General features: G+C 38.4%; 1 long non-coding RNA gene and 1 other non-coding gene across 2 annotated transcripts; both read right to left on the bottom strand.

The window, feature by feature from the left end:
• Positions 1-39,439: 39,439 nt before the first annotated feature.
• LOC129146550 (uncharacterized) lies at positions 39,440-46,751 on the bottom strand. Its single transcript, XR_008553409.1, has 3 exons — positions 46,510-46,751; positions 42,488-42,574; positions 39,440-39,736 (listed from the first exon to the last, which is right to left on the bottom strand). It is a non-coding gene; the product is annotated as an uncharacterized LOC129146550 (long non-coding RNA).
• Positions 46,752-48,931: 2,180 nt separating this feature from the next.
• Positions 48,932-49,038, bottom strand: LOC119256377 (U6 spliceosomal RNA). The gene has a single exon (XR_005127717.1). It is a non-coding gene; the product is annotated as a U6 spliceosomal RNA (small nuclear RNA).
• Positions 49,039-72,089: the final 23,051 nt, after the last annotated feature.

The following is a 72,089-nucleotide window of genomic DNA, read 5'->3' as shown; positions in this document are numbered from 1 at the left end:
TCACCTCCCTTCTTTCTTCATTTTGGGTAACTACTAGTTGGTAGTTTAATACAAAGTTTTATTTTGTTTTATTAAGTTCATCTGTTTGTTTCTCTTTGTACCATGTAGGAGTGAAGACATACAGTGTTTGTATTTTTTTTCTGCTTTATTTCATTAAGCATAATGATTCCAATCCATAAATAAAGTCATAGGATTAATATATTTCAGATTAATAAGGGAGAGGGGAGACCTGATTAATATAGCCAGAAAGGAAAAATCTACAACAAAATGTAATAAACATGGAACAAAGAAAAAGACAGATAAAATAACACTAACATACGTGTTTTTCATTTTAATTCATATATCATTTGGTAAAAAGTCTAGTTTAATCTTTTTTATAAATGCAGTATAAAATTCTGAAATAAAATATTACCAAATCTAATCTAGCATGTCATGATCAATTACAGTATCACATGGGAATGCAATTTCCTTCTGAAATATGTGAAATTTATTAATGTAATCCATAATGTTCATATGTTAAAGATGAAAAAAAAAAAACTAGTCAGATCAGTGTTTTTTCAACAAGGACACAGATTGCAGTTGAGTAGGATATTGCTATGCACAGCAGTTACTTTGGTAGTTCCGGCCTCTTTCAGAAAAAGTAAGTAGCATTCTCCAGTTATTGGAGCACCCACCTTTCACACTAAGTTCAGATTATTTCAGTGAGAGACTGCACTGTCTCTAGGTGAATATCAAGTCTAGTAAGAATCTAAGAATTTTTAATAAGATCTAAACTCATTCTAGTTTTTGCTAAAGTCTTCATAAAGCAGAAAGTGTTAAGATTTTCTTTAGAAAACAACAGCACATGTGCTTCTTAATGGCAAATCTATTGCATTAAATCAGAAGAAGAAAAAGATGTCTGGTATTGCCACTATCATTCATCCTTATTAGAAGTTTACATTTATGTTAGTATAAGTTAAGGGAAAACAAGAGAAAAATGTTTTAATTGTAGTGAATGTGATATGTGCTAGCATATAAATGTTAAAAGTAGTCTCTAATTATCCTCTGAGTTTCTGCAATGTCTGTTGCAATTTCTCCTCTTTAGATTTTGATTCTGTTTATTTGAGATGTCTACCTTATTTTCTTTGTGATTCTTGCTAACATATTCAATAATCTGGAAGAGATGGACTAATTCTTATAAAAATACAAATCATCAAAGACTGAATAGAGAAGAAATGATAATCCTGAACAAAAAAATCACAAGCAAGGAAATAACAATAAAAACTCTCCTAATAAAAACAAAAAAAAAAACCAGTATCAGATGGCTTCATAAGTGAGTTCTACCAAACCTTCAAAGATGAACTGATACCTATCTTGCTCAAACTCTTTCAAAAAATTGAAAAGGAAGTAATAATTGCAAGCACATCTTATAGAGTCAACATTAGTCCAATGTCAAAATCAAACAAAGACAACACACAAAAATGAAAACTACACACAAATTTCTTTAATGAAGACTTCTAATAAAATATTCTCAATATGGGGCCTCCCCTGGTGGCACAAGCGGTTGAGCGCAGTGCTTTGAAGATGCCCGCAGCCTCTGCAGTGCAGATTTGATCCTGGCTGGCCAGCGAGACTCCCACATGCACAGCAGACCTCTCCTGTCTCACCCGCTGCTCCCCTCAGCAGTGTGTTTCGGTCAATCTGCCTGTTCTGTTCCCCACTCTGTCTCTGGTGAATCCTCTCACCCACCCATGCATCTGGCCTGTACCCTGGTTATTGTATGCATGAATAAATATATCTTTAAAAAAAAAGAATTCTCAATAAATTCTTAGCAACCAAATTCAACAACACATTCAAAGTATTGTATACCATGACCAAGTAAGATACAAGCCACAAACACAAGTATGGTTCAACAACCAACAATCAATGCATGTGATATCCACATCAACAAGAAAAAAGATAAATACCATAGGATTATTACAATAGAGGCCAAGAAAGCATTTGATTAGATTCAACATCCATTTATAATAAAAGCCCTAAAAATCTGGGGATAAATGGATCTTACCTTAACATAATAAAAGTCGTATACAAAACAAACAAACAAACATAGAAAACATCATTGTCAGTGGTGAAAAATGGAAAGATTCTCTATTAAAACCTGGTAGAAATTAGAATGTCCACCCTTTTCTATACTATTCAACACAGTCCTGAAAGTCCTTGCTAGAGCAATTTGATAACAGAAAGATATAACAGGAATCCAAGGACAGAAGGACAGAAGAAGTAAAACTATAAGAATTTGCATACAACATGTTAATATACACCAAGAACCCTCAAGACCCCATGGATAAGCTAAAGAAAAATGTCTGTGTAAAAAAGTGGCAAAGTATAAAATCAATAAACATGATTAAGTTGCATTCTTATATTCAGATAATGAGTTAGCAGAAGAAAATGTTGAGGAAGTGATTCCACTTACAATCACACCAAAATAAAAAGTAAATACCTAGGAGTAAACCTAACAAAGGTGCTAAAAGAGCTATCGAAAGAAATCTATATGGCATTGTTTAAAGAAATAGAATAAGACACAAGAAATGGAAAAAAAAAATACTCCCTGCTCATGGATTAGAAGAATGAATATTGTCAAAATTGTTATCCTACCAAAATAATAAATAGATTCAATGCAATATTTACAAAAATATAAATGGAATTACTTAAAGAAATGGAATACATGGTACTAAAATTGATATGGACTCACAAGAGACCTCAAAAAGCCAAAGCAATACTGAGAAAAAGAGAATGGAAGAACCACACTTCAGACATAATAATTAAAAAAACATAATAATTGAAACAGCCTGGTACTGGAACAAAAACTGGTCTACAGAAAATTGAATAGAAATGATAGCCCAGAAATAAAAACACACATATATAGTCAACTAATCTATGAAAACAGAGCAAATAGTGTACACTCGAACAAGAAATACCTCTTCGATAAATGGTCTTGGGAAAACTGGATAGCCACATGTAACAGTATGAAACTAGACCACTGTCATATCATGCATGAAAATCAGTTCAAAATGTATGAAAGACTTGGATGTAAGACCTGAAACCATAAAATACATAGAAGACAACATCTGAAAAACATTTCATGACATAAGCTTTAGAGATGTCTTCAGGGGTTCATCTCCAACAGCAAAGAAAACAAAAGAGAACAAAAATATCCATGACTATATCAAACTAAAAAGTTGCTGCACAGCAAGAGAAACCATAACTAAAAGGAAAATATACCCTGCTGACTGGGAGAAAATGTTTGCACACCATACATCTGAAAAGGGACTGGTATGGAAGATCTACAAATAACATATATGACTCAACAAAATGAAAACAAATAAGCAAATCAAAAAGTGGAAAGAAGAGCTAAATAGGCACTTCTCCAAAGAAGACATATAGTTGTCAAATAGGCATATGAAAAATATTTACTGTCATTTATTATCCATGAAATGCAAATCAAGACAACAATGAGATATGTTCTCATATCAATTAGGATGGCTCAATTAAAAAAAAACAAATAATTGTTGGCAAGGATGTGGCGAAAACACTTCTACAATTTTGGAGGGGAAATAAAACGGTTCAAACCTTATGGAAAATAGCATGGAGGTGTCTTAAAAGACTGCAAATGGATCTACATATGACCCAGTAATTCCACACATGGGCATCAACCCCAAAATTTCCAAAATACTAATTTGAAAGGAAACCTGCTTTTCCGTGCTTGTTGCAGTATAATTGACAATACCCCAACTATGGAAAAAACTTCAGTGCCCAAAAAGAATGAGTGGATCAAGAAATTGTGGTATATATACACAATGGAATATTATTCAGTAATAAAAAAATGCCAACAATAATGAAAGTTGGGCCTTCCTGGTGGCACAGTGGTTTGAGCATGGCACTGTGAAGCTGTCCACACCCTTTGCAGTACGGGTTCGCTCCTGGCCAGCCAGGGAGATTCCCACATGGTGCAGCAGACCTTTCCTGCCGTGCCTGCTGCTCCCCTCAGCAGTGTAATTCGGTCAGTCTACCTGTTATGCTCCCCACTGTGTCTCTGGTGGATCCTCTCACCCTTCTGCGCCTCTGGCCTTCACCCCAGCTCTTGTACAAGAATAAATAAATCTTAAAAAAAAATAATGAAAGTCAATGTTGCAAGGTTATCTCAATTAAAAAATATTTTTTTTTTATAAAAGAAAACATAGGAGAGCAAATAGTCTGTCACTGTTTTTCTCTGTGCACACATTCACACAAAATTACTTAATCAACTAATATATAAACAGTATTGTTATCACCAAAATAATTTTTGGATGTCAATATTTAGTAATAATATAAAATATCCATGATCTATTTCTATGTGCAAAAGGTATTTATAAAATACTATGAATATAATTGAATCCAATTTTTACAAAATGCATGTATATCAATTATTTGAAAATATAACATGTGCCCTATATTAAAGTTTAGTATCCATGGGTTTTGAGATTACATTTACATTTTAATAATATTCTATACTGTGCCTTCTCTGGTGGTACAGGAGTTAAAGTCTCAGCACTATCAAGCTATCACCAGCCACTGCAGCCTGAGTTTGATCCCCAGCCAGGGTGTTAACCCACATAGCACAGCAGACCTCTCCTGTCTCACCCACTGCTCCCCTCAGCATTGTATTTCAGTCAGTCCACCTGTTCTGCTCGCCACTCTATCTCTGATGAATCCTCTCACCCTCTGCACTTCTGGCCTACACCCCAGTTTTTGTATGTATAAATCAATAAAATAAAATCATATTCTATATTTTAAGTCTTTGAGATGAAAATGTCACTTTTATGATTAGTAAAAATGAACTATTTCAATAATTGTAATAATAATTGTAATAATTCAATAATTGTAATAATAATTGTAAATGAAGTATTTCAATAATTGTAATAATGTTTCTTCTAAGAAAAATAATCCATCAGTTTTCCTAAACCATTGCAAATGTGTAATGTACTCATCTTGAAAATTTTTTTTTTGTTTTTTTGGTTCATATTTGGGACATATGTTTTCCTTTTGTTTCAGGCTGACAAGAAGCACAGAGGCAATTGTCATTTTTAATTAAAGAGATTATTTTAGTCTTCATGTTTTACTTCTTTTTTTTTTTTTTAAAGTTTTATTTATTTATTTATACATGCACTGGGTACAGTCAGAAGCGCGGGAGGGTGAGAGAATTCACCATAGCCGGAGCGGGGAGCAGAACAGGCAGAAGGACCGAAGTACACTGCTGAGGGGAGCAGCGGGAGGCAGGAGAGGTCTGCGCACCATGTGGGACCCTCCTCCTGGCCTGGGAGCAGCCGGGGATCGAACTGGCGCTGCAGAGGCTGCGGGCAGCTTCGCAACCCAGCGCTCAACCGCTGCACCACCAGGGGAGGCCCATGTTTTACTTCTTTATGGCTCTCTTAATGACATTGAAATTGTTTACTGAAACTTTTTTGATATTTAGGATTATTCCAATTACCACATATTACTTATTTTTTATTATAAATCACTGGAAGTTCTAATGTAAAAAAAGTATGATTGTTAGGACATAGGAAGGGAATGTAATAAAAATGATATACACTGTATCAATTCAAATATATTAGTTAATGATTGAATTTCACATTTTTGCTATACCTTCCCAGCAAAAATAAGGTGCTTTGGGTAATTGAGTCATGACTACCAGAAAACAGAGAGAAAAATCCATTATATGGTCACTGACAAATTTCAGTTTACTACTATAACATTAGTGTTTCTTAGATGAAGTTCCTAAAGAGTTAAATGGCATGAGAAAATTAAAGAATAAGATATTCTATGAGTGTAGGCAGATCTTTAGAATTTAAAAAAGGCATTTTTAGCTCCCAGTATTCCCCTTAGTCCTTCTGATAATGCATATTGCCTTCATGATATTCATTCTGTATGTCTGATGACATTTTATAATGTTTGAAATGTTTTCACTTAGCTTTATTTTCAATTTTATATGCTCAAAATCCCTACAAATAGGCATTGTTATATCCATTTGCCATATTAAGGAAGAGAGACTTAGGCAGGTCAAGTGATTTACCCAGGATCAAAAAGATAGTAAAATTGGCAGAACTTGGCTTAGATCTCAGTTTTCTTAAAATTTTTAACTGCAGCCTACTTGCCATCCATCAGAACTTATCAACATCATTGTCAATGAGCTGGCTTTACGAATTCTAAAAAGTTCCTAGTGCTGAACAATTCTAACTGTATTTTCAGCTCTAAAAAGATTTGTGAAAAATAGTCTTTTAGCCCGCCTGCTGATTTTTTCCCTTTCTGTCATAAAGTTATTTTCTCTTTATTGTTTGAGAAGTCTTAAATCAGTTATTTTCCCACCAAACTTCTCAATGACATTTTAAATATATCATTATGTAAGAGAGCTGCTAATTGTAAGTCAAATACATTAGATGAAGTTCTTTCCAAAAATGTGTAAAATAGAATTTGGAATTTAAGTTCATAGGTACCTAAGTTAATATTCTATTTCCAACCATTGCTAGTTTGTTTACTGTCAACAAATTTCATGTTCTCTTTAAAACTGTTTTCTCATCTATAAAATATAGACAATTTCCAAATGTCAGGCAGTTGAATTGACTTAATAGGACAGTGTGTAGAAAGGATTTAGTTTAGTTTGGGATACAGCTGGTGACAAAGCCTAGAAATAAATCCTGGTGAATTTGATTAGCACCATGGATGTTCTTCTATCTCCTCAAGTCTATGTGTATCTACTTATTTGTGATAGAGGCTGATCTTACAATGGAATAACATGATGAGTGAGATGAGCTCATAGCTCAGGGTCCCAAGTGTTTAATGAAGGGACTACTTGCAAAAACATGCAAAGATAACTAAGAAAATTCATAATGAATGGTGAAGCAACACTTGACTATATAAAGTCATTTCTACCCTTATATAAATGAACAAAACTACCTGATTATGAATAAAAATTGCAGCTGAAAGATATGGCTAGCCAACGGGAGCTGTGATGGGATACACCACTTCAAAACTGTGTGCAATGAGAGGAAGCAAGAATGATCACCTGCTTTGTGTCCCATGATCTCAATCAATTCAACTGGATGAGAAAACAAGACAGCAAGGTTACAGAGGTCCACAGAGAGCAACCTCCTAGACAGTGAATAAGGACAACAAATGAATCTTTGTATTCAGATAGAGAAGATATAAGAGAAGACCTAATAAATCTTTATGTAAATATAAGGAACTAATAGGAGAAAAAAAGGAGGAAGAATGGTTCCTAATGTGTTCTTCCCTGGGCAATGTTGGCTATGGAAGCTTATGGATAGAGAGGCAAAGAATTGGAGGTACTAAGACAATGAAAGCACATTCTTATGGGTGAGTCATAATGTTGCATTGGCCAGGAGATTGTTGTGGATGAGACCCCAAATACATGTTATGAAGTGATATGACAAACCAGGAACCATGGCCAGTCTAACAAAGAATTGCAACACCACAAGCAAACAGCAGTAAGCAAGCAGAAGGAAGTTTATTTAAAGCCACAGGCCAGCTCCTGTGAGCAAAGCTCGAAGGGTTAAAGAAACAGACTAACTCCTGCTAGCAGAGAGCAAGCCTAAGATTTTTGTAAGGATGGAAAACAACACAGCTTCTGCACAGGAGGAGCCCCGAATGTGTCGCCACTGGTGAAAACAACTTCAGGGTTTTCATAGTTATGCTCATGTTTTGGGTCTAAGGAATGAGCTGCGGTGATGGTGCAATTTTTCGATTGGTCAGCATTGGCCAACACCCTAACACAAAGTAACCAATGCTAGTGTCATGAGCTTTTTTTCTTGTTACTGACCCCCATGGGTCCCATGTCTCTCCTCTCCAGGTCCCAGGCCTTATCCCTTCTGTTATTCCTCCCAGAGCATCAGTTTCTTGTCAAGATCTGATCCCTCATTAAGAGTGAGGAGAATGAAAAACAAGGAAGTTAAAGTGGAATGCAGAATTAGAAATTGTCAGAAAATGACAAAAGAGAAAGATCATGACCATTATTTCTAGCAGAATTGGGGGAAATATATATAGAATGACTATATTTGGCTTTGGAAGAAAAAGAGTTTAGAATCTCTCCCAATTTATGTTTTGGTTCACCATCCTTAGTATTGATATATTCCCTTCCAACACTCTCATATTTAATTAAGTGTCTTTGGTTTCTGTCCAAAGCTTTTTTTCCCCCTCCCAACTAACTCTATTCCAGCTCAGATTGTACCTGCTCATTTTTTCCCCCATCACCTGTTAATATACCGTATTATTTACTTCTTCATATATATTGTTCACAGTCATGAAAAAGTAAATCACAAAGGGCTAAAGATTTTATTTTGTTTGTTTTATTTATTTATTTATTTCAAGTTCCTAGTAAAGTACATGGAACATAGTAGGAGTTTAATAAATGTTTTTAAATAATAGATAAATATATGATGACATGCAGTGACTGCCTATATAACAATACAAATCTAAAAAAGTTCTGTTTCATTATATCGCATCATTTTGCAAATTGAATGTGTTATTTTCTTGTAAGAGTCTCAATAAGAAAGGACAGCACTACTTCCTTGATTAACTTATCTTGTAATTAACAATGTGGCTGGATTTAACTGGATTCTTATGCTGCTTGGAAAGTTATGATTTGGGGTGAGTTATACATAGCATCACTATACACATTTAGAAAATGAAAGTAATGATTATTTATACATGGAGATGAGATAGATGCCAGTCACAGAGAGGGTACCAAATAAATTCATGTGTTTACTATCTAAGTACTTATTGCTTATCTCCTTGGTCTTGTTTCAAATGAATCACAGATTCAAAACTCTGAGAAATTATTTTTGTCTTAAATGAAGTAAACATTGAAAACATTGAAATTTCCTCTCAGATTTGCAAGTCTGCTCTGTGAAAACTCTGGCAAAGAAATAGACATGTGGCCTTGGGTTTAGATACTTATCCGAAATTACCTCCTAAACATTCTGAAATTTTCTAATTGCTAATTGCCAATCAAGAACTGTTTTGTAAGGCTTGATATCTTCCTGGTTCCCATAAATTTTAAACCCAAAAATGCAAACAGTTTCATTTTTGGTCTGAGATCAGGTTATAACAGTTGCCATTTTATTACTTGTATTACTTTAAATACATAGACATATATGCATATATATGATGTAAAAAAATACCAATGTAATAATACCTTTTTTAAATATTAATTCCCAAGCATATACCAAACCTTGAAATTCATGCTATTTTTATAATCTCCATGTAGTACAAACAAATGGAAATGAGGTGTGTTAAATTTTGAAGTTTTAGAAAAAAAAATTCAAGTATCTGAAACCAAAGAAAAACATGAGCAACTATATTGTATATCACACAATTAAAAAAAATGACTAAAAAAATTTGATTGACTAAGAAAACAATCTGTCAAGAGACTGATCAAATGACAAGAAATAGTTTCTGGTTTCTTACCTGGATAGGTACTTCCAAAAGATATCTAGTATGCAAATGCATTTTATCCTAATATTGCAAAGAAGAAAACAAAGACTTGAAAGACTAGGTAAAGACCATATAAATTGCATGGATATTTTGTCATTAAGTGTCAATGGCAATATCTGAAGTCAGGAAGTTTGATCAAAGATATCTGCCCTTAATTATCTTTTTGTCTAATGATGCTACTGCAGGGTAAGGAAAAATGTCAGGCTTTTCTGCCCTCCCGCCATCAGGATGGATGATGGATCCTGTTGGTCCTGAATGCATGCCTGATGGCGGGCACCTGGAATAGGGTATAGGCATAGGTAGATAGGATTCACCTGGGCTTTTAAGGGTGGCGTCACAGGGTCGCCAGCAGAAGCCGAGAGAGAAGCAGAGAAGGCCGGAGAGCTCAGATAGAGTGAAGACTTGCTGGGGGCTGAGAGGCCTGCCAGCCTCCCAGCACCCCAGCACCCCTGCCTGCTGTGTACCTGGTAAACCCCAATAAAAGACCTGCAAAAAAACCACTGAGGACTCTGATTCCTCCTTTACCCGTCTGCTGGATCATAGAAAACCTGCTCTGTGGTTTTCCTGACCCTACAGCTGCTCAATTAATCAAAGGCAATCTAAAACCATGTGAATGATAATGGCATATCCCTCTTTCCATTAGTTATGCTGTATTACAAAGGAAAAGGGATGTTCCAAATGCAATTGGGATATGTAGTAAGTTAACTTCAAGTAATCAAAAGGAGAATTACCCTCACCTGACCTCAACTGGTGAGTCCTAAAAATCAAGGTCTAGAAACCTAAAATGATGCCCAACTATCCTGAAAAAAAGTAGTTCATGATTTCTATAATTGCAGGGATGTCAAACTGCTAATAAACAAGTAATCTTGGAAGAGGAGCTAAGTTTCCAATTAAACCACAGTCTAGGTTGCTACCTTGAGTAGAGAACTCAGCAAAGCTCAGCCTCCTGGCCCTCAGAAACTAGGAGATTACACATATAGACAGTGTGAAGCTGCAAATTTAGAAGAAATTTATTATACACAATGAAAAACTGGGCCTCCCCAGTGGTGCAGGATTTAAAGACACAACACTATCAAGCTATCGACAGCCACTGTAGCTCCCTGGCTGACCAGGGAGCTAACCCACACGGTACAGCAGACCTCTCCTGTCTCTCCTGCTACTCCCCACAACAGTGTATTTCAGTCGGTCTTCCTGTTATTCTCCCCAATCTCTCTGGTGAATCCTCTTAACCCCCACCCCACACCTCTGGTCTACACCCCAGTTCTTGTATGCATAAATAAATAAATCTTTAAAATAAATAATGACCATGTATAATGAAAAAACGTAATCATTGGTTGAGATACACAGATGCAAATCTCTATATTTATTTTAAATTACAGCATTTTAAACAAGTCTTTTCTACCCTCTGGGTTTGACTCTTCTCGTTTACAAAGTGAAAAGGTTGGACTGAATTTTTATGTCTTCTCTTCAACTATTTGCTTACAAGTTGATAATCTGATAATATATCTTTAAAATCTTGAAAGTGGAAAAAAATGAAATTATCAAAAACAATATTTTCTTACAATAGCTTAAAAGTCACAATTCCATGCCTTTGCTCTATATCAGAGTTACTCCCTGCTACTTTCTTTTATTTCCTATTTCCACGACCCCTTTAAAGCAGGTCTTTATAAATATCTAGTGTAAATGATTTCTACAACCTTAAGAGGCCTTATCAGGAGACTCTACAACTAGGCCACAAATGTGGTACTTCCTTTTGTGTAAGGCACCTGTTTTCATTAATAACTTAAAAAGAATTATAGAAGTCAAACTAGAATCAATTAAAATGAATAATATACTCAAAACACCTGGGTGGAATGACCCTAATTCGAAGAACTATACACTTGAGAATAAAATATGTGAGCTCATTTCAATTAAATTATCTTAGGTGAGTGTTCAATGCCCAGAAAGTTTTTATACTTACTAATTAAATTACTATTTATTTTAGGGTTGGAATTAAATATGTTCTCTTCTCCCAAGATTTCCTTCTTTTCCTGTATTCAGCACAAACTGAAGTGCCCACACAGCTGAAGGAGGGATTTAGCAATAAATCTTACCTCATAAGGAGAGAAGTTGCTTTTTAGTACAATTATGCTGTGAAGATAGCAGATATTGACTGTAAAAACAGTGATTTACTGACATGAATGACACCTACGGCAAAATAACACATCCTTGCTTTTATTTTAGTGATGTTATTCTCATTGCAGTGTAAGGATTAAGGCTGAGAAGTGGATAAACCTAGTGGGAAATCAGTTGAGAGAATTTTGTCTAATAGTCCTTAGTAAAGATGATGGTGAGGGCCTCCCTGGTGGCGCAAGGGATTAAGATGCAACCTATGAAGCCACTGAAGCATGAGTTCAATCCCCGGCCAGGAAGCTACCCACATGGTGCAGCAGACCTCTCCTGCTCTGCCCACTGCTCCCCTCAGCAGTGTGTTTCCGTCAGTCTGCCTGCTCTGCTCCCTACTCTGTCTCTGGTGAATCTTCTCCCCCCCACACACATGTCTGGCCTGTACCTCAGCTCTTGTGCATAAATAAATAAATATTTAAAAAAAGATGATGGTGAATTAAGAAAAATTAAACCAGTGATTGTTGCGAGCCAGCAGCAGCAGTCTGGGTGTCAGGGGTTCCTGAAGGATGGGAAGGCGTCGGCTCAATTGTAGAGAAATGATAAGGGGAGGGGAAGGGGAATGAGGAGATGCAGACACTTGATCAGGGTGCTGACATCATCCTGCTGAGGGTCTCAGCAGTCCTTTATTTATACTAAGCAAATCGTGAGAACACAAGCATAAGGTAGGAAGGTAATAATCATCACATGTTCGGGCCTCCCCGGTGGCGCAGCGGTTGAGCGCTGGGTTGCAAAGCTGCCCGCGGCCTCTGCGGCGCTGGTTCAATCCCCGGCTGCTCCCCGGCCACCAGAGGAGGGTCCCACATGGCGTGCAGACCTCTCCTGCCGCCCGCTGCTCCCCTCAGCAGTGTACTTCGGTCCTTCTGCCTGCTCTGCTCCCCGCTCTGGCTCTGGTGAATTCTCTCACCCTCCCGCGCTTCTGACTGTGCCCAGTGCATGTATAAACAAAACAAACAAACAAATAAATAAATAAAAACATGAAATAAAAACATGCCTCTATTAAAAAAAAAAAAAAATAATCATCACATGTTCTTTTTCAGGAGCAGCCAAGGGTCTGTTTGCCTTCCGGCAGCGGTGTAACATTTATTATTCTTTGTCTTAAAGAAGGCACAGTTGCTAAACAAATGTTTTCAAAGCAGTTATTTACAATCCAACAGTTATTGTATTAGTAGCAAAAAAGCATGTGTCTGCAACTAACATTTCTAAGTTTGCCATGGTGAACAATTAACTAAGGACTGAGGGAAACAAAGGGCAGGAAGTTACCTGGGGGAAGGGAGACAAAGAGATTATTTCTAACTAACCTATAAAGTTTAGACTAACTTATAACTAATTGATTAAAGTAAAAAACAGAAGGCTTTTATATAGAAATCACCATCTATAGTATATCCTTTTAATATTGATTGGATATTAAGGAACCAAGGGCCTGGAGGGCGTTAATGCCAGGCAAGCCACACTGACTCTTCCCTAGCCCCCAGCTCTCGATTAAGGGAGGAAGTTTCCTAATCTAAACAAAGAGTTTTCTACCTATCACTTTTTTACTTTATTTAGTCAGCCTAGTTGCCATATTTAACTATAAGATCAAGGGGCAATTTCCTCTTCCGTAAGGTTGCTGGTTGTTGTCCTAAAGAACTACAAATATTTTATCAGGGGCAGGAACAGAGATGGTTATAGTCTTTGATTCTCAAAAATGGTCAATATGTGACATATCAGTAGTTGCAACATTGACCATTTCCGAGTGTGTTATTTGTGCTGCCGTGATTACTAGCTCAACCATTCACAGTATTGCTGTTGACTTATTCTTGAATGCATACTCTAACAGCTACCATACCAATTGTCACCTCCAGGGGAATTAGTCCTAAACAAACAGGAAGAATTTATCAGGAGTCAGCTATGGCGGTCTCCTGGTTTATCAGGAATCTTCTTGGAGCATGGCTTACCTCTGCCACCCAACTGTTATCTTTAACTTTAAGTGTTGTTTTTTTTTTTTTTTAAGATTTTTATTTATTTATTTATACATGCACTGGGTTCAGTCAGAAGCGCAGGAGGGTGAGAAAATTCACCAGAGCCAGAGCATGGAGCAGAGCATGGAGCAGAGCAGGCAGAAGGACCGAAGTACACTGCTGAGGGGAGCAGCGGGCGGCAGGAGAGGTCTGCGCGCCATATGGGACCCTCCTCTGGTGGCCGGGGAGCAGCCGGGGATTGAACCGGTGCTGCAGAGGCTGCGGCAGCTTTGCAACCCAGCGCTCAACCGCTGCGCCACCGGGGAGGCCCTGTTATCTTTAACTTTAAAGTAAAGGAATTTCTTTCTCCAATTAGCTCTTGCCCCAAGACACCACATCTCTATATCAAAGACTTGGCCGATAGATGTTTACAACCTTTTGTATCTAGAAGTTTTTTCACTGGTTAATGTAAAGCCAAATGTTGAATTGCTGCCTTTTTGGCAGAGGACTACTAATTTTATGAAAAATGTAATGTTTGTATCATGCAGTGCCATTTGTCATCAAATTGGTTATTCAGTGATTGATCAGTATTTGCAGTTTTACTTTTAAATGCGTATTTTAGCAATAGTAGAAACTAGCCATAAACAAATGAGGAGAATCTTGGAGTCAGCTAACGAGATTCCTGATTTTTCAGAAATCTGCCCCATGCCCGGACTTTTGTCAGACGACATGAGTAGCGCGGCTCCCCATAAGTGATATGAGGGGTAGAAGAAAGCATATAAGCCAAAGGGCATAAAAGAGGTCAGCTTGACAGACTGAGCTTGGTTAGCTAAAACAGAGAAGAGAATCAAGGTAGTGTTCATGTTTGTGCTGGAGAAAGGGAAGGAAAGAAAGACAAAAACTCTTCAACAATGAAGTCCAGTTGGTAGTATGGAAAAAAGGTCTTAAATGCTTCACTTTTAAGAGACATGATTGCCCAAGCAACTTCCTAGGTTTGTCTACCAGGGAATTGGAGATAAGAATCTAAAGCTCAAGAAATGTATCCGAGTTGAAGGAAAAATGGAAATCACCAGAATTTGGACAAAAATTGAAGTTAGAGGATTTGATTGGATTGCCCGGGTTATATAAGTAAAGAATGCTGAGGCCAGAATCTAACATTTAATGAATGGGCAGAGGAAGAGGATCTTGCAAAGCATGTTATAACACACGAAAATTAGGACAATGTTATGTCACAGAACACAAACTGAAAGGAACAGTTTAAACCGCCAAAAAACTTCGTAAGGGGTTTTGTTGCATATGACATTCAATTTATATTGCTATAAGAAATAAAATATTGCTATAATAAATAAATACCATTTCATTCCAATGTGTCTTTGATTTATGTGACAGAACTGCCGCTTCTAATCAAATTGGTTTTCCGTATTTTTTGGACATAGGTAGACAACACATTCAGGTCTTCCTTCTTGCAGAGTGAGATTATATGACCAAATACTGACAAAAATAAAGCCAAATCACCATGAAAATTCAAAAAGCCATTGATTCAGGAGTTTGGATTTAACGGTACTCATCTGTGATGGATTTTAAAGATGTTTAAAAGGAGAACAAGGTTTATAGAGTATAGAGTCATCAAATGTTGATATAGTAAAATACCATGGATTGTGTGGTTTAAAAAACAAACATTTATTTGCTAGATCTAGGAGCTGGAAAACTCCAAGATCAAGGAGCTGAAAGATTTGATTTCTGGTGAGAAATCAATTCCTGGCATCTGACTATGTACTCACAGTGTCTCCCCTGTTATTGCCATGGACAGAGAAGAAGCAAACTTTCTGTTATCTTTTCTTATAAAAACATTAATTTTGTCATGGATACTCCACACTCAGGCTTCATTTAAACCTAATTAAATCCTAAAGGTCAGGGGCCTCCCTGGTGGCGCAGGCGATTGAGCACCACACTGTGAAGCTGTCCACAGACTCTGCAGCGCAGGTTCGATCCTGGCCTGTGGAAGAAAATACCACATGGCGAAACAGACCTCTCCTGTCTCGCCTGCTGCTCCTCTCAGTAGTGTATTTCATTAGTCTGCCTGTTCTGTTCCCTGATCTGTCTCTGTTGAATCCTCTCAACTTCCCATGCATCTGGCCTGTACCCCTGTTCTTGTATAAATAAATAAATCTTTAAAAAAAAAAATCCTAAATGTCGGGCCTCCCTGGTAGTGCAAGGGGTTAAGCACAGCGCTATGAAGCTATCTGCAGCCTCACCAGTATGAGTTTGATCCCCCAGCTGGCCAGGGAGCTATCTACATGGTGCAGCCAACTTCTCCTGTCTCACCTGCTGCTGCCCTCAGCAGTGTATTTCAGTCAGTCTGCCTGTTCTGTTCCCCACTCTGTCTCTGATGAATCCTCTCACCCTCCACACCTCTGTCCTATACACCAGTTCTTATATGTATAAATAAATAAATCTTAAAAAAGAAAATAAATCCTAAAGCTCCCACCATCCCATGCTTCCTCAGTAGATATTAGGGCTTCAACAGTAGACTATTTCATTAGGGTTGGGGGAAGACAAACAATTTGTACATAATGTAGAATAAAAGGTGGAAACACTGAGACGATTCTTACTGGCAGCCATCTTTGGTGGGGAATTTAGAAGTCAGGAAGACTTTCTAATTTACCATCCAGTACATTTGGATGTCCTGGTAAGAGCATAGAGGAGCCACACCCTCCCTCCTCTTTGGACACGCAGCAGAGCTTGTACCTGGCGCTAGTGTGGGGCCGCCTCAGCAGGCAGGTGCAGTGGGGCATGACTGGAACCACTATGGGACTCCCCACACCTAGTAGACACCTAATGATGACTGACTCCACACAAGCTGGACTTGGTTTTGAAAAATCATGTGATTTTGGAGATGCATTGGTCAGGATTGAACCCGACTGGTGCCAAGCAGGTTTTAAAGTTTATGTGATTTTGTAAATGGACCAATCATATTCAAACTCTCACTGGCAACAGTCAAGTCTTGGGACTAGCAGCAGTTTTGAAAATGGCCAATCTGGTTCAAAAGGCAGGCAGGCACCCTGAAGGAAATATAAGTCAGGGCATTAGCCAGGTTCACTTATTGATAAGGTGACTCTTGTTGGACACTAATTCATCAGGACCTACATTTATGGAGACCTTCACTCACTGGGAGATCTTTGCATCTGATCTCTGCCTGTAACTCCTGCCTGACTGCTGATTCTACCTCTGGCTTTGCTTCCACATCACTTGCTGACGGTGCAGCTGACCTATGCCTGGCATCTCTGAAGGAGTTGTATTCTGGTGTCTGGTACTCACAGGCACCACCTCTAAAAGAACTGTCTGCCGTTGGCCAGTGCCCAGCATCTTTAAGAGTTGCACAGAGCTGGTGTGTACCTGGTGCCTCTAAAGAGCTGTAAGACTGGCGCCTGATCCTCGGCATTGTTGCCTGCTGACTGGTACTGATGTCATTTTTGGAGTTAATGGGTTTGGAGTGCGGGGTCCTTGGGTTCACTCCCCTTTCAGCAGCATGTGGTGAGTTCCCCAGGTGAGTTTCTCCATGACTCAGAGACAGTAGTTATATTTAAAAACTAGGTTTATTAAAAAAGGGATAAATCAGTAAAAGACACTTGCATGGACACAAGCGGGCAGGAAGAGCTGCCCCAAAAGGGAGAGGTTTGCTGAGAGAGGCCTGCATGGTTGCAGGCGGGGGGCCTTGAGGAGAGCGGCCTCCACTGAGGGAGGTCAGTGAAGAGAAGCCCCGGCAGGTACAGGTCACGGGCAGGCAGGAGGCTGTTGCCCTGCGGAGGGAGAGAGTTGGTGAAAAGAAGCACCTGCATAGTCACAGGTGGGCAGAGGGAGTGCTGCCCAGAGCCAGTGCAGAGACTGCCCTGATACAGTCTTTTTCCCTTTGGGAGGGGTCACTCCTAGTGAGTCTTGTTAATTGCTGATTTTGGATAACTCTGCAGAATCTGAACGGGACTGGAGATTCCACAATGGGCTCAATCTCCTTATCTTTACCTTTGGGCCTATGCTTAAGACACTCCCTACAGCAGTCTGATACCTGCTTGGGTCTTATGCTGTGTAACCTGGGCATTGGTGCCTAAGGGTCTTGGTTTCCACAGCTGTGTGGATGGCTATGCTAATCTCTTCTACCCTCACCTCCAGCTCTTGACATTGCGTGAGTCAGGTTTCTGGTCTTACGGCACCTCCTTTTCAGTTTTTCTATTCTTGCCCTCCATCAGTACTACTAAACTTATTATCACTGCTGACCTTTGCCTGGCCACATCTAAGAGCTGTCCATCACTCTGATCCTCTGGCACCACCACCTGACTGCCACCCCGGCCTCCAGCATGTTAGATGCTGTCCAGTCTAGCTTTGGATTTTTGCTCTGCTGTTGCCTTAGTGGCACCACCTGTGACTACCTCCTGCTGTCCTAATCTAACGCTTACTGTTACATCATCAGCTCCTGGCTCTCATCGAAGGGAAAATACCATTTTGCACAAGCAGGCTTAGTTTGGACTACTGAACACTACAGTCACCCATTTGTGATCTTTAAAACTCTTACCTTTTTCCAACTTCCCCTTTGTTAATAGACCCTGTTGTTGCTTCCTGAGTCTGAGTCCTGTCTTGCAATTGTTAGCACTTGGTAAGGACCACAAACTGTATAACTTTCCCCATCTTTGTAGGGTTTGGAGAGCAGTTAGGAAGTGAGCAGTTTGGGGAATTTCAACAGAAAATAATGGTACTTAACCTGAAAGGCAGATAGTTATCTGTGGCTGATCATTTCCTGGGTCAAGTGAAGATTTATGAGCTGCCTTTTTTTTTTTAGGCAAACTATCATTGTGCCCCTTCAGGGGTCTGGAAGTTAGCTGGCAGATAGATAGGCTGGCTCTCAGTTCTAATCTATAATAGAGCTTGAACTAAAGGGAAGCATTGTTTTAAAAGATTGACTTGTGAAAGCCTCAAGGCATATTCTTCCATGTTATTTTGTTTGTCTGCTTTTTGCCTTTGCTCTATATCTTGAAAACACTGCAAGATAGGTTCACTTGAGTCCCTGAATCAATACTTGGAAGAAAAGTCCAATCAAGAATATCATTCTGGTATTTCCATAAGAAGATAAAAGTTCCTATTTTTGTTAGTTCTTTAAGATTAAAGGTTTATCTATTTTTATCAGATATATTTTGTGAAATATTCTGTAATGTTTTTCTGTCTTTAATTTGTCTTTACTTTTTAAAATTTCCACTGTAAGCATGTCTTTTATAATAAAGACAATATGTAAAATTGGAAAACAAGTTCACATGGAGAAGTTATTTTATGTTATTTCATTTTCTTTAGCTGTTACGATGAAAAATTATTTTTATGATTTATCACATTCTTATATCAAGAATAGTGTATGATTTATAAGATCAGTTAATGTAATCAAGATGGAAGGTGAATGGAGCATTTGCAGGGAGGCTGGTGATCCATCTATGCATGTCTTATGAAAATTTTACTTCTCATGATGATTGTAGACATTACATGAAAAATGATGAGAAAAAGCGATTATGTTAAGTGGAAAATGCTCCATAAGGAATTGCCGTTGTGCTAATTGGGGGTGTTAGACTTCCCTTTCCCAGTGACTAGTCAGTCCCACTGCCTGGGATAGAGTAAGAAAGGACTGAGTACTAGGGGGTAAAAGCTTTGAATGCCAAGCATCCATTTTCAGTTTTACTATGTTTGGGGAACAGCAAGTCATTTTATTCTTATTGCAATAAATTACAGATTACTTCATAGCAATCTCTCTCCTATTTGTCTCTATCTTCTACAACATCTGGCATATCTCCTTAAATACATGAGTCCCTTAATAATTTTTTTTCTAAGCAACATGACTTGAAAGCTATCTATAACCAGGAACCGTTTTCAATTGCTAATAAATCTATATAAATCACCTCATTACTAACATATTCATCTTCCTTCAGTTCAAAGAGTAGATTCCAGAAATCTCCTTTATCTCTCTAAACATTTCAATGGGTATTACACAGGTCACTAAACTTTATCATACCAATAAATTGTACAGGCCCATTACAATGTTAGTGTTCATAAAGGAAATTAAGTTACTTAATTAAGTCTACAGAACACCTATTATAAGGAAAACACCATTATGGAAACTGGGATGAGCAATTAAACCAAAGTCCTGATTCTACCCCACTCAAATTATTTGCATTGTAACACCGTTTGTGGTTTCACAGATATCACCAGGAAACCTCTCTATTTTGTGAAGAGGTCTGTCCTTCTAAACAAGACATATTGCGGTTTAAAGCAATGATATAATCTGCTCAATGTCACTCTCTAATTAACAGAATTTTCATCCCATCCCAAGCATACCCAAATTTTAGAACCAGCACTCTTTTGTATTATATCCATTGTCTTTATTCAAAGTTGATGAAGTATGCTATTTAACAATAGCATAATGCATTTTTCAGATACTTGACAATATTCATTGCTGATGAGAAATTTTATCTCCTTGAAGCTATTACTTTCTAATTTCATAGGTCTGTAGGCCTATGCTGTGACTACATTCCTTATTTCCATTGTAGTTCTCAGATTTTTTTCCAACATATTCTTCTTTTTTCACTCTCTTCAGCTCTCACAGATATAGTTCATCTATATGTATACTGTTAATTAACTTGTATAGAATGATGGAATTTCAATTTAATCTTAGAATGTAGTCCTGAACCTCAGATGTACATATTGAAATGACCACAGGTTATTACTGGAGATATATCAAAATATTTTATATAAATAGCCTTATTACTTTTCCTCACTACTCTCAACACACATTCACATACACATACACACACAAGACATTACTGCTCTTTCAGTATTCTCTAAGGGAACGGATCGCTCATTATTCATCCAGTTATTGAAGAAAATATATTATAATGGGCATAACCTTCATTTCCTATAGTCACTTCATTTCCAAGTCATGCCAGTATTATAAACTCAGTCAATCTCTCCATCCTCATTCCTACCTCAGAGTCACTATTCTGTGACTTGTAGAGCTATCAGCCTAATTTAAGATTATTAGAGTATATAATTTTATTTTATTTTTTAATTCAGAGGGAGCTGAGTTCACTGTTGTCCGCTGGAAATCTGTGGTGGGCTCTGACAATATCTCAGTGCCTGGCCTCTGACTAATTGCAGTCAGATTTGAATACGCTCTCATGTGTCAAAGTGAACTGAGGGAGTGAGGCCAATTGGAACTGATAAATGGCCCAGAGAATCTGGTGCCAGGAAGTTCTTAATGAGGTGTGATGGGGTGGAGAGGTGTTCAGTCACCAAAAACATCTTAATTAATGATCTCAAAGTAGGAGAAAACAATGTATCTGGCGATTTGCTGATGTTAATAAGTTAAGGAATATTGGATATGCTATTATGAATCTGATATTTAAAAAGAGATATACTTGATTAGACAAATTTTTAGAAAGCATTTTGACTCTCATATTTGCATTGGAATACAGCTCTGAGAGGGAGGCTAGAGAATAATATTATGTAATAACAAATCTTCAAGGTGAACATCTAAAAGAACAAGTATGAATTATTTAACATTGCCTGATGTTTCAACTAATCATCACACTATTTTTCAGGAAAAAAAGGTGGAGATGAAAATAAAGGTGGCTTAGGAAGTTGAATTAAAATCAAAGCTACTCAGTGGTAGAGGTGGTCTTATAGTATTGATTGTTTAATTAATGCTCTGGTATTGTTACCCATAATAACAAATCTGGAGGAAACAACTTAGGAATAACCAAAGACCCAATATTCACCTTCATCCTCAACCCATATTTTTATTGTCTTTTACATAGAGCACTATACTTAGCACAACACACTTTGTGTTTCAGAGATAAAGATCCTTCTCCTGGCCTCAGCTACAGTGAGTTTCCTAGTGATCACAGGAAAATAACACAAATAGGGTGAGCCAAATAAATCCCCCTTCACCAGCAAAAACTGAAGACGTCCATTCCCTAATCTCCAGAAACTGTGACTATGCCAGATTACATGCACAGCAAAAGGGACTTGGCAGATGTGATTAAAGTGATAGGCCTAGAGATGGGGGTTTATCCTGCATTATTCAGGTGGGCCAAAAAATCAGCGAGATTTATCAGGCTACAATTAGCCAGCTGCAGATGAAGCAGAGGGGTAGAAGTCCTCTCCCCACCACTGCTGGGTGCCACAAACCAACACAAATGGGTATCCTGGAGAAATGAGCACAATCCCCAGAGGACAGCCAGCTCAGAAAAGGAGACTGAACTTGTGGAACCAGGCATAAGTATTCTTAGCCATTGCTTTGTCATTTTGTGTGCAACTGCCATTTTAGAATTTTAGGTTTTGCTGTCCTGGGAATGACGACTGCATTCCAGAGATAGTTTCCACAGTTCGACCCTCACTCCACCCTCGCCCTCCGGTCACCAGTGAGGGCGAACTTGCCATAATTGGCGCTGCATCTCGGCCAGGCCAGTCAGCTTAGAATTATAGCCGGGCAAAGTTGAAGAATGCATCCTTGTAGCCAATGAGTAACTGCCAGAATGATTTAACCCTATAAAAAACCCTGCCTCCTTTGTTTGGGGCTCTCGATACCTGCCGCTGCGTTGGTAGGTGCCATGAGCCCGGACTCAAATCTGTAATAAACTCCCTTTTGTGTTTGCATCAGCTGTCTTTGGGTTCTTGGAGGCTATGCTTGCAGAGTCTGCTGATCTTGGGCACAACAAACTCTGACAATAACATGAATGGCACTGGAGGTGGATTTTGTTGCCAAGTCTCCAGTGGTGAATGTGGCCCTGACTGTACATTGACTTCTGTCTGCAAGACTTCAAGTGCAAGAGGCAGCCATACCATTACAACAGAATTGTAAATAAGTGGAGGAAGTTTTTGGTTACTGTAGAAAATTCTTATAGCCAGCCAAGAAGATGATGTATGGACCTAGTATGCCTAAATGGAGATTTTAGGTTTAGAAGAATTGTCACTTCATAAAGGAAGAAATCTATAGTGGCTCAAAAGAAAGTGGAAAAAAATTTCCCCCTTAACATTAGATGTATTAAAATGTGTTCATTCTCAATTATTTGGTAAGATCATTTATTATACATTTTGGACTTACATTTTTTATAGAATTTTTCATTTCAATGATGAAACTAATATGTGCATGAAAAAGATCCAAAAACAGAGAAGTGTGTAAATTTATAGGTCCTTTTTATAGGTAAAATATTATCATAGTTAAAGATTCAGGAAAAAAGAATTGATGAAAAACTATCTCTGCCATATCTTTTTCTATATGACTAGGTTTTCCTTGCCCTAAATGGACAACTACATTTTCACATTCATGTGTGGTCATCTAGAGATTTTATGCATGCATAAGCAAATACAAATGTGTATTTACCCTTTTTGTAACTTATTTTTTAGCATGTAAGTCACAGTATCCTGTACTATGTTTGCTTAAAAATATATATATATTAGATAATTTTCTTATCACATAAAAATTTGTATTGAATTAATATGATTAATAGCTACTTGATTAGAAAAAATTTCTGAGCACAAGATATTATAAATGTATATACAAAATCATTGCTTTCATCTATTATCATCTCATCAAGTAACGGTTTGTGACTGTACAAAGCTAACACATAACATAGGTTTTAATAAGCCCCACAAGGTCACTGTAAGCACTTAGAAGCCTAGCAATATTAAGAGGGGAAGGTCACTTCCAAACTGGAAATATTCTTGAGTACCTACTTGAGGCAAGTAATTTATGGTGTTGAATAAAAAAACAGAAGTTTTCTAAGGAGGCAGCAAAGGCAGGAAGAACTTCATGATCAGAAAATCCACTTGGAGGGGAAAAAAATAAGCAAAGTAACCATGGAGGAGGTAAGGCATTGACTATATGATGATGTGAGGCGGAGAAGTTTAACATTCAAAGAGCCACTGGGTGAAATTCTGACTCTACTATCTACTGGGTCATCCCTGACTCTGCTCTCTACTAGTTGATCTAGGAGAGTAGGGTACTTCTATCTGAATGGATAGGGACAGTCTCTCTGAGAAGATGGCTTTGAGTAGGCAACTATATGGAGTGTGATCATTTTAGTTATCAAATACTAAAAGTGTGTTCTAGGAACACGCTTCTAGGAAGCGTGTTCTAGGAAGAGTGTGATAAATATGGGATGAAATAGAAAGGCCAGTGTGCCTGAGCCTCTGAAAGCAAGGAGTAGAATGACAGGTGGTGAGATTGGAGAGAAGAGGGCCCAGCTCAGTGGATTGCCTCTGCCAGGATAAGGAGCACATGTTTAATAATAAATGAGATGAAGATCCATTGGAATGTCTTGGAGTAAATATGATGCATAGAGAGAGGTTAGTAGTGTCTGCTTCATGGTTAGTGTTTAAAAATGATGACTGTTACTCTTAATCTAGACTACAGAGTTAGTATATGAGATCCATTTAATGGATTATATTTATAGGTTCTCAACAGACTATATAAATTATTTTATTATGTATAGGACCCAAACAAAGTTTGGAAGCTGATTAGCTTAGTTCAGCAGTTTGCAGATCTGGCAGTAACTAACTTCAGCTGGTGAGCCATCACTCTGAAGCACATATAAGCAAAGGGATGAGAGTCTAACAGCTCATCAGGATCCCATGGCTCCCTTGGGAAATGACAAGAAAAGATGCCTATTGGCAATGAGTCAGATGTGCCTTTATGTCAGAGGATGAGAAGAGAACAGAGAGCAGAGAGGGTGGGTGAGTGTGACATGTTAGAAGATGTGGTTGGAGTCATGGCAAGGGCTAGATGCTGAAGGGCCCTGCAGCCCAGTGTAGCTCAGCTCCTTAACAGAATTTACTGGAGATTTTAACTTACACAGCGAAATGACTTTTATTTTTAAAACTCACTCTGGCTTCTCTTGGGGAAAGAGGTGAAAAGTGAACCAAATAAGAAACTAAGAAAGTCATCTAAGAGGAAGATGATGATGACACGGACCTGGGTGGAAGTTGTGGAGTGTTGCTAATTGATTGGATTCTGGAAATATGCCAGTGGAAAAGTCAATGGGATTTGCTAATAGATTGTGCACTGTGAGACAAAAAAAGAAGAATGAAGGATACAAAGTGATGAAAATAGCACATTACCTCTGTGTTTTCCTACTCAAAACTCATGGTCCCAGTTCAATCATGATAAAAACATAAAACACATTCTGCTAGAGAGACATATGGCAAAATACCTAACCATGACTACTCAAAACTGCAAGGTCATCGAAAATCAGGGCAAGTCTAAGAACCAGGTAGAGCAAAGAGTCTAAGGAAACAAAACAAACAAATGTAGTGTGGTTTCCTGAATGGGATCCTGGAATAGAAAAGGAGCATTAAGTAAAAGCTAAGGAAATGTGAATACAAGTAGGAACTGCAGTTAATACAAAGATATTGATATTGGTTCATTAATTGTTACAATTTCCCATTCAAATATAAGATGTTAATAATAGATGAAACCGGCACCAGGGTGTATGGGAACTCTTGAGACTATATGCATATATATATATATATATATATATATATATATATATATTAATATAAATGTAAAACACACTAATAGAGTCAGGAATGATTTCAACTTTTATGTGCAAAGCAACTAGAAAAATGCACTTGCCATTTATATAGGCATGGGGTTCTGTGAGGTAATAAATATGAATCGCTTCCCTCTTCCTCCCTGACATCCCCCACACCCTCATTTAGACACACAGACCCAGGATTTGTTTGCCAAATGAGGGACCCAGACAACAGTCAGCTGAGTTAAAGTGAGTTTGACTTTGCTGGGAAGGCTTGGAGGAAGAAGTGGAACTTGAGAAAGACTTTGAAGTGTGACATGTAAAGAAGAAAAAAAGGCTTCAACTCAAGGATTTTATTCACTGTTTTGTAATCCCCACAATTTTAGTTCACATATGTCCTCGCCTCTTTCGTTGATGTCTTTTGCCATGTAGTCGAGTTGTTTTTGATTAACTTTTGCCCTTTTTTCACATTCATTTGCTTTCATTTTTCTCAAGGAATGTTTATTAAGTAGCAGATATTCCTCTGGGGACACATTAATTTTCTTAGCAATCCATCCCCATTCTAAGTTGGTGTCCTTTAGCTTCTCGTTCCATTTGGCTGCAATCACCACTTTTTTTCCTGTCTCATGGAACATATCTGATGAATTGTGTGCTCTCATTGCTACTATTACAAATAAGAAATGCAACTCCCCACCATCTGCAACATCATTGCTTCCAGAGACACATTAGCTGCATTTAAAACAATAACTCCTTCATAATATTCTAAATGATTCCTTTGGCTCATAAAAGCAGAAATGAACCCAAACTTTCTCTTCCCATTCATATTTTCTTCAGTCAGCACTGAAATAAATATACTGTAAACACAGAGGCCTGCATATATGTAACATTTATTCTTATCATTCTTAATTACCTATTTTTAGTTATTAACCAGTTCCTCCCTTAGCATCTGTATGGAATAACTAGAAGAGTAAATAATAAGTAATTATTTCCGAGTCCTAACTCTCTCCCTCTTTTTCTTTTTTATAATACCCATCTCCTTCTGTTGATTGGTAAAGAAAACAGAGAAAAATCCATTCTTTCTTTGCTAATTTTATGTCATTAACAGATTTCTTCTTTCCTTTTTGTCAACTGATTTCAACCAATAGCTAGGGCTAAAAAATTTACTAATGCATATAGTCAAGTATAGAGAAAACATGATGCAGTAAGTAAAAATAATCATTAAAAAGTCAAGTCAAGAGGAGGCGCAAGGGGTTAAGCACCACGCTATGAAGCTCTCTGCAGCCTATTCAGCACGAGTTCGATCCCCAGCTGGCCAGGGAGCAACCTATATGGAGCAGCAGACCTCTCCTGTCTCACCTACTGCTCCCCTCAGCAGTGTATTTCAGTCAGTCTGCCTGTTCTGGTCCCCACTCTGTCTCTGGTGAATCCTCTCACCACCCCCACCCTGCATCTCTGGACTGTACCCCAGCTCTTGTATGCATAAATAAATAAATCTTAAAAAAAAAAGTCATCAAGGGGCTTTTTACACTTAATTAGTTGTGTTAAGGGCAGCCCCGATACAAAACGGGGTGCCTGATTGTGGGTCCTCACCCGCGCGCTTGAAAGAACTTATCAGTACTCTGCTGCAGGCACACGCGAAAGGTTAATAAAAGATTTACTTACAAGGGAAGGGCAAATGAGGAAATGTACAAGTCAGGGAGAAAAGTTGGAGACAAAATTTTAAATGCGTCCTACCCGATCGTCTGATCTGGAATCCCAAATGGCACTCTGAGAGCTGGCCGCAAGCCAGGAGACATGAAGCTGTTACAGGGCAGGGAGAGGGGCAGCCTAAACCCCGCAAACCTGCCTGCTCTAAATGGGTTCTGCCATCCGCCTCATCAACACAAAACATATGAGACTTTAATGGGAAGGAACTGTAATAAAACTAGGAAACAAGACAGGAAAGGCAAAGAATCTAGTTTCTAAATGAAGCACCCAAAGTTACCCGTCCCCTCATAGGTAAAACTCCATCCAAATGGGATTGGCCTGAGCAAGGCCCCAAAGCTGCCCCAAGTCAAAAGCATCTTCCAGTGGGGACCCACAGAAAAGGGTCAGAAACTGTTATAGGGCAGCCCTGATATTGAACGGGTTGCCTGGCTGTGGGTCCTCACCCGCGTGCTTAAAAGGGACTTATTAATACTCCACTACAGACACACACAAAAGGTTAATAAAAGGTTTATTTACAAGGGAAAAGGAAATAAGGAAAATGTACAACTCAGGGAGAAAATAGGGAAATAAAGTCTTTAATGCGTCCTACCCGACCCACCGGCCTGGAAACCTAAAGGCACTCTCAGAGCTGGCCGGATGCTGCTAGCTGGTGGAAAGCCAAAATGGGGGACCCCTCCAAAGCCCACGCGTCTGCCTTATATCAACCTGGCTGCTTAACCCCACCCTCAGGTCCCAGCCACCTTCCCTTTGGTGGTGATGGGATTTGGAGTTCCCAGTGTCTTTGGCTTTGGCCTGGGGTGGGGGTGGAGTCCACAAAGTCTGTATGGAATTAGCTTTAGGACATCCTTTTCCCCCTAACAATTCCCCCCTTTCACTTTTTGCCACCATTTCCATGGTGATGAAGATCGAATATATGGATGTTGGGATGCAGTCTCAGATGAACATTTTTTATCAGGTTCCAGTGTGAAAGAAAACCAGTCCCTCCAGGTATTTGTCCATTGTGGAAAGCAAAAGTCCTCTATTTTTGGAAAAACAGTTCATCAGTTTAAGCCAAAAAAAAAAAAAAAAAGAAAAAAAGAAAAGAAAACCATCTGGAGGCATTAGCCAAAACAAGACAGCAGATATGCCAAAAGCACAGGAAAAAAAAATCTTAAAATGGTTCAACCGATGTAAAACACAAATTTTCTCAACCTTGATCCCAAACTTTTAACAACATAGCAAAAGTTTGCAAATTAAATTTACTTTTAAACCATTTTTTTTTATTTTTGCATAAAATCACAGGGCAGAAATAACTAACAGTAATTTTTAGCTGGCTTTGTTGAAATACACCATATAGGATCAGAGCAAACTGTTGGCATCCGGTCGATGTAGGCTTTAGGTACAAAGTTGGTCTTATTAGGCCCAACCGGGGCTTTCTTCTTCTCGAGAGTACCAGGCCTTTTTCGTTGGCCGGGTTGTCCTGTCCTGCCAATGGAGGCAAGCTTCCTTACCTTCTTTGGAGGTCTCTGGAACCCTACAAACAAAGTAAACAGGTTCTCCTCTTTTTGGTTTAGCTCTTTTGCAGCACATTATTAGTATGTGAAGTAGAACCTCTATTTCTTATAGAAACAAGAATGTAGCAAATGGCGCCTCTGCACATTACCAAAAAAACACCCAGAAGCACAAACTGCAAAGGGATGGCTTGGAAACCACCGACATATGTATACAGAAGTAAAATCATGTGCCATACAGTAGGTTTAATCCAGTTATTTACAATTATCAAACTGGTGGTAATATTTAACGGAAAAAGGCTACTTAAATTTAAGGCCGGAAAAAAACTGAAAGAACTCAAGTTAAGGATAAAACCACTGAAGTTCATGGTTGAGGCCACGTTTGGGTCAAAACCACACCCACAAGAGCCGGATGCGCGGGAGAAAAAAAATAGACTTTTCAAGACGTGAAACAAAGATTTTCACTGCGAGTCCTGCAGACCTAGTGCACTTTATGGTGACCAATGCAAGAAAAATTACTTTGGGCTGGTCAACCACGGGTGAAGCTTGGAAACCACATTGGGCGCCAGCTGTTATAGGGCAGCCCCGATATTGAACAGGTTCCCGGCTGTGGGTCCTCACCCGCGCGCTTAAAAAGGACTTATTAATACTCCACTACACACACACACAAAAGGTTAATAAAAGGTTTATTTACAAGGGAAAAGGAAATAAGGAAAATGTACAACTCAGGGAGAAAATAGGGAAATAAAGTCTTTAATGCGTCCTACCCGATCCGCCGACCTGGAAACCCAAAGTCACTCTCAGAGCTGGCCGGACGCTGGGAGCTGGCGGAGAGCCAAAATGGGGGCCCCCCAAGGCCCATGTGTCTGCTTTTATACCAAACTTGGCTGCTTAACCCCACCCTCAGGTCCCAGACACCTTCCCTTTGGTCGTGATGGGATTTGGAGTTCCCAGTGTCTTTGGCTTTGGCCTGGGGTGGGGGTGGATCCACAAAGCCTGTATGGAATTAGCTTTAGGACATCATTTTCCCCCTAACAAAACCACTAGACAAGCCCGGGAGGAAAAGAGCAAAATCAACATCAAGACAAAAACCGCCATTGTCACCTCCCCACGGGTCTCACCCACATCTATGTCACCCAGTCCATGACCGAAAGGCAAGCGCAGTTTCTTCACGTGTCTCTCAGCTCCATGTGCCTCCCCCAGGTCTCCTTCTGGCTCCATCATGCTCCTTCCTTCTCAGTCTCCTCTGCAGCCTCTTCTCTCCCTGCTCAGCTCCACCCTCCCTTGGGTGGGGCAGGGAACCTGGAACTATAACAGGGGGGTCCCCAGGAAAGGGGGAGGTTCCAGGTTCCCTGCCCCACCAAAAAGGAGGGTGGAGCTGAGCAGGGAGAGAAGAAGCTGCAGAGGAGACTGAGAAGGAAGGAGCAGGATGAAGCCAGAAGGAGACCTGGAGGAGGCACATGCAGCCTAGAGACACGTGAAGAAACTGCGCTTGTCTTTTGGTCGTGGACTGGGTGTCACAGATGTGGGTGAGAGACCCATGGGAAGGTGACAATGGCAGCTTTTATCTTGATTTTGATTTTGCTCTTTTCCTTCCGGGCTTGTCTGGTTGTTTCTGACCCTTTTCTGTGGGTCCCCACTGGAAGCTGCGTTAGACTTGGGGCAGCTTTCAGGACTTGCTCTGGGCCGATCCCATGGATGGAGTTTTACCTATGAGGGGACGGGTAACTTTGGGTGCTTCATTTAGAAACTAGACTCTGCCTTTCCTGTGTTGTTTCCTAGTTGTATTAAAGTTCCTTCCCATTAAAGTCTCATATGTTTTGTGTTGATGCGGTGGATGGTAGAACCCATTTAGAATAGGCAGGTTTGCAGGGTTTGGGCTGCCCCTCTCCCTGTCCTGTAACAGATTCTCCCCCTTTCCTGGGGACCACCCTGTTAACAAAGCCAGGAGGAGAGCAAGAGAGCGAGCCCCCAAGGCCCACATGTTTGGTTTTTATACCAAACCTGGCTGCTTAACTCCACTCTCAGGTCTCAGCCACCTTCCCTTTGGGGGTGACATTTGTCTTTCCCAGTGTCCTGATGGCTTTGGTCTGGAGTGGGGATGGAGTCCACAAAGCCTGCATGGAATTAGCTCAGGACATCCTTTCCCCCTAACAGTTGTGCCTCCTTTTCTTAAGAATTTCAACTCAGAATTGTGATGAGCAGAATCTGCCCTCACATTTCTGCTCAGCGCTGGATCTGACATTTGGTTATATCTAACGATGGAGAACTGGCAGCTTCTTAAAAAAGGTCCAGCTTTATTGTGTAGTTAACTTACACATTTGTGAGATATTTAAGGTGTGCTTACGGTGAACAATTCCCCTACTTAAGGTCTTTTTTCTTGGAACATCTCAGTTATCTAATATGTTGTCCCTTTGGAGTCTGTGGGTTTGGAGTGCGGTGTCCTTGGGTTCACTCTGGGAAAGGTGTCACCAGAGCTCCCCTTTCAGCGACATGCGGCGAGTTTCCCCATGAATCAGAGATGTTAGTTATATTTAAAGAGCAGGTTTATTAGACAATAAATGACACTTGCACAGACACAAGCAGGCAGGAAGAGATGGCCCGAAAGGGACAGGTTTGCTGAGAGAGGCCTGCATGGTCGTAGGCGGACGGCCTTGAGGAGAGCGGCCTCTGCTGAGGGAGGTCAGTAAAGAGAAGCCCCAGAAGGTGCAGGTCACAGGCAGGCAGAGGAGAGAGTTGGTGAAAAGAGACACCTGCATAGGCACAGGTGGGCAGAGGGAGTGCTGCCCAGAGCCAGAGACTGCACTGATAGAGTCCTCTTCTCTTTGGGAGGGGTCAAGCCTAAAGAGCCTTCTTGTTAATTGTTGATTTTGGATAACTCTGAGGAATCTGAAAGGGACTGGAGATTCTACAATGGGCTCAATCTCCAAATCTTTACCCTTGGGCCTGTGCTCAAGACACTCCCTACAGCAGTCTGATAACTGCTTGGATCTTCTGCTTTGTAATCTGGCATTGGTGCCTAAGGGTCTTGGTTTCCATAGCTGTGTGGATGGCTATGCTAATCCATTTTACCCCCACCTCCTGCTCTAGGCATTTTGTGAGCCAGGTATGCACCTCCTTTTCAGTTTTTCTATTCCTGTCTTCCAACACAACGCAGCGCTCTTAACTGTAGTCATGTTTTACATCAGACCATCAGACTATTCATCTTATAGCCAAAAGATTGTCTACTTTTACCAACCTCTCCCTATTTTCCTCACCCAAGCTGCTGGTAATCTGTTTTCTACTCTCTGTTTCTGTGATTTTGAGTGATTTTTGGTTTGTTATTGTTTGTTTTTAGATTTGTATTTAGCAGCAATACCAAGAAATATTCGTCTTTCTCCCTCTGGTTTATTTCACTTAGCCTGCTACCCCAGCTCCTTTATGGCTACCTGTTGCCATACCTTAACTCAAATAGAGTAGAACGGCATGGTGTGCAGATAATAGGATTTTTCACAGCCTCCTTCAAAGCACTGCTGCTGGCCCATGCTAGCAGAGCAGGATGAAGGGGAACACTGCCTCAGCCTTGGCACTGGCAGTAGCCATTCTTGTTCCCTCTCAGAGACCACATTTCTGTCTGCATGTCCTCCTGCAAAGTGACAAGGCTTTAGAGTTTAACCCAGTTGCATTCATTTGCATGAAAAAGGAACTGTCAGGGAGCTGTTTATAGAGAGCTAAGCAGATATATCTGTGGTCTTCAAAATAAAGCCCAGGCTGTTCCAAATGTGATTACAAATCCAATTCAGTGAAAACATTCAACTCCAATCTTAAAACTGCATCATCATGACACAATATCTTACTCAAATATGTAAAAATCCACTTTACATGGTGAATTGTTCAGGGAAAGACTGTCTCAAATGGGATGCAACAATTTTTCCAACTATACTATCAACAATTTAATAAAAGTAAATGCAACAGACAACTGAGGGACAGCAATGAAGTCCAGGACAGCCCCAAAGTGAAACATATCTGAAGAGTTTGCAGGGTGGATGGAATCCATAATTTTTTAAAAAAGATTTATTTAGGCATATGAAAAAATGTTCAACATCACTTGTAATCAGGGAAATGCAAATCAAAACTACCATGAGATACCATCTTACACCAGTGAGAATGGCACATATTAAAAAAACTAGCAACAACAAATGTTGGCGAGGTTGTGAAGAAAAAGGAACTATCCTGCACTGTTGGTGGGAGTGCAAACTGGTCCAACCACTATGGAGAGCTGTGTGGAGATTTCTGGACCTACTAAACATAGAGCTTCCATATGATCCAGCAATTCCACTCCTAGGTATCTACCCAAAGGACACAGAAACATCAATTCCAAAGAGCACCTGCACCCCTATGTTTATAGCAGCACTGTTTACAATAGCTAAGCTTTGGAAACAACCCAAATGCCCAAAAATAGATGACTGGATCAAGAAGATGTGGTCCATATACACCATGAAATATTACTCAGCATTCAAAAAAGATAAACACATGCAATTTGCAGCAACATGGATGGCGCTGGAAGGGATCATGCTCAGCGAAATAAGCCAAAAAAAAAAAGAAAAATACCGGATGGTCTCACTCATAGCAGGAATCTAGAAAACTTAAATAAGGGACCAGGAAAATGAATAACTATAAGAAAGTGAAAATCAGAATCAACAAAAAACTATGAAACAGAGAAACTTTTGGGGGGGTGGGGGGCGGGAGGGGAGGGATTGGGATCAGAAAGGGGGGTTGCAACTGTATGGGGAATATAAAAATAAAATTTATTAAAAAAAAGATTTATTTATTTATGCATACAAGAACTGGGGTACAGGCCAGAGTTGTGGGGGAGGGGGTAAGAGGATTTACCAGAGACAGAGTAGGGAGCAGAACAGGCAGAAGGACTGAAGACACTGCTGAGGGGAGCAGTGGGCAAGACAGGAGAGGTCTGCTGTGCCATGTGGGTAGCTCCCTGGCTGGCTAGGAACTGAACCCGTGCTGCAGATGCTGCAGATAGCTTCACAGTGCTGCACTCAACCCGCTGCACCTCAAAGAGGCCCTAGAATCCAAAATTTTTTAAGAGAGGTAAAGGAGTTCTTCTTCTACTTCCTTAGTAGCAGAGTTGGAGGCATAACGAGAGTCAGCTATAAATCACCCAGCATGTTTCAAAGCCAATTTCCAAGGCCAATATCCAAGTATCTGTAAGATAGGGCTACGTAAGAAGATAAAAATAGCAAATGAACTGTGGCTGACGTACGTACTTACTTGACAAACTGAGAGCATTTGCTATCTCATAACCTGAAAGAGACAGATAACTTTCCCTTCTTCCACAAAGTAAGTGTGCATTGGAGTAGGAGAGAGACCCACAAGGGGTAGGGTTTATGCCAGGTCCTCAAAATAAACATGGCACATGGGTACCAAACCTAAATGTCAGATATGGTAAGAAACATTAGGGCAGGAACCCAAGAACTATTTCTGGACCCAGAAGAGACAATTTTTTGGGATGATCAGGAATACGTTCGACCCAGCTGTGGCAGTCAAGAAATTGGAATATGAGGCTGGCTAAATGTTTTACCATTTCACACCTAAGGACCAAATCAGAATGACTATAATTTGCTAAAACAAATCCAGTTTTATTTCACACCACAGGTTGGTGTGAGTGAGAGAAACATGGATTATTATAAAACTTAAAAATTACCAAAGTGGTCATACCTGGCCTAGCTATTGTTGAAGGACACCAGTGAAACCAAAGGGCTTAATTTTTCTTTATTTTCTCTTATTTTAAGTAGTTGAACAATCTATAGGGAACTAAATCTTGTTCCAAATTCTACCTTATTCACCTATTAGTTTTGCGCCCTTGTGGAATTGCTTAGTTGTGTAAATTTCAGTTTTCTAATAGAAAAAAACAGGGGAGAAGATTTTAAGCAATATAATATCTAAACATCCATAGATGTAATTATCTATAGATATTAGATATCTAGAAATACTTTTAAATTGTATACATTTACATATATGTAGATATGTATGTATCTGTATCTATACTACATATATCAGAAAATACTTGAATATTTTCTGATCTATTTATTATTATTGATTTGTTTATCAAGTCCTTTACAGAATCTAATGGTCAAGGTTACTGTTTCTTTAGTGGGAGAAGCAAGGTAACAATGACCCCATAGATGCTTGTTTAGATAATGTGTGTCTTATTCTCTTACTTGTCTTTATAGCCTCCCGATGATGATTTCACCTCTCAAAGCACAAGCCTCTAGCCTAGAGGTAGCCTTCATAGATAACTTGCACTTAGATTGTAAACTTCTAGAGAAAATGAATGGTGTCTTAGTTACCTTGTATATCTAATATCTGCCACAGATTTTGGAATTTAGTGAGGACTAAGAAAGTGCAGTCTGGATAATCAAATGAAGTTATACGCCACAACAGCTTTAGTTATGAGGATTTTAAATGGTGTCATATAAAAGTTAACGTGTCTTTTAGATCCAAAATCTGAAAAAATACAAATCTCTTCAAATTGAGTTTTCATAAAGAATGGCATCTTTCCAAGATAAATTTTTAAAAGTGTATTCATTGCTGCCAGTTGGCTACTGTTTAGAAATACCCTGCAGGACTCACAACTGAGTCTATGTGGTTTACCAAGGCCAGTTTTTCTTGGCACCCATGCCAGCTTTCATTGGCAGAGCTTGAATTACAATCTGTGCCCTTCCCCCACCACCTCCACAGCACCTTTGGACTGCCAAAATCTGTGATCTCTGGTCAGTTTCTTAGTCTCTCAGCCCCCACTTCGTGCCTGGCTTTTCAATCTCTAAGCCAGTTTCTATAAATTCTTCCTAAGAAGAAACATATGCCAAATGTTGGGCTTATTCTTTATGCTCCCATTCTTTCTAGCATCCTAACCCCTGAAGTCTTGGCTATTTCAATTTTTCTGAACCTAATTCTTTTCTCTCCAGGACTGTAATATTGCCACCATCTTTGGTGTAACATTGCTGTAATATTGCCAGCTTCTCAGCCTCTTAAAACACAATGGACTACAGTGGACTGTGGGTGCCTTCGTGGTGGGTGTGGCATATTGACATGCATATGAAAGGCATGACCCTATACCTCTGAATCATAGTGTTACAAATCAACGTTATCTCAAAAAAAAAATTAAAAACTGCTTTCAGCCTGTAGAGACTTTGAATATGTAAAGTCTTTGAGGGGCAAGAAAGTGGGGTAGGATGGAAGACATATCATTGGGTATTTTCCATTTTGCTAGGATCCTTATTTCTAAATCCCTTGTAATTTTGATAGCTTCCAAATGCCTAAAAATATTTTTTGATGCATATATATTTTGCATTTTCCTAACTTTCAAAGATTATAACTTTGGACTTTCTTTTCTATTTTAGCAATGTATTTTATCCTACTCTCTAACTAGCTTCTAGCCTATTAGTCCAAATCCCTATATTGTTCAGATAATGACCTAAAAAATTCTTTTCTGTTATAGGTTCAACTATCTTTTGTTATTTGCTCCCCCCATCAGAGCTCACTCAATCCTATTCACCTTACTGATGCCATGGGAAGGTTTAAATGCGAAAGTAGGTTCTCATTCTACATGTTTAGTTTCTTTATCAAAGAATTTGTCACATTTCCCAGTCTCTAAGATCAATTTTTCACTTCAGTCCTTCGCTTGACCATGAAACCAATGCAATGTAGTTTAGGGTCAATTTTTTGACAACAATCTACCTCCAGAGTTGACTTCTACAGATGTCACAGTAAATAGCAAGAATTATTACAATCAACAGACATGAAATTTTGAGCACATTAATATAAGGAAAACTCTTGCTCATATCATATCCAGATGGGACTGGGAAACTGCCCAGGGTTGCTCCTTTCGGTAGTGACTAGGTTTTAGGCCTCTTCCTTCCCTGGCCATGCTATCCAGAATTTAGAGCCTGCCATGCCTTGGCAGAAAAAACTAGAGCTATAGGATACTGGGGTTTTGTTTGTTTAGTTAACCCTGAAAATAATGTACACAACTTCCTCCTATAAAATCTTGGCCAGGAGTTGTCACAGGACTAACTAGATGCATGAGGCCTAAGAAGAGCGGGGACATATTCTCCACCATAGGTCATACCCTAAACAAACAAGTCCCTGAACATCAAACCTGGAAAGAACATTTACCTTTATGGAGAAACACATTAAAGCAGAAAGAGCTAAATTTATAATTTTCCCTGTCCATTCACTATTGTCTTCCAGCTAACAGACAGTTTTACTAATGCCATTGAGTTCAAGCAAAACAACTGCTATTATCTGGAAGAATCCAGATTTCTAAGGATTGGCAGGTTATTTAACTCTGTTTTAACTTTTGGTTATATTTATGCAAAGCATTTAATTTGTCATGATGATTTCCTATAATTAAACACTCAATTTCATCAGATTGCTCCCCATTATATTCAGAGCATGAATAATTATCAGGAACTTAAAGCAGAAGACTAAAAGTTCTATGTTTTTGATGGATATGTAAGGAAAGAATTGGACTCAGCAAGGGACTTAATGTAGTATATACACATATCGGTTCTCAATGATGCAAACCTAAAACTTATAAAATGTTATAATGACATACATTTTCAATAAAAATGCTAAAAAGGATTCATAAATGAGAACATAATTTCTTTATTTTATAACATAACTAATAATAGTTGAAAAAAATATATGACTAGTATGCCTTTTGGACCAGATGGCTAATTATTTAAAACAAATGATGAGAGACCAATTTGCTATCCATGTAAGTGTAATGACTGCATTGCCTTGAGGACACACAACTTTCAGTCTGTAAATTTAGAGTTTGACCTTCATGCCTACTGTGCATCCCCATTCTTAAATAGCAATGCTCAGTTTTCATATGTATTTTAATGTTATGCCACATTTCGAATTAGAGAACATAACTGCAAGATTAACTTGATGTTTAGTCTCATATGCATTTTCTCTTCTCTTTTTTCCTCCTTGTGCAGTGTCCCTTCTGTTTCTATTCAGCCTGAAAGTACCAATTTAGTTCTTCACTGCTCTGTCTTTGAAGCATGTCTAGGGTGTGCTTTTCCTATCAGTAAATTCCTATATAGATCCCCTCATGGGCACATTCACATTGAGTCTTTTTCATAGTTCTTTAGCCTCAAGTGCAAAAGCATTTGACTCTAGTTGTGTGTGTATTTTTAAATATATGCACATAGATAAATACATTTATGAAATAAGTTACAGATAAAGAGATTGATAATTATCTTATTGTTTTTATTTTATTGTTTTTCTTTAATATTAATATTTGTTTTAAAAAAATAACCATCAATCCAAATGACATACTAATTGTATAATTTTTTTCAATTACTATTAGTTATGTTATAAAATAAAGGAAATATGTTCGCAGTTATAAATCCTTTTTAGTACTTTTTATTGAAAATACATATCATTTGGGCCTCCCTGGTGGCTGAGGGGCTAAAGACAGCACTATCAAGCTACTTCCAGCCATTGTAGCACTGAGTTTGATCCCTGGCAGGCAAGGGAACAACCCACATGCAGCAGCAGGCCTCTCCTGCCTCACCCACTGCTCCCCTCAGCAGTGTGTTTCAATACATCTGTCTGTTCTGCTCCCCATTCTGTTTCTGGTGAATCCCCTCACTCCCTGCACTGCTGACCTACACCCCAGTTCTTCTATGCATAAATAAATAAATCTTTAAAAAAAAGGAAATACATATCATTTTAACATTTTATAAATTTCAGGTGTGTATCATTGAGAATCAATGTTTATATTAAGTCCATTGCTGGGTCCAATTCTCTTCTTATATATCCATCAAATACATAGAACTTTTAGATTCTTTTAAGTTTCTGATAAGCATTAACTAATATTCTCTAATATTAACAATTTAATATTAACTCAGTATATCATGGTCACAGGTAATGGTGGAAGGTATATAGAAGAGAACAAAGGATTTCTACATAGAATAAGTAATACATCATGTAATTAACAGAAAGCTATAACTCTGCCTACTCTTGCTAAGATTATATTGAAAGAGGAGTCTGAGGGGGACCAGGGCTTAATTTAAATGTAGAAGACCAATAAGAACTCTTCAGAAAAGCCCTCCAACAGTGAATGTGACAATGAAGATAAGAGATCCAGGCTCCTCTTTTGGGTACTTTTGTTTGCATATTCCATGGAGGGAAAGAGAGAGGAGGTTCATTTGGCAATCACTCCACCTAATATTCTTCTGTTGTCTTAATAATTTAGAAGTCTGTACCTTCTCTAATTTCTCATAACTATAAGTTGTAAAAGTAAATTATAGTTTTGATGTAATTACTAAAGTGCATGAAATTTTATCTCATTTATTACACGTCCTGAATTACATAATCTCAAAAGTGTTTTGATGTATATTTCGCTAACATCCCCATGTGATAGACTTGAACAAATTCACAGGACGGGACATTTGACTTAGGCCATTCCAGGAAGTTCATTTGAGTGATAAGAAAGAATACTAGTCAATTGCTTCTGACAGCATTTGAACACACACCCTATGTTTGAAAAGCAGCCTTTCTTGAGGGACTGTTTTTATTATTTCTGATTGTCTTTTTGTAAAATCCATTCATGTCTATAAATCAAGCAAGAAAACTAAGGACATGAGAGCGGGAGGAGTATTGAGTCAGTTTGTCTAGGTTGTCAGAAGAAATTGAAAGAGCAATAAAACAGAGAAAGTTGGGTTTCAGGTAACTAAGCTCCGATGGGCAAATCCATGACTCATAATTGCTCTTAACTGCAAGAGACTGAACCTACTCTGTAAATAACCTCTGGGTGCTAATAAGCAATTCTGAGGATCTTTTCCTAGGTATCCCAAAGAGTGATGCATGGAAGAGGCTTCTGTGAGATGCTCAAATTAAGTGTTCCCTGTCAGGCTAAATGAGATTGAAATACCTTGAGCCAAATAGCTTTTATTGGTTAGAGTAAATGATCCACTGAAAAGTTCAAAAAGGACAAAAAAGAAAAGGAAGTAAGTTCAAAATAGAGTAGTTTAAACAATAGTTTATTTTGATAATATAGCAGTCTACTTCTTCAAAGATGGCAGGACAATCTTGCCCATAATTTTATCTGGGGTCTCAAATTCCTTCACTTTGTTGCTGTAAAAACCAGTATTCATCCATGTGGCGGAAAGTGGGCAATTATGACATTTATGTGTCAGGCCGTGGAAAGGGAAAAACTGTCAAAGACCAAGGAAAGAGGTCTTTTTCTTTTCATGTTTGAGAAAGCCAAGAAATTGCTCAGGAACATTTTACTCACATTTCATTGTTCCAAACCGAACTACACTGTTGTATCTAGCTGCAAGAGAAATGGAAAAAAAAAATCATATGTTTTAGAAGAACAAACAAACATACTTGGAGGGATACTAGTCTAGTGTAACAGACTGAACCTGTACACTACCTCTTTGTCTCCAGACTCTTCCATCCCATATAAATGTCTTTCACCCACACCCCCCAAAACAAAGGTAGTGAAGGAAAGGATAAACAGCTGGGGCTACATCAAATTAAAGAACTTCTGTATAGCAAAAGAGACATTAACCAAAACAAAGAGAAACCCCACTGATTGGGAGAAAATTTTTGCACACAATACTAATGATAAGTGACTGATCACAAAAATCTACAAAAAACTGAGATGATGCAACAAAAAGAAAGTAAATAACAGTAAAAAAATGTGTAGGGCCTCTCCTGGTGGCACAGCGATTGAGCGCTGGGCTGCGAAGCTGCCCCCAGCCTCTGCAGCACTGGTTTGATCCCCGGCCACAGGCGAGGGTCCCACATGGCACACAGACCTCTCCTGCCACCCGCTGCTCCCTCAGAAGTGTATTTCATCTGTTTGCCTGTTCTGTTCCCCGCTCTGGCTTTGGTGAATTCTCTCACCCTCCCACACTTCTGACTGTACCCAGTGCTTGTATAAATAAACAAACAAACAAACAAACAAATAAATAAATAAATCCTTAAAAAAAAAAAAAAAGGGCAGCAAAGCTAAAAAGAAACTTCTCCAAAGAGGAAATGCAAATGAACAGGCATATGAAAAAAATGTTCAACATCACTTGTAATCATGGAAATACAAATCAAAACCATCTTACACCAAATGAGATACCATCTTACACCAGTGAGAATGGCACATATTAAAAAATACTAGCATCGGGCCTCCCCGGTGGCTCAGCGGTTGAGCGCTGGGTTGTGAAGCTGCCCGCAGCCTCCGGGCGCCGGTTTGATCCCCAGCTGCATCCCGGCCACAGGAGGAGGGTACCACATGGCACGCAGACCTCTCCTGCCGCCTGCTGCTCCCCTCAGCAGTGTACTTCGGTCCCTCTGCCTGCTCTGCTCCCCGCTCTGGCTCTGGTGAATTCTCCCGTGCCTCTGACTGTACCCAGTGCTTGTATAAATAAATAAATAAATCTTAAAAAAAAAAAAAAATACTTAAAAAAAAAAAAAAAACTAGCATCAACAAATGTTGGCGAGGATGTGGAGAAAAAGGAACTCTCCTGCACTGCTGGTGGGGGTGCCAACTGGTCCAACCACTATGAAAAGCTGTCTGGAGTTTCCTCAACTAACTGAAAATGGAGCTACCATATGATCCAGCAATTCCACTCCTAGGGATCTACCCAAAGGACACAGAAACATTAATTCAAAAGGACACCTGCACCCCTATGTTTATAGCAGCACTGTTTACAATAGCTAATCTTTGGAAACAACCCAAATGCCCAAAATAGATGACTGGATCAAGAAGATGTGGTACATATCCACAATGAATATTACTCAGCAATCAAAAAAGATAAACTCATGCAATTTGCAGCAACATGGATGGAGCTGGAAGGGATCATGCTCAGTGAAATAAGCCAGAAAGAAAAAGAAAAATATCAGATGGTTTCACTTATAGGAGGAATGTATAGGATCTAAATTAGGGATCAAGAAAAAAAAAGTAATAGCAATGAAGTAAAAATCAAAATGAACAGGCAACTATAAACCAGAGACATTCTGTAGGGGTGGGGGGAGAAGGGAATAGGATCAAAACCTGTATGGGAAGAACACAAGGGACTATGGTGATGCTTCATGGGTGAATGGGTCATGTGAATTTCACAGGGACTATAACCGAGATGAAAATGCAAACATTGTACAAAAATGAAAAATGAAGTATAAAATATACAAAATAAAATATTAAATAAATAAATGCCTGTCACCATCATTATGGTCTACTTGAATTGATTAAACTTACAAACTATGAGGTCAAAGATTTTCTGTCTTGTTCTGTGTGACCCTGCACCTAAAATCAGTAAGAGCTCTGGCCTGCCTTCTCCTATGAAAGTCAGTAGAGCAACATAAAAACTTCACAATTTTCTAGCCACACACGATCCACATAGTTCATCAAGTGAGAATTTGCCTGGGTAACCCACAATGGGCTGTGAAATACAGAACCATGGAAAGCTGGGGGTCTAAAACTTGACAACTGGCTTCCAGACTTTAGACACTGAATTATATTTCAAAATTCACAGTGTGATTGACTTCAACACAGTATTCTTGAGTAAAATAATAAACCAAGTATTTAAAAAGATTAATGGCAAATAAAAACTCTAAAACTACTCGTGCAGCAAGCCAAATAGCTCAATCTGTATCAAATTCTTGTCAGAGACTGTGATGTGATCATTTTTATATAAAAAAAGTCCCTGTAAATTGCCATGTGATTAAACCAGAATCATTTATTTACATAGTCTAATTTGGAAGACATCTAACATATGTTTTCCAGTCTATTTAATTTCCCTAAGTACTCTCTTGGACGTTTTTGTATTAACAAGACATTTTTTTTTTATTATATCTTATAGCCTTGAATAATTTGGTCATAATAGAAATGATTAATGAGTCCAAATAGAGATTTGGACTATAGGAGCATCACCTATACAGAAGCTGTTTTTCACCCGAGGTAAAGGCTTTCCAGAATAATGGAGAGATTTCCTGCAGAGGTTACTTGAAAAGTCAAAGCGGCATTACGGAGCCTCCATTGAGCTCTGTGTGAAGATATACAGCACATTAAGTATCTTGTGAAGAATACCTCGACCGGAGTTTTTATGCTCACATCTGTCTTCTCAGCTGTCAAAAAAAATCTCTTGATTGCTTGCCAGTCTTTTTCCTATGGTCCCTGGGTAACCAGAACAAATAATGATAAAATACCTTTGTCAGATACCTAAGCCAACTCTCTCTTACAGCCCTGCAGTCAAGTGAAGCCTGTAAATCCTCCCCCCACCATAAAAACAGCCTGGTTTGGCCTCCCCCTACTGGACCCTCCACCTCCCCAACATGTGGTGCTGACTGTTGTCTGCTACTCCAGGGAAACAATAGTCTTAGAAAAGAGAGGGGCTGGACATGGCAGTTTATCTGCTCTAAAGTGTCACTTGTCCTCATACTTTGTGATTGCCAGATTGGTCCAGAGGGCGCTACAGGTAGAAGTGGGGGAGTCCGTGTGGGAGGGACTATGTCTTCAGGGCAGAAGTCAATTACTCTGAGTTACTCATTTACTCAGTTACTCATTTGAATATTTTGTGAAGGAAAAAGTTCGTTTGGAGGTGGGTTAATAGTATACCTACAGAAACAAAATTGGAGGAAAAAGTAGATAATCTGCCAGAACAAAAAAAAATCTCTTCATTTAGTCATTCTGTTATTTGTTTTGTTTTGATATAAATAGGCATGGAATTGACAGAGTTATCTTTAGTGCTGTTATAAAAGTTTCCATATTTCCCCCTTCTAATAACATGGTATCATTGAACTTCCTTACTCTCTTTAAAGTCAGCGAGTCTACCATGACTTGCTTTTGGTCCATGAGATTGTAGCTGTCAAGGCATAGAATGTCTGATTCTCACTGTTTCCAAAAAAAAAAAAAAAATCCCTGTTCATGTTCAACAAGAACCCTTTATTCCTTCCCCATTGCATTTCCATAGACTCCCCTTCCTTCATAAATCCTTAGTAGAGCTATGCACCAGTCTGAAAGATTGCCTTGTTTATGGCAACTGCCAGACTGGCATCCTCACTGTCCCGGCTCTGGGGTATTAGAAAATGAATGACATGGAGAGCAGTGCAGCTGGTTTAACACCAAGTTCTGTTGATAAAGGTAAAAGGCAGTCATTCACCAAGTCAAAGTTTTTTTTTTTAATCTTTTTAAAAGTTTTTTTTTATTTATTTGTGCATATAAGAACTGGGGGGTAGGCCAGCAGTATAGTAGGGGGTGAGAGGATTCACCAGAGACAGAGTGGAGAACAGAACAGGCAGAATAGGCGGATCTACTGAAATACACTGCTGAGGGGAGTTGCAGGTGAGACTGGAGAGGTCTACTACATCATGCGGGTCAGTTCCCTGGCAGGGGGTCGAACTCATGCTTTAGTGGCTGGCAATAGCTTGATAGCCCTTTGACTTTAACCTCTGTGCCACCAGGGAGGTCCCCAGAGCTTCTTTTTATTTATTTATTTATTTATTTATTTATTTATTTATTTATTTATACAAGCACTGGGTACAGTCAGAAGCACGGGAGGGTGAGAGAATTCACCAGAGCCAGAGCGGGGAGCAGAACAGGCAGAAGGACAGAAGTACACTGCTGAGGGGAGCAGCGGGCCACAGGAGAGGTCTGTGCACCATGTGGGACCCTCGCCGGTGGCCGGGGATCGAACTGGAGCTGCAGAGGCTGCGGGCAGCTTCGCAGCCCAGCACTCAACCACTGCGCCACCAGGGGAGGACCAGCCCACAGCTTAGTTTTAAAGAACAACTTCTTTTAAAGAAATTTAATCTCTCAGTAGTTACTATTTTGTTTTAAATGATACACATTCTGTAACACCAGGGTCCTGTGACTCAGTGTATAGTTACCTACAAAGGAAAGGTCATCGTTCTGATTTTAGTCCTTATGGTTATCTTGGAGGACAAAGAAAAATAAAATATGATAATGGGATACAGAGAAAAATGTAGGTCCATGAGAGAATAAAATTCTCTGAAAGGTAAAGTATATAATTTCACAAAATAATTATAAGTAGTAGGCACCAAGTGACACAGATATATCAAAAGAGGTCAGAGAGCTGATTTTAGATGCCATGGAGGTGGTTGTGGAAAAATAGAGTGTGATTATTTGAATGTGACACACAGAGAAATAAAAATGACCTTTAGAATATCTCTGACATGGGAGTCACATTACTATTATTTTAGGTTTTCATGAGGTAGGACTGACAAACGTTTGCTAAGCTTTCTAATTTTGAAGTTAAATACAGGAATTTAGGCCAGAGAGTTCAGTTCAAATATCTTTCCAAAGAAGAATAATATACTTGCACTATGAAGGATAGAAAGAGTGAGAAAAGCAAAGATCAGGAGGTAGTATATGCACAATCATGACAGCTGAAAAGCACCAAAATATTTGTGGTAAAATAATACTAAATAGTACCAACTGAATATTTCATAGCCATGGAATAAGCAACAAACTTTATACATGAATTGAACCACTTATGTTTCTCAGCTCTATAAGCTAAGTTCTTTACCCCCACTTTATAGGTGTGAGAACTAGGACATAAACAGGATAACACATGCAAAGGGGACATTGTTGCTTAACTAAAGAGGAGATTTTGGTAAGGAATGAACTGTCGATAAGGATAGAAATCTAGAATAGATCTGTTGATGGGAAAACTTCAAATGTCAGGCAAAAGAGATGAGATGGGTTAAATTTGAAATATATTGAGTATGCTTTCAAGGTATTTATACTCTTGTTAAAAAAGGTATATATTAGCAAAGATTACAAAGATAACGTGCCATAAAAGATATTTCATATATAAATATACATATACAGATCTAGCACTGATAAAACATGGGAGGTAACAACTTCATGTTGAATTAATAAAAAGAGAAATAAAGCTTAGCTAAACTTTAAAAGGTCTGAAAATTTGAAATGAATTATTCTATACTCTAAATTGGTTACAAATACCTGGGATAAGTTTATTTCTGAAAGCAAAGAGATTTCAGCATGTTCATTTTAGCATGTTCATTTCAGGATGCACTGGATGACTTGTCAAGGATGAATGAGGGCAGAGTTTTCAGCCACAAGTAGAGTGTATGCTTTCTAACCTTAACTTTTTCCATTTATTTGTTGGGAGAACCAAGATTTGTATCTCATTATAGAGAATAAATACCTATGCTTTAGGAAAAATATAACCATTTTAATCTGGTTGATCAAAATTTCTGTCTTAAAAACAAGAAAACTTTGTATTAATTAGTCTTTTTCCTGGTCCCTTATTTTTCTTTTTCTTTCTGACTTATTTCACTGAGCATGATCCCTTCCAGTCCCATCCATGTTGCTGCAAATTGCATAAATTTATCTTTTTTGATTGCTGAGTAATATTCATTGTGTATATGTACCACATCTTCTTGATCCAGTCATCTATTTTTGGGCATTTGGGTTGTTTCCATAGTTTGCCTATTGTAAATAGTGCTGCTATAAACATAGGGGTGCAGGTGCTCTTTGGAATTGATGTTTTTGTGACCTTTGGGTAAATACCTAGGAGTGGATCATATGGAAACTATGTTTAGTAGGTCCAGAAATCTCCACACAGCTCTCCATAGTGGTTGGACCAGTTTGCACTCCCACCAACGTGCAGGAGAGTTCCTTTTTCTCCATAACCTCGCCAACATTTGTTGTTGCTATTTTTTTTAATATGTGCCATTCTCACTGGTGTAAGATGGTATCTCATTGTAGTTTTGATTTGCATTTCCCTGATTAAAGTGATGTTGAACATCACATCATTTTTTCATCTGCCTGCTGGCCATTTGCATTTCCTCTTTAGAGAAGTTTCTTTTTAGCTCTTCTGCCAAGCAACTATGGACCAGAGACACACTGGGGGGGCGGGAAGTGGCAGGGAGAGGAAGGATTAGGGTCAAAATAAGGGGGGTGGGAATTGTATGGGGAATATAACCAAAATGAAAATGCATACATTGTGCAAAAATGAAAAATGATGTAAGAATTATATAAAATAAAATATTAAAAAAATAAAATAATAAAACAACTGATGCATTTTTATAAAAAAAAAAAAATAAGAAAACCCTGTGGATTACCTTTTAGATATGATCTTCGGTATGTGGTGCTTTCCAGGCAGCCACTCTAAGGATGATATTTTATTACACTTCTTGTAAAAAGATTATAGAGGATAGTGAACCTGTTTTCTGTTGTGTCTTTCCATTCTAAAAGCTTGTATTACTGTTACCAGAACCCAGCTGCCTCAGCGGCAGGAGCTGCCTCAGTGGTGGGAGCCCACAGCAGCAGTGGTCTCTCACCTCCTGCTGCACAGTAAGTCAGGTGTGACAGTTGCTCCTCAGAACACAGCAACCACCCTTTTACTTCTCAGGTGATGGACTGGACCAATCAGGTGCAAGCAATGAGCTGACTGGCGTTAAATGGTCCAAACAGCCACAAGATTGAAACATGGTCCAATCAGACTTGTGGGTGTGCCATCCTGAAAGAGAATATAAGCCGGGGTCGGAAGAAGCTGGAAAAAACAGACTGTTCCAGTCTCCAAAGAAAGAAAGGGAAGACATTATTTCTGACCTCTGAAGAAAGAAAGAAGGACCAGAGTGGAAAGAAGACGAAAGAAAGGGAGCACCCCGTAGCTGACCTCTGAGCAGGGGAGAGAAGATAAATACCGCTATCAGAGCCTGGGCCTCGATGTCTCTGACATCGCCAGAAAGGAGCACACAGACTCTGGGCCTGGTGTCACAGACAGCTGTTAACACTGGGTGTCTCTGACACCACCCAGGGGAACCAGTAGTGACCATCACTCCCGGCCAGTGCTGTCCAGCATTCCTCGTGACCAGTGGTGACTGTCTCTACTGGCCAGTGTGGTGTAGCTCTGTTGACAGGTGACCTGTATTCTGCTTGTGCTTGTGGTGGACACCGCCTGGGTGAGATAGCCGCCACTTGTGGCCACAGTTAGCTCTTTGTTTCCCCTGTTTGCAGGATAAACCTCATGATTGTTGTTCCCTGAGCCTGAGATCTCTTGCAATTGTGCACAGGTGAGAACCCACAGACAGTGACCTGGCCTCTCCTTGGGCACTGTCCTTTGTTCAACTATAGCTCATAGACCCCTATTGTATGGGTGTTGTATTGCTATAGCCCTTGGTTTTGGATTTTGGCCTTTTGGGGCTTTTTGGTGGCTCTTTTGTCTTATAGTCCAGGCAGGTGGGTGTCCATTCCTGCCTATCCTGGTATCCCATCCTGCTGCCCCTACCACCCTCTTTCATTACATCTCTATGAAAATGAAGAGAATACTCCAGACCCTCTTTTTGGTTCCTTTTAAAAGGGAATCTCTTTTCATGTCTGCATTTACAGGAAACTCCTTTGTCACCAGACAGGAAGTGAACCCACAACCCAGCCTCCCCCACAGCACAGGTAGATAAGCTGGGAGTGTACCAGCCACAGTCTGTTGTGCCACACACGGAAAGGAGGGATGGGCCGAGGGGTCCTGCTCTCAGGCCAAAAAAATGGCTCTTGAGACCCTCTGGTCAAGATTGAAAAGAGGATTCTACAGACACTGGTGAGAATTGACAAGGAGTCTGCATTTATCCACTTCAGGAAGTTCTCTCTGGTCTTGAGAGACTCTCTGAGACACTGGGTTTAGGGGTCGGTGTACCTTTTAGGGTTGAGATTTGAGAACGAAGAAATTAAACGTTATTGGTCAAGCAAACAAGGAGGATGGACTTGACTGAAGTCCATTTATCGCTGCTAATTTTGACACCAGTCAGCTGCAGCTCGGTGGTGGTGCAGGTCTCATGGCCTTCTCTAAGGCAAGCATCTCATGGCGACTGAGTAAAGGTCCAGCATGAACCAGCCTAGTCTTGAGATATGTGACTCTCTTTCCTTCTGGGTCTGTACCTGTATTTTCTTCCCATAGTGGCCAAATTAATAAGCTGTGGAAAGATAATTCAGGAATTCCCAGGCTGGGGAAAAGTTAGTGAAACAATGAGCCCAGGAAATTCATGGCAGCAGGTGTCTGGGTCCAGTGCCATCAGGTTTTAACCTCTTGTTTACCAGCCAGTGGGAAGAGCAAATTGAACTGCAAAATTTCAGCACAGCTTTTTTTTTTTTTAATATATATTTTTTTATTTTTATATTCCCCATACAATTGCGACCCCCTTATTTTGACCTCAATCCCTTCCCTCCCTGCCCCCACCCCCCATAGAGTGTCTCTTGTTCATAGTTGTTTGTTGATTTTGATATTTTCTTTCATATAGTTATTCTTTTTCCTGGTCCCTTATTTAGGTTTTCTAGATCCCTGCTATGAGTGAGACCATCCGGTATTTTTCTTTTTCTTTCTGGCTTATTTTGCTGAGCATGATCCCTTCCAGCTCCATCCATGTTGCTGCAAATTGCATGTGTTTATCTTTTTTGAATGCTGAGTAATATTCTATGGTGTATACATACCACATCTTCTTGATCCAGTCATCTATTTTTGGGCATTTGGGTTGTTTCCAAAGCTTAGCTAAAAATATGGAACGCTTTACGAATTTGCGTGTCATCCTTGCACAGGGACCATGCTAATCTTCTCTGTATCGTTCCAATTTTAGCATATGTGCTGCTGAAGCGAGCACTTTTTTTTTTCTTGAGTCCTGTCCTGAGACCCTTCCTGTCAATGTTCATAGCTGCATGTACTTGGCTAAATATTTATTGGTAATTCTTGCTGAAAGTTTGGGAAAATTTCTTAGGTTGAACTGACAAGAGCAAGTTACTCCTCTCTGCAAGACTCAGACCTCTTGTAATGGAGAGAATGACAGGTTATCTACTCTGTGGATTTTGGTGTTGATTTTTTTTCCCCTGTGACATCTTGAAGAAAAAAAAAAAAAAAAAACAGCCTCTAACTTATTGAATTTTAGAAACTCAAAATAGTATGGTGAGAAGATTTGTAATTATACCTAACTCTCAGGGCATAATGACTTAATTAATATACCCTTCATGAGACTTTGCACTGTGGGAAGTGCACAGCTGCATGGCTGATGGAAAATTAAGGTGTTGTGAAGTGCAGAAACCTGAGTGTTTTGATATTTTGTGTGTGTGTGTGTTCAAAGTTTATTAAAGCTCTTTTTCTTCCTTTTAGTTTATTTTGTGCATAAAGATTTTTGGCTCCTTCCTTTTCTCTGCCACATGATAAATATGGAGAAGGACAAAGATGTAAAGTGACAAAAAGCAACCATTTTGCTGGACATTCCTGATTCTAGTCTATTTCAAAACATGCATTTTATTATATTTTCTCCGTTTTGTTCAAGTATTACCCTAAATATATTTCAGAATGGTTTAAGGCTTTGTTTGCTTGTTTGTTTTTTAAATGCTCAGTCTCAATATCTGGATGGATTCTTAGGAGTCATATATTTCAATGTTTTAAATTTGCTCAGAACTCTTGAGAGCAAGAGTTCTTCACCCTCTGGTGAAACCTTTCCCCACTTTAAAAAATATATCATATTGCACTTCTAAGTGTATTTTGCTTATTAAAAGTGAGAGATGCTTCTGCTTGAATGATCTGTGCTGCACACCAGGAATGCTCACGTGTCAGGGAAGCTCAAGAAAATACTTGAAGGTTTCTAATAGAGGGGGTTGAGTTGAAGCAGCCCACTGGAAGGTAGGGCTGTATTTGACTACAGATCAGAGAAGTATCTCTCTTTCTCCTCACACCCCCTCTCCACCATGCTCATACTCTCTGCCCCTCTCTTTTTCATGGAAACCTTTAGAAATGGGAAATCATATATGGATGTAAATGATTTTGACTATTAACTTAAAGGTATATTCTGGTATCCTGAGTGGCAAGAGAGCAGGAAAGCCTCAATCAAGTAACTCAGGAAAACTGAAAGAAGAGTGGTCGATAAAGATTAGTTAAACCAAATGTAAAGTCGAGGAAAATTTAAAATAGTGGTAGAATTCTGTTGCCAGCTGGTTGAAAGTGGTGATAGATCTTTATTTTGTTTTGTTTAAAGGTAAAGGTCATATCATTCAGTTACTTCATGTTCACTTTTTTCAATAAGAACGATTGAGGAAGAGTAGCTCAAAATGGATAGGAACAATATCTAACCCAGATTCATAAGAACTTTTAAGAAACCACACTTTCAGTGATTTAAATAATCTCATGTCAAAAATTCATAGGAATTGGGCCTCCCTGGTGGTGCAGGAGTTAAGGACACAACACTATCAAGCTATCTGCAGCCACTGCAGCACGAGTTCGATCCCAGGCCAGGGAGCTGGCCCACATAGTGAAGCAGACCACGCCTGTCTCACCCACTGCTCTCCTCAGCAGTGTGTTTCAGTCAATCCACCAGTTCCGCTCTGCACTCACGTCTTGTACCTCTAACCTACATGCCAGTTCTTGCACGCATGCAAAAATAAATCTTTTTTTTTTTTAAGTAGGAACTATATCTATAACAGCCAAATTATGTAAAAACCTAAATGCCCTAGGACTAATGAGTAGGTAAGAACTGTTGGTATGTATACACAATGGAGTACTAGTCAGCTACAAAAATAAAGTTGAACTCTTGAAATTTGTGACAATATAGAGAAAAAAAAATCCACAAAGGAACAGACATAACCAAACCAAAACAAGTCCTAGAAGTCTGACTGTAAGGCAAAGGTTATACATGGAGAGGCAGAAGGTGAAGAGTAAAGAGGACCCAATGAGGTATGGTGGGGGATAATGGGTACTTGGGTGGTGGTAACGCACATGTGAAGAGGTGTGATTTTATATGTCTCTATCATACAGTGTAGTAACAAATGTGAGCTCAAAACACACAAAAGAAAAATTATTATAGTTACACTTCCTATTGTCTGAAACATTTTGGACCATCAGAGAGTCTTCAAACATAAACTGAGTCTTACGGTTTACAAAGGAATGCAGCCTATAAGAACATAAAAAGTAAAGATTAGCAAGTAGTGTTTTTGACACTGAGATACAGCATGCACTCCAGAGTCAAGAAGCTGGTGTTGGAATCCCAAGTCTAACAATTACTATGTGAATGTGATTCTATGAAATATGAACTCCCAACATGACACAAGGACTCACCTAAACACTGCATTAAGACCAGAGCAAACTTCACCCTACACTAGACTGTGATCCTAAAAGGTGACCTCAGCTCACCTGTGCTGATTCTTTGCTCAAAAAAATGCAAGACTGTCAAAACACAAAATGTGCTTTGTCCAAATCCACACTGCTTAACCATTTTCAATAAATTTCCACTCTTTGCCCTTAGCCACCTCCTGGTTCCCTGTAACCCTCTCTCCCCTGTTCACTTACTCATAACCACTTCGTTCATTCTCCATCATCCCTTTGAAATCCTCAGTTACCGTTGTTTTTAGTTGGGGTTGAAATGAGCTTTCCTTTCCTGAAGCAGCCTGAATGAAATCTGCCTTGTTCACCCTACCTAGTGTTTGTCTCTTTCTCTTTGACAGCCTTCTTTTATGCTTCTGATTCCTGCTTCTAAAACGATGATACATATAATACCTTTCTCCCAGGGTTGTCATAGGATTAATATGTAAATACTCATAAAGTGCCATATAAATGTTGTTAAATGAAATTTATTTTTTCTAGAAAATCCTAGTAATGCTATCAATATAGGAATTTTAGTTTTCATATGATTTTTACATCATGATTCTGCACTGGTTTTTAGTGATTTTCTAGCCCCACTCTACTGCATCACATGCAACCCTTATAATTTTGTTCAATATAATTTTCTTCACAAAATTTCAAATCCTTTTTCTCATCATCCATCTGTCATAATACATAGCACCCTATGTAAGCACATTTCTCACTTAAATCCTGGTAATTTAAAGGCATTTGATTTTCTTTTGTGTGTTTTAGTTTACAGTGTTTTTACACAGTCTCTCATTTAATTGTTATAACAATTCTATGAAACATACTTGTATTGTTATCAATATTATACATGAAGAAACAAAGTATTAAATCATAAATAATTGAGTAAATTCACTTAATTTGCAAATGATGAGGCCAGTGATTATCCCAAATATTCTTATGTGGGTAGAATTTGCCTTCACTATTATTTGATCAGTGTTTTTTTGGCTAATAAATTAATTATATGGAACCTTCAAAAAATGGGATCATAAAATTAAGCTAGAAAGATAGCGTGATACCCCCAAACTATGATATATAAAGACACTTTAAAATTATCTATGCCATAGAAAACATTCATAAGTTTCTATACAATGAATGTTTATGACCCTTCTCCCAACTCCTATGTAGATATCTCATCTCCAAAGAGCCCTCATGAATACATGGGATTAGTGCCCTTATTAGAGAAGTCAGAGAAAACTGCCTTGTAGAGGACACAGACAATGAAGACTGTCTTTGAACCAGGAAATGAGCTCTCACCAGACTCCGAATGTGCCAGCATCTTGGTCTCAGACTTGCCAGCTTCCAGCACTGTAAAAAATGAATTATTGTTAACACCCCCTCCAACCACCACAACTTATGGTAATCTACTATAGTAACCTGAATAGGCTAAGACAGGAGTGCATCCCTCCTCCCCACCCTTTTTTTTTTTTTTTTTGTGAACAAAGGCGAATGGCATGTTTAAATCTCTAATACAAGAGACATTCATAAAAGCAAAAGTTCAAGCTAGAGGAAATAGAGTGTGCTAATTTCAATATAAAATTGTCAGTGTAGAATATGTCGTGGTCATAGGATGAATATGCCTTTCTTTACCAGAATAGGAGATTTCACGATGCAGTTCTGAATATCTATATTCCCAAGGAGCTTTTTGTGTTTTCTGCATTTTACTTTTAAGAAAAGCACAGTCCTGAATGCAGCTGGTTAACAATTGTATATATAATAAAAAATTAGTTTATTCAGCAATTACCAAAATCATGAAAATAAATTTATAATAAGAAGGAATGTAAAGATAGACAATTTCTATTTCAATCAATTTAACTTATGCATTAGTGATGATTGTAGTTCATCTAAGATTTAATTTAATAGAAAAATATGTTGGCCCTGGTGCTCCGGCTTTAATATTCACACACGTATTATATCTTCACTACTAATATTGCATCATTTTCCCTGCAGGTTATCTAGGTTTGAGAAAGACTGTATAATTTCTTCAATATTGAAAAGTAAGAGTGAATTAGGATGTGGACCCAAGTTTATACATCTAAGAAGCACATTCTCAAAGTTTTTAGCAGGAAAAGACAATTTATTACTAAGTTAAAATTCTGGGAGAGAAATAAGGGGATTAGATAACCAAAATTAAAAATTATCAAGGAATCAGAGAAAGGATGTGTGTGCAAAGTTTCCACTTTATGTTCAAATTGGAAAAAAATAATTAAAGATTCCAATTTTACTTCTGTAAACTTAGACACAACTGACACATCTAAGCCAGTCCCTAAGTAATGAATGGATCAAATGCAAAACCACAATAAAACAATTAACTGTAAAATCAGTTTCTGAGCAGTTGACATCTCAATGCTCGCATAAAAGAACATTTTTGATAACCTATGTAGTTTGCTAAAAGATTATTTTTTCCTCTTTCCATTACAAATCATCTGTATTTTTGAAACATCATACATATTATTGCAACTTCTGCTTGAAGATATTTCAAAAATAGAAACATAGACCAATGGGATAGAATTGAGAGTCTAGAAATAAACTACTATAGGTTAGTTAATCTTTAACAAAGGAGCCAAGACCATGTAATACAGAAAGAAATTTCTCCAACAAATGGTGGTGGGATACCTAGACAGTCACGTGCAACAGAACAACAAAAAGAGTAAAACTAGATTATTGTGCAACACCATGTACAAAAATTAATTCAAAATGCATTAAAGGCTTGGATATAAGACCTAAAATCAGTAACCAAGGGGATATGGAAACAACCTAAATGCCCCCAAAGAGATGAATGAATCAAGAAGATGTTGTATATACACACAACGGAATACTACTCAAAAAAAAAAAAAGATTAATTAATGCTCTTTGCAGTAACATGAATAGAACTGGAAGGGATCATGCTAAGCAAAAGAAAAATCTGAAGGAAAAATACTAGATAGTGACACTTATGCCTGTGAAATATAGAGAAACCAAACAAAAAATCAGATAAAGAGAAACTGTATTCATTCATTCATTCATTCATTCATTCATGCATTCATTTATACATAGAAAAGCTGGAGTGTAGACCAGAGGTGCAGGGCATGAAAGGACTCACCAGAGACTTTAAACCAAATCTTGAAAACTGATCATAGATCTGAGCAATCCAAGAGAGGGACAAGGGGACAGGGGAGAGCACAACAATCTCTGGTGGAGCACTATGTTTGCTTTAGTGATCACACCTGAGGGGAGACATCCTGTATTTTCAAAATATTCACAAGAATGTAAAAAATGGTACTTCACTGATAGTCTGTTAATAGATAACTTAAAAACTTAATAACAAAAGAGAATAGCCACTTCTCCAAAATAAATACAGAAATAGATATACAGAAGACTAAGACACATAAAAGATATTCCATGTCACTTATTATTAGGGAAATTCAAATCCAAACCAAAATAACATACTATCTTACCTCTATAAGTATGGCTTACAGAAAAATGCTGGAAACAATATGTGTTGGTAAGAATGCAGTAAAATTGAACTCTTGTTCCCATGGTTGGGAATATAAATTGGTATAACCGCTACTGAATACAGTATCAAGATTCCTTTATAGCCTAAAAATGGAAATACTACATGATTTAGCAATACCTCTCCTAGGTATTTATCTGAAGAACATGAAGCCTTATATTCATAGCATCACTATTCACCTATAGCTAAGACATGGAGCCAAGCTAAATGCTGATTGATGGATGACTAAAAAATTTATACATAGATAAATTTATAGATATAAACATATTTATATAAGTTCTTTAACATAAATTCTCTATATACACACATGTATATATGTATATGTGTGTATATGTATATATAACAAATTCTGTATATAATAAAATTAAGAACTACGTGGCCATTAAAAATATGAAATCTTGCCTTTTGTGATAAAATGGATAGAAATGAGGTGATTACACTATGTGAAATAACTTTAGAAGTGAAATACAAGAATACAAATGTCAAATGGATTCCCTTATGTGTAGAATATAAATAACCAAAGCAAATAATGAAAAAAAAAAGTCACAACAAAACTGTTTAACTTTATGAAAAATATGGCCATTATCAGATGGGGTATGGAAGAGGCAGGAGAGAAAGGTAGAATTCAACAATGTGATGATGGGAATCCCTAGAAGTTTAAGGGTGGATGAGGTGAGGCTTGCATATGCATAGAGATTAAGATGTAATTCCCAAATTTATATAGTTTAATAAATCAATGGTAAATCAATGGAATTTAATTTTAAAAATCTTAAATAATATGACAGTTTAAATAAACAGATTTTAATATATTTTAATCCAAGATTCTGGGTATTCAAGCATCATGGAAAAGGAATATTTATTCATAGTTGATCTCTATACCATGTGGAACCCAGTATTTTATGCCAATACATATAAAATGAAATTTAGAAGAACTGCAAAGGTAACTATATTTTGATTTACTAAAGAGGTGTATGCTTTAAAACAGATGTTACAAAGACTCTTCCATATAGACTTGAGTATAACACTTTTTCATAACTTTTTCATAACTTCAGTATCTTTATATGAATTCTCAACGTGCTGATGGGCACATTATAAAATCTTTCTCAAAATTAAATTAACATTTATTAACTAACATTTATTACTTTATATATATGCACATGTATATATAAATCATGTAAAATATCCATGTCCTCTACTTCTTTAATAGAACCCCGAGGCCCATACATATTTAATCAAATAAATATATTTGCATATTTATATAATATATATAATTTATATATCATAGTAATATATTATATACTATACACATTTATATAGAGAGAGAAAGTACTGGTCATATGTCTACATGCATAAGGAATAATTTTCAAATTATATGTACTGATTGATAACTATTAACTGTATAAGCATAGCTTATAGTATAATAGTCTTTCCTAAAGATTATCACATATTTGAAAACATGAGATATGCATATCTACCTAAAATAAGATTTCTTATTATATGATTCATAGAAGCAATCAAGATCATTTCATCATATTTCCATGACTACTGTTTACATGCTGATGAACCATAAGTGTTTGGGGGAAGAGGTGACATATAATAGGTTTATAAACTCTAGGAAAAATGAGGGAAACTTACTTGCCATTCGAATGGCCTTGTGTGTTTGGAGTACAAGAAAATCTGAAGAGATTTGAAGCAACTGTACACATTAAGTGAGAGACCATGATTTAATTTCCAACAAGTAATATGTCCTCAGGTTTTGCTGAGGCTTTGCTAGACTTACATTGAGTGTCCATATGACAGGATAAGAGATAATTTGCAAGTTGAATTAGATTTTCTTGCCACATGGCCTTATAGAGATGTGTTTGCTAGAAGCAGCTGGCTGTTTGGAAACCACAGCACCCTGTGAGGTGGCAGATCCCAAGTGAAACCTATCACCAGCTGACCCACTGCCCTGCAGGTCTGGAATTCAGACTTTCCAATACTCCCATTTGATGGAATTTGAATGTGACATGCTAACAAAGCTCATGTGACCAATGTTTAAGACTGGAGTGTCAACTAAATGATTCATAATAAATAGTAATGGAACTACAATATTTGTGGGAATCTTGCATAGAAGAGACCAAAACATCCTATCCTTAGAAGGAGAGTATATTTATAGGCAGACAAATGGCATTTCAAATAACAACCAAACATATAGCTATCCAGCCAAAGATGTCCATGCAGCTTGGGTGGGCCACGTATGCAAGTTCGAACTGTGCTCCCATGACAGAAATGAGTAACTCCCGTAGGGGTGCAGCTGTGCTACACAGGGATGACTACACATGTGCTGGTGGGAGTCAGAACAGCTACTTTCCTCCAAAAGACACAAGTCATGTACTGAGATTGGCAGAGACAAATGTGAAGGATTCTGGAAATCTAGCACCTGGCCTTTCCATATTAATCTTACACAATTTATACTTGTATTTTTTTTTATTTAAAGATTTTTATTTATTTATTTATTTATACAAGCACTGGGTACAGTCAGAAGTGCAGGAGGGTAAGAGAATTCACCAGAGCCAGAGCGGGGAACAGAACAGAATGAATGAGATACACACCGCTGAGGGGAGCAGCAGGAGCAGGAGAGGTCTGCACGCCATGTGGGGCCCTCACTTGTGGCCGGGAATCGAACCTGTGCTGCAGAGGCTGCGGGCAGCTTTGCAGCCCGGTGCTCAACCACTGCACCACCAGGGGAGGCCCTATACTTGCATATTTTTTTTGATAGAGAGAGAAATAATAGCCTATCATTTTTTTTGTTTGTTTTATTGAGATAACATTGGTTTACAACACTGCAGCCAATCACCAGGTGTAGGACCACACCTCTTCAGAGGTGTGTTAGCACAGCACACCGAACCTGAAGGTGCCCGTTGTCCATAGGCTGGTGAGATTTGGTCCTTCTTTACAAATATATCAGTTCCCCAACTGATAATCATGCTGATACCATTAAGGTTCTTGAGGTAATATCTTCTTATTCAATGTTGCACCAAATTACATGTAATGGAAGTTGAAAGAAGTGAGGTGTGAGGGATCCAAGAGCATTGTGTAGAAGCATTAGGCAAGCGAGGTCATGCTGACAGGAAGTCCATGAGGAAATGAACATGGGGGGGTCGGCAAGAGGGGAGGGGGGAAAGGGAAGGGTTTCGAACCCATTAGGCCTGAAGCAATAAGGTTAATTTAGAAGACAGAGTCAAATAAATGAAGGAGGAGCACACTAATTAGCTAAATGATTTGATTAACTAAAGTATTCTGTTTTGCAGAGACCTTTGCAGGAAGCATGTGCAATGAAGAAACTGAAAAATCCATTAAATATGTTCCATATTCATCGGACTTGTTTCATTTATTTGTTGCTTTAACTCTTTTGATGCTACTAAAAAATGAACCGAGAGAGAATATCTAGAAGCACAAAAGACAATGACAAGAGTAAAATGTGTAACTGCTTAGCTCTCTCAAGCCCCAAAGAGCTGTTATATTAATGCCACAAACCATCAACCCCAACTATACACACACACACACACACATACACACACCATACACATATCTCACACACATAAATACACACACAAATGCATACATGAGTTTCATGCTAAACATTTGGGGGAATGATTCATAATTTCAGATAACTTCTGCCTGCCAATTATTTAAATAAAATTTTGTTTTCCCACTGATAATTAATCATAAACAGGAGAGCTTAAATCCATGGATAAAAGGAAAAGGAAATAAAGAATAAAAGGATCACAGATGAAATGTAATTCCTGTGAAAGCATTTGTTACCTTCCCTATTGGAAGTTTTTAAGCTGTTCTCAAAGCAAAGTCATCTGGGTGAGAAGGATTTAGCATTTCTCTTTCTCTGCCTTTTTCAAGTCAGTACCTAGTGATGTGGTTAGTTTATGCCCACTCAAGTCCCTATTAATCTCCTTGGGCCAGAGAGTGAGAATGAAAACACTGGAAGAGGGAGTTTATTCTGCCTCTTCTCTCCCTTTAACTTACTGCTTTAGGATTGCTTTAAGATCTTCTGATGGAAATACTGCCTGTTTTGCAAATGTAGGGTTTTATTAATTTGATAATTATTAAAAAGTGCTTAATGGAAGCCAAATATTTATTGGGTGATGTTAGATTTATACAATTTACTTTAACAAATGATCTCTCCTGGTCTCATTTCATCCTTGTGAGAGAGTACTCCCATGTGCAATAATGGTCCTGTGACCCCTCAGCTGAAATGTGAGAATACTGGGCCATATGCCCATGTTTGGGTTCAAGCCCTATGTTGCTTGACTCCAGTGAGTCCATAATCTAGAAGCCACCTACTTCCACTTCCCTCCACTTTGAAATGTGTGACTGAATATAAAACTCTGCAGTTATTTCTAGATAAAGGATGTTTATATATGATGCTCTCCATTTCACACTCACAAAAACATGCACTTTCTCTTTTAGGACTTAGAGTCTAGCAGCTGTCAGTAAAGTGGGCAGCAGAGAAAGGTTTTGAGGTTGAATGATACTATCTAACTTTTTTTTAAAAAGATTTATTTTTTACTTATACAAGTGCTGGGGTACAGGACAGATATGTGGGAGGGTGAGAGGATTCACCAGAGACACAGCGGGGAACAGAACAGGCAAACTGACTGAAGTACACTGCTGAGAGGAGCAGTGGGCATGACAGGAGAGGTCTGCTGCACCATGTGGGTATCTCCTTGGCCGGCAGGGATCAAACCAGCACTGCAGAGGCTACAGACAGCTCCACAGTGCGGTGCTCAACCGCCTGCGCCACCAGGGAAGACAGTTATTATCTAACTTTATTTAATTTTTATTGATTAATTGACCTATTTATTTAATGTGTCTGTACACACCAAGGAATACTACTCAGTGATCAAAAAAAGATAAACTCATGCCACTCGTGGCAACATAGATGGAGCTAGATGGGATTATTCTAAGTGAAATGAGCCAGAAGGAGAAAGAGTAATACCAGATAGTGCCACTTATATGCAGAATATAGAGAAACCAAAAGAGGGTCAGACAAAGACAAACTTTAAAATCAACCTTTGCAAGCTGACCACAGGGTTCTGACCACAGAGGTATCCAGAGGGGTAGGGAAAGTGGTGGGAAAAGAGTGGACAGAGAAAGACACATGGACTATGGTGGAGAATGGGTGCCACCACTATGGTGGTGGCGGGTGAGCTATGGTGACTACACTTGAAGGGGGAGATCCTATACCTCCAAAACACTAACAAGGATGTAGGCCAATGGTCTTTCAATTAAGATAAGAAATCTAACCTTTATTTAAACTGAATCACTCTGGCTACTGGTTTGAGAATAGAATGTATACAAACATCCCTCCTTACGTTACATCAATGTCTTCTGGATACTGATAGAGACAGTGAGAAGTAGCGAGAATATGAGTATCTTCTAAAGGTAGAGTTAATAGGATTTCCTAAAGAAATTCCAATTTGATATGAGAGAAAGACAGGAAGGAACAAAGGAAAAATTCAGCTTTTGGCCTGGGTAAGAGGAAGACCATTATCAACGGAGCTAGAGATGGCTTCGGGTGGGTTGATGGGAACCTGCGAGCTTGTATGAACCAGGGATTCAATTTTACATGTTAGGTCTGAAAAATGATCTGCACATGGAGACATTGAGATGTAGCCTGAAGTCCAAGAAAGTGGTCTAGGATGGATAAATTCATGTGGGCACCTATATGTGACAATAATATTTAAAGCCTATGGAACAAATAAGATCATTTAATGTATAAGTGTGTTTAAAAATGAGAAGAGGATCAATGACTAAAATACCAATATTAGGATACTGTAGAAGATAGAAGGAGGTAGAAAAGGAATAAACTGTACAGGAAATTGACTTTTTTTTTTAAAGATTTATTTATTTATACAAGCACTGGGTACAGTCAGAAGCAAGGGATGGTGAGAGAATTCACCAGAGCCAGAGCGGGGAGCAGAGCAGGCAGAAGGACCGAAGTACACTGCTAAGGGGAGCAGCGGGCGGCAGGAGAGGTCTGCATGCCATGTGGGACCCTCCTCCAGTGGCCGGGGAGCAGCCGGGGATCGAACAGGCACCGCAGAGGCTGTGGACAGCTTCACAACACAGTGCCACTGGGGAGGCCCCAATCTGCCAAGGTACCACAAAGGGGTTTTATATTAGCTGAATTCCTTTTTTAAAAAAACTATTTATTTGTGCATACAAGAACTGGGGTATAAGTCAGAGGTATGGGGGTGAGAGGATTCACCGGAGAGAGTGGGGAGCTGAACAGGCAGACTGACTGAGATATACTGCTGAGGGGAGCAGCGGGCAAGTCAGGAGAGGTCTGCTGCATCATGTGGGTAGCTCTGTGGCTGGCCCAGGATAGATCCCATGCTGCAGTGGCTGGTCATAGCTTGATAACACTGTCTTCAACCCCTGAGCCACCAGGGAGGCCCTGAATTCACTTTTGACAAACTTGCACGCAAAGTAAACTTTATGCTGTCAATGAGACAAAAATTCTGTGAAGTTATTTTTTATTCAGCGAGAAAACAATAATTGAACACTTACTCAGCACAAGGTACTGTCCAATATGTTGACCAAAAGAAAAAAAAATTAAGAAAAATCCCTATCCTCAAGTAATTCAGTCCAGATTGAAAAATTGCATAAAATAGGAAAATTTTCCACTTAAAACATCAAAGTATGGCAACGATAAAAATCATATGTACTCCAACTCTCCTGACGAAAGTGCTTCTTCATTTGTCAAGTTCAAAGAGAGAAGTCATGATGGCAAATGTAGTAAGGGGCCCTGTCAGCAGAAGTTGAGTTCCATTTTTACCCTCATGGAAAAGGCCTCTTGGGAAACACTGATGGCCCTGAACTTTCCTAGTTCACACAAAAGCATGTGATTTAAAAGGGACATATGGTTAAGACAGCAGAATTCAGGAGGACTCCTCAACTGCTTTCTTTACTGAAGCTAAATGATCCTCAACCTCAATCTAACCCTCTCCCAAACAGATGGAAGGAAGTGAACTTAAATGATACTAAAATAGGCTTTAAAAAACTTCATGTGTAGATAATTTCCAAGTTTTGCACAGTTTTGGTGAAAAAATCAATGATATTATAAATAGACCCTTATTTCTAAATACATTGAGCAAGATGCTCAAGTCTTAAAAATGTGCAGAATTATTCTGAATGGTCCAACAAAGTTCCTTTTGTTGAGCATCTAAGTCTTGAGAGTGTCACAGATGTGCCCCTCAGCATATCACACAACTCAGACAGACACAGTGGACAAGCCAGTCATTGAGGCATCAGTCAAAGCTGTTCTCTGTTTAGGGACAGACTCATTTGAAGCTGAATGGAGGGCAGATAGGAGGAGAAAAAGGGAGAAGCAGCTACTGATTGCACTAACAAACAACAATGGCAAATGAACGTGCACACACCATGCCAACAGGATGACATAATGAGACATGTATATTACCTCAAAGAAATGTAGGGTACATGGGCACATGACACTATAATGTCCTACATAGCTGACTTCACCAGAAAGTTACCTTAAACATAGTCCATTCAGGTTACCTAGCTCAGCAGTTCATATCCCAAAATCTTTTCAAAAGATTTTCCACATGATAGATGTTCCATGAAAAATTTGAGTAAGAATCCTAACAGAAACAAAGTGACATATGTGGATACAATTACAGTGGAAATAAAGAAAAAGAATCACAGGTCAAAAACATAAAATTGATACTCTATAGATGAAAATGGTTGTCTGGTGGATGAAAAAAGAATCCTATCATAAAGCAGAAGTCAAAGAAACACATCTATATGATACTAATTAAATAAATTATACCATTTAAAAAAAGTTCAATGCACATCTGTAGATATCAACAAAATAAATTATACCCTTTAAAAAAAGTTCAACAGAAGATTAACAATTGATGTAATCCAAGAATCAATTAAATAGAATGATTGATTCATCAATAGGAATATCCACCTTACAAATGAAAAAAGCTCAGAAACCATGACTGAAAACAGTACTCAGTATATGAAAAAAGGTCTTAGCATAACAAATTAGAAAAATACAGTGTTAAAGACAATAAGAGAAAAAATAACAAATATTAAATGATTAAATCCATCATGTGATTTCTCTGAAGTAGAAGAATGCAACAAATAGAAGATATAACCATCAAAACTATAGGAAAAAAACTTAAAATAGAACATTTTAATATGTACATTGGAGGCATGCAACATATCTGGGAAAAATTGATAAAGAACAACTAACCCAAGATATGTCCATTTGAAGCTCCAAGAATTTTGATGAAAAAAAAGAACTTCTGTTTCAATGTAAGCCAAAGACATGTGTCTCAATTCACGTAGAAGAGAGGCCTATTCCTGGTACCTGTACACTTCCAGCAACAGTAGAAAAAAATGGAAGAAAGTCTACCAAATGTGGCAATGCAATGCAATCCTAGAATTTGTAACCTACAACAGGTTGTTCAAAGGTAAAGCCAATCTGTTCAAGAAATATTTTATTCATGATTCTTTCATTAAAATTGTTTTAGTTGAAATCAAGGAAATTATGCTTCAGAAATATATTAAAGATTAGATAAATTTAAATATATAATTAAAGCAAAATAAAAAATGTGGGGATGATATATATATCATATATATTTATATATATAATTCATATATTTATATATAAATTATTTATATATTATTTATATATTTATATATTATTTATATATTTTAACATTATATATTATAATAATATTATATTTATATATTTATATATTTTTTAAAGATTTATTTATTTATACAAGAACTAGGGCACAGGTCAGAGGCGTGGGAGGGTGAGAGAATTCACCAAAGACAGAGCTGGGAACAGAAAGGTAGATGGACTGAAGACACTGCTGAAGGGAGCAGCAGGCAAGGCAGGAGAGGTCTGCCACTCCATGTGGGTTTCTCCCTGGCTGACCAGGAATCCAACCCACACTGCAGAGGCTGCACAGCTTCACAGTGCTGCGCTCAACCCGCTGTGCCACCAGGGAGGCCTTATATTATGTTTTTTAAAACTACTTATCAAACTAAGAAAAAATGTAGAAGTTTGGTCTAGCACAGTTTACTTATTTTCTAATTTTTTATTCCTAACACAATAAACACTATTACAAATAAACCAAGGAAGAGATACCTACACAGATACTTTAAAGTTTTAAAAGAATTAACTAGGAGTCTCCCTGGCAGCACTATCAAGCTATCCACAGTCACTGCAGAATGAGTTTTATCCCTGGCCAGGGAACTGACTCACACGGCTCAGCAGACCTCTTCTGCCTCCCTCGCTGCTCCCCCCAGCAGTGTATTTCAGTCAATCTGCCTGTTCTGCTCTCCACTCTCTCTGGTGAATCCTCTCATCCCCAGCACCTCTGGCCTGTGCCCTAGATCTTGTATGCATAAATAAATAAATCTTAGAAAAAAGAATTAACTAAAAAAGTGCACTACAAAGCATACAAATATGATGAATTTTAAAGAATAAAATTAAATATATTAGAAATAAGCATAAAGCAAAATAGAAAATAAACCAAGATAATAAAACCAGTGAAATAATTAAATGAAATTAAGCATTAAGCAAATACTGTGGTTACAATATGGACCAAAGATCCTAAAATATTTACTACATGATGCTTTATAAAAGTGTGGTTGACCACTGCTTTATTCCTATAAAATATGACTATCAAAGACCTAATGCTACAAACTTTTATTGCCCATATACCATCACAACCAAATACTGAAATCAAAAACACAATACATTAAAGAAAAATAGTCAAAAGTATATAATGAGTGATTATAATGATTGATTATAATGAGTGATTAACCTGCCTATCTAATTATATGATGGATTAAGTAGCAATACATATGTAGGCATGTAGATCTATACAATTTAGCAAACGACCTAAACTATATCAGCTTTTTACTACTTGAACATTAAATATAATTGGTGAATTTAGCTATAAAATCAATGGAGAACAATCTGGAATTACCTATTAATAGCTGCAATTCCATTTCTAAAGAATTTGACCTAAATATTAACTCTATATGATTGCAAAAATCTGTGTGAAAGATGTCTTTGGAAGAATTGTTTGTAATAGCAACTACGACAAACAAAAGCTTCAAGAAGTAAAGCAAACAAAATGAGAACGATTGTAAATGTTACCTGAGTACTTAATGATAAATTTGATGGTATAATAGGTATAATGTAGTTTTGGGTAAAAAGAATGTGATTTTATATGCTCCTAGGAAATTCTAAGTGAAAAGCATAAGCAAGAAAGAAACACAAAGTCATAAACATATATGTGTATATGTAAAACATCAGTAACTTCTCAGAGATAATATAATACCAAATATAAGTTTGTCTTTCAGAATTAAGTTGGAAATCATGATTGAGGGAGGGATTCTGTATTTTTACTGCATGTTGATATATTTTTAGTAATGACATATTTATCTGTTATATATTATTTAATGGATTAAATAGTCTATTAAAAATGTAGGTGTTCTGTTTAAGTTGTGGCAGTGTTGGGTTGGATTTTCATATTGAAATTGATATGGACTGTATTAAAACCAAGAGAGAGCCTGTGGCTTCCGCTGAGATTTCTCACACTTCATCAAGGACATAGCATCTCATCCCCATTTTCCCTGGATTCCGGTGAAACTGCGTCATCATGAACATTAGTGTAAAGGAAATTAATCATTGCTTCTCTTGAAATTATGTGGACTTAGCTGAAAGCTTCAATTTCCTGCTTTGCTCCTGGGATATCATGTCCAAGAACCAGAACAACCTCCTTGTATAATTTTGTAATATCCGAGCATTTCACCTCTGGAGACAGTGGGCTGCAGGCACTCACTTTCCTCTTTTACTCTCTAATGAGATATGCAATTTGGATATCTCATTTCACACTTGTTTTATTTCACTGCAGGTGATGCAATGCTTATCACATGCTCATATCCCTAAATGTAAACGTATCAGCTTCTATTGATTGCTCTTATAGAGCAACGCCTGGGTACCGGCTCAATAAGAGTTTTTTTGTGTTGTGAAATTTCTTTTTTTTCTCTTAGTTATTCCCAATCCAGTGATTCATTTTTCTTTTTTTTAATCTTAAAAAAGTCTAAAAGTTGGGGAAGCAAAGTCTATACTCAAAAAGCTGATGAAAAAACTATTTAAAGCAAAATATAGCTTGAATGTTTGATCTTTGGTATGTATGTGGAAAACTCAACATTGTTATAATTTTGTGAGGTTTCTTTTGCCTGTATACATTAGACTTCCAGTACTAAAAGGCATGTCAGTGACAGGTGCAATGACCCAATCATCTGTAAGTGACTAGAACAACACACAAATTCAGAACTGCAGTGACCTTCAGGGACACTGCCCGCCCATTAGGCAGATGATGAGCTGGTAATCAACACAAGTGCCTTCAGCTGACAAGGGGTTATGTTCCCAGTTGGCTGAAACTTCTCTAACAAAGGTTGATTCTATAGAAGGGCGATCTTTTATGACACCACAGCTCCCAGGGGCAGGTGGACTTCTTAAAAGAAAGTCCTTTACAAATTATGAATAATGCTTAAAATCAACCCTGATGGCACTTTGTTGTTGTGTTGTATATTTTTGGCTTTATTATAATGGATTGCTCTTTTTGATGAATATTGTTTTATTTTGTTTTGCAATGTTGTGAGAAAATATTAAAAAGGACTCAGGTACCTTTTACTCAGTAGGACCACCTTATAATACTATCACACTAAATGAAAAGCAGGAAATTAATCTTACAACAATCTAAAGAACATATTCAGATTTTGCCAGTTTTACATGCACTTGTATGTGTGTTTGTGTTGGTGTGTGTGTTTGTACAATTTTATTTATTGTGCTGATTCATATAATTACTAACTGTAGTGGTAGGGAGGCACAGTGCAGGTTTTCTATGATCCAAATAGACGGGTAAAGGAGAGTCCTGGAGCCCTCAGTGCCTTTTGTAGGCTTTTATTGAGTTTACCAGTGTAGGGTAAGGAAAAATGTCATTTCTGCCCTCCTGCCATCAGGATAGATGATGGATCCTTGCGGTCCTGAATGCATGCCTGATGGCGGGCACCTGGATTAGGGTGTGGGCAGAGGTAGATGGGATTCACCTGGGCTGAGACTGTGCTTTTAAGGGTGGCGTCACGGGGACGCCAGCAGAAGCCGAAAGAGAAGCCGAGAAGCTGAGAAGCAGCAGAACAAATAGAAGAGCAGAGAAGCAGAGAGAACGCCAGAGACCCCAGATAGAGTGAGGATTTGCTGGGGGCTGGGAGGCCTGCCAGCCTCCCGGCCCCCCAGCACCCTTACCTGCTGTGTACCAGGTAAATCCCAATAAAAAGACCTGCAAAAAGCCACTAAGGACTCTGATTCCTCCTTTACCTAGGAAACCTGCACCATGTCTATTCCTGCCCTTACAACCACACACATGGCAGGCAGGGGGCCAGGAGGCTGGCAGGCTTCCCAGCCCCCAGCAAGTCTTCACTTTCTCTGGGCTCTCCGGTGTTTTCTCGTGGCCTCTGCTTCTCTGCTGGTTCTGCTCTCATTCTGTTGCTTTCCTTTTCTTCTCATTCCGTTCCCATGATGTTGCCCTTAAAAGACCAGTCTCAGCCCAGGTGTACCCACCTATTCATGCCCACGCCCTACTCCAGGTGCCCAGCAGGCATGCATGCAGGACCACAGGGATCCATCATCAACACTAATGGTGGGAAGGTGGAAAAGCCTGATCGTTTTTCACTTACCCTACACCAACCCAATCCAGATACAGGACTGTTTTATCCTCAACAGGAATTTTGATCTTGAACTGTTAGTTTCCCAAAATATAAGAATGGATTTCTACTTTTTAAGTCATCTTATTTGAGGTATTTTTTAGAGGCATGTGAGTGAACTAACCACACACGGTATTATGAAGCGTTTAAAGGTCTAGGTCTGGCTTGTGTACTTTATAAAGTATCACAGGAGAGTTTCATCTTCTCATGAATTCCTAAATATTCAATGTAAATGTTCATTTCCTGAAGTAGCCTGACTATCCACAGGAAAATGAACAGCTTCCATCAAATATTCAGAGTATCTGTGTCCCACACACACATTTCCTGTCAGTTCTCACACTTTAGTGAGAATCAGAATGATGGGGAACTTGTGAAAGCACAGGTCACTGTGCTCCTCTCAGGAAATGATTCAATTGGTCTCTGATTCTATTAGTTGGGGCCAGTAATTTGCATTCAAGACAAGTTCTTGGTGCTGGCGCTGCTGCTGGTGCTGTCACCACAGTCTGAGAGGCACTAGTCTGTATAATTTCACTTACCTTCGATGACTGATTTTTTCCTCATCATCCCCGACTTAGCAAAAGTGCTTGACTCCAAATGTAGCTCTTTCCCTTAAAATAAAATTTTTCCCCTTAAATTCACATCTCTCTTTGAACGACTCTGCTTCGATATCCCAAAGAAACCACAGACAAGATGTATACACACTGAAATAGGGCCTCCCTGGTGGCGCAGAGGTTGAGCGCTGGGTTGCGAAGCTGCCGCAGCCTCTGCGGCGCCGGTTCGATCCCCGGCTGCTCCCCGGCCACCAGAGGAGGGTCCCACATGGCGCGCAGACCTCTCCTGCCGCCCGCTGCTCCCCTCAGCAGTGTACTTCGGTCCTTCTGCCTGCTCTGCTCCCCGCTCTGGCTCTGGTGAATTCTCTCACTCTCCCGCGCTTCTGACTGTACCCAGTGCTTGTATAATAAATAAATAAAAATAATCTTTAAAAAAAAAAAAAAAAAAAAAAAAAAAAGATGTATACACACTGAAATAGCCATTTCTCCTTTAAAGCTCTTTTCTCACATGCATGCCTCTACATCTTCCTTCCACCCATCTCCCAAAACATTTTTGAGTTTACATCCTTCTCCTTAGTGTGTGCTGATTCCACCTGCAGGGTTAGTATCCTCTCTGAAATCATTTAAGTTCAGGTACCCACCAATCTCACCTGTAAGACCACAGGGCTGGCTGCTGCTCTCAAAGACAACATCAGGAGGGCAGAGACTTTGGATGATGACAGTCCTGTATAGAAGCCTCCTCAGAGATTCTACATTGTTTACCAAATGTGGATTCCTAAACATGACAGCAAGTTCCTGGGTGCCAGTGCCTAGTGGCCTGATGTCATCTGCTTCTGCTCACTTCAAATCCCATGCTCTACTCAACTGATTATGTCCTTCATTCTGACATTCCTCAGAAAAACCTGTGTCAAGTGTGACCTCCTTTTGGAGGCTTCCTTTGCTATGTACGCCCAGGTCTGAATTAATCAGGCCTCTGCTATCTGGGCAGACCCAGTAGTACTGCAACAACACAGCATCATGCCCATCTTTTGACTTGTTTTTCTACCCCATTGATTTTACTGTACTAGAGTTATTGTTGTGTGTGTGTGTGTGTGTATAATATATATATATATATATATATATATATATTTCTTTTTTGAGAGAAAGATTTTTTTCCCTTCTTGAGAGTTGTAATTCTATTTATTATATTATGTTGCTGGAAAGGGATAATTTTTCTTCAATTCTCTCTCATATATATATATATATATATATATATATATATATATGAACAATACAGCATATGAAGATGCCAGTATTATACATGGTCTCAGGCTCTTGGAATATATCCCCACAGGATAGGGGAGACCACTGTCCCAGCACACTAAATGACACACAGTGGTGACACAATAGAAAAGCCTGTTTCTCCTACATCCTCAGTCCAAGGAGCAAAGTAGCAAACTTGTGTCAGGAAGTTTTGCTGTCTACTGACTGATGCCCATCAGCATCCAAAGAAATGCATGTACACATGACCTACTGACCAATCTCCCTATAACTTGTCTTCAATTTTGAAGTGAAACTACCCAAATGTTCTTGTTAAGATCTTGTTAATATAATGATATAGGATACGTGTAAAACATGCAAATTGATGACTTCCAAAGTATTAAAAAAAACCCTGAATTCATGCATATTAGTGCAATTATAACTGCTTAATCGTGGGGCTAGTTTAAGAGGAAAGATAACCATCTGTAGACAAATGCAATTTTGCAGTGAATAAGCCTCTTAAGATTAGAGAATTAAGATTGACATTAATTATATATAAGTCATTATTATATTTAACTCCTTGACTAGAGAGAAAAAGACCTATATAATGATGGTGAAAATTAGCAGTATTTACTCAGGTTACAGTTAGAAATCTCCTTTCTCACATCCTTGAGGAATACCATCTGCCTTGAAATTTGGAGCTTGCTAAATGCTCTCTAACAAGAAGAGTGCATTGAATTTATTTGAATTTTTTTTTCTTTTTTGAGAGAAAGAATTTTTCCCTTTCTTGAGAGTTGTAATTCTAATTATTGTATTATGTTGCTGAAAGGGATCATTTTCCTTCAATTCTCTCTCTTAATTCTGTGATAATATATATCTAAACCAAAGCAGACTTCTGGGATTGACCATTGGAATCATCTTTTCACCTGACAGTTCTTGTTTAAAATTTCTGACATACTGACATATTTGACATTGACACATTGATATACTGCAATCATTCTAAGACATTTACATAATTATAAGGTAAAAGTTCAGTTTCCCTTCTTCTGTATCAGTTATGGTTATATGACAGGGTGGAAAGTCACTAAATTAAGAAAGAAATATTTACTTCATATATATGATGTCATAGACAAGCCCCTGAATCTCTCTGTAGATGAACTTCCTCATTAGTCAAAAAAGGCAAAAAAGGGCCTCCCTAGTGGCTGTGGGGTTAAGTCCCAGAGCTATCACTCATATGACCTGAGTTTGATCCCCAGCCAGGTAGTGAACCCACGTAGTGTGGCTGACCTCTCCTGTTTTGCCCACTGCTCCCCTCAGCAGTATATTTCAGTAGATCCACCTGTTCTGCTCCTCAACTCTATTTCTGGTGAATTATCTTACCCCCCTGTACTTCTGGCCTACACCCCAGTATTTCTACACAAAAATAAATAAATAAAATCTTTAAATAAATTTCCATTGCTTTCTATGGCATTTTCTAACTTTGAGAAAAATGATACATTACAGGAAATAGTTTCTGTTTTCCCTTTTGAGAACGTTTATAAGTTTCAAATTTTATATTTATTTTGTGATTATTTTATAAAGATTCAATCATTTTTGGATTATTTTGTCCAAGGCATCAGACCATGTCTGCTTTGCTTTGTAGCTCCAGCATCCAGCAGAGTGTGTAACACAAAGTGGTAGCTCAGCAGGTATTTGTGAAATAATTAAAGGAAAATTGCAGTTTTAATCAACAACCTTAGACCTACATTTGGTCTCATTAGTAGATAGAGAAATTGCCCTTAAAGTTTCCTGAGTACAGAAAGTGTAAGAAAGCATGGTTAAAGACGTGTCAACAGTTCAAAGTGGATGGTTAAATGCACCAAAATAGTAAGAATAGTAAAAATTTAAAAAATCTCACCAGCAAGTCTAATTCAAAGGGACACATATACCCCTATGTTCATTGCAGCACTATTTTCAATAGCCAAGTTATGGAAACAAACTGAGTGCCCAGTGGTAGACAATGGATTAAGATGTAGTGTATTTACACAACAGAATGCTAGTCAGCTACAATAAATAAACAAATAAACAAACAAATAAATAAATAAATAAATAAATAAATAAATAAATGAATAAATGAAAGAGAGAAAAAAGATGAACTTTTGCTATTTGTAACTTGGATGATATTAAAGGGAATTATTCTAAGTGAAATAAGCCAGGGGAAAAACAATTATCAGATGATTTCACACTTATGTGGAATATAAAGAAACAAAAACAAAGGAATAGGCAAAACAAATGAAACAAACCATAAAAATATAAGGGTAAAATTGAGGATAACAGAAGGAGAGGGTGAGGGTGGCTAGCAAAGGAGGAAGGGAGGCCCACAAATAAGGGTGAGGACTTTGGTGGTTGGTGTGATGTGGTAACAAATATCTGAAAAAGCATTAACATGTA

Source organism: Talpa occidentalis, unplaced genomic scaffold, assembly GCF_014898055.3.
Source record: "Talpa occidentalis isolate TD23 unplaced genomic scaffold, MPIMG_talOcc4v2.1 talOcc4.3, whole genome shotgun sequence".
Taxonomy (NCBI): Eukaryota; Metazoa; Chordata; class Mammalia; order Eulipotyphla; family Talpidae; genus Talpa; species Talpa occidentalis.
This window is presented reverse-complemented; position numbering and strand designations above follow the sequence as displayed.